Consider the following 72,089-nt stretch of genomic DNA (forward strand, 5'->3'; position numbering starts at 1 on the left):
TTGGAAAGGGCTCATATGACCTGAACAATGGCAAGCCTCATATGACCCGAATTATTAATGGAGGATAAAATTTGATTATTTCGCATAGTTCAAGGGTGAATTTGAATATTTTTCCTATAACTAATACTTCATCGGTGAATAAGGGCATGTGTGAGCCATTTTCCTAATGGTAAGGGCTCATATGACCCGAACTATTGCTACTCGCAAGGGCTTATCTGACCCGATCTATTAAAGGAGGATAAGATTAGATCATTTCGTATAGTTCTAGGAAAATTTTGAATATTTACTCTATAACTTGTGAATAAGGGCATGTGTGAGCCTTTTTCCTAATGGTAAGGGCTCATATGACCCGAACTATTGCTACTTGCAAGGGCTTATTTGACCTGATCTATTAAAGGAGGATAAGATTAGATCATTTCGTATAGTTCTGGGAAAAAATTGAATATTTACTCTATAACTAATTGTCACGACCCAAAATCCACCTAGTCGTGATGGTACCTAACCCAACCCGTCAGGTAAGCTAATTAAAAAGTATCCAATTTCATTAATATATAACTGACTCTAATACACTCCTCAAGGACTGGTAGTACAAATCATGAGCTTCTAAGATTAGAATTTACAAAGCTCGTATGAAATAAAAATACATCATCTGTTTGAAATATACATAAACAGATTAAAATTCTAAAGCTACCATGAATAAGAGGCAGCAATGACTGGAATACATGTACATCTTTAGATCCACCTCCAGCCATATACAGCAGCATTAACATCAAAAAAACATCTGCACATAAGGTGCAGAAGTGTAGTATGCGTACAACCGACTCCATGTACTCAATAAGTAACAAATCTAACCTTAGGTTGAAAGTAGTGACGAGCTAACACAAAGGTCGGGTCCACACCAATATCCAGAAAAAAATCTCATAACAATAAAATTGAGGCAACACAAAGAATAACTCAATAATAAAATGCTCAGTTTGTTCAGAGTTCCGAAAAAATAAATATTTTCTTTTCAAGTATAATAGTAAAACTCAATTCTTTTCACTAAATCACCAAAATATGAGTAAGTCTGAAAACTGTGATTTTTTCCAAAAATCCTTTCAACAATAAGTAAGATGTTTTATTTCCTTTCCAGATAGCCAGCGAAAATGCATCACTATGCCAATATGTGTGATAAGTCATGGATGACTTGATACCGTACAACATGAGAAAAATGCATCTCTATGCCTGTATGTCAAATGTGCATGTCAATGCGATGCAACTCAGTGATAAAACTATATGCATACTCTCAGAGTATCATTTCACTTAGTCCTCCCAGTCACTCAGTCCTCACAGTCACTCAGTCCTCCTAATTGCTCGGCACTCGGCACTCACACTCAGTAGGTACCTGCGCTCACTAGGGGTGTGTACAGACTCTGGAGGGGCTCCTTCAGCCCAAGGGCTATAATCTGCACGGACAACTCACGTGCTATAGTATCAATATCTGTATCCGCATGGATAACTCACGTGCTATAGTAAATCCAATATGGCCTGCTGCGGTGTGTAGTCTGATCCCATAATTATCCTTACAATCAGGCCCTCGGTCTCACTCAGTCATCAATCTCTCCGGTCTCTGGGGCTCACAATGTCATAAAAATAGCCCGAAAATGATGATATGATGTATCAATAAATAACAACAGGGACTGAGATATGATATGCAATGAAATGAATATGACTGACTATGAATTTTCAATTTAAAACAAATAATTCACAACAATATGAACTTTGTGGGTCCCAATAATACTGGCACATAGCCTCACCATGATTTTAAATATGATTCTCAGCTCAATTTCTTTAACACATAAAACTGCATGGAAAATACCAAGATTATTTGACTACAAAATTTCACGAAACAATTACGTCATAATTTCTATGGTGCACGCGCACACGCCCGTCACCTAGCATGTGCGTCACCTCCAAACAATTCACATAATACGTATATTCAGGGTTCATACCCTCAGCTCCAAGATTAGAAGGGTTACTTACCTCGAACAAGCCGAATCCAATGTCGAGCAAGCTAAACAATGCTTCAAAAATTCCATTATGCACGTAACAACTTTCGAACCGCTCGAATCTAGTCACAATTAATTTTGTTCAGTCAACCCAAATTATAGAAATTTATTCCATATCAAAATACTAATTTTCCACAAAATCCGAAATTACACTTAAAAATCACCCGTGGGGCCCATGTCTCGGAACCCGACAAAAGTTATAAAATCTGAACGTACATCCAACCACAAGTCCAACCATATAAATTTCACCAAATTCCGACATAAACTCGACCCTCAAATCTTCAATTAAAATCATTGAAGATTTTTACCATTTTCAACCCAATCTTTACCCATTTGAACTCAACAATCTTTCCATAAATCTTATTGATATGTATAAATAATACTATTATACCCAAGAATCATACTCTTAATCACCCATCTTTACCCAAACTCGAAATTGAAGACTAGGGGTTAGAACCTTACCTCTTGGGTGAAGATCTAGTGATATTTCCTTGTTGGATTTCAAAGCTTGAACAAGATCTTGAAGAACAAATAACTTGAGCTTCTTCCTCTCTCTATAACACTCTCCCTTCTCTCTAAAAATATCAGATTTTTGCTCCAAAATGAGTCCCAAAGACTATTTATTAAAATGGGGTCGGGTTATGAAAATAGAAAATTTAACCCTCTGAAAGCAGGTCTGCGGTCGCATAACGGACCGTAGAATGGGTATGCGGGTCGAAAAATAGTCGCTAAAATCGGTGCCCAGAACTGGACTATTCTGGTCCATTCTGCGACCAGTTTGCGGTCGCATAACCACTTCTGCGATCGCATAATAGTCGCAGAATTGCCGCAGAATCCCATTTTTTCCAGTCTTTGGTAATTTGGTCATAACTTCTTGTAGGAATGTCCAAATGACGAACGGTTTGAATATTTAGAAACTAGACTCAAAGATATTTCATGTGATTGTTAATACATCATATAAAACTTCGTATCATGAGAGTTATGCTCATTTGAAGTTATATCTTGTGCGAACTCACTTGAAACTTTAGTCTATTATGAAATTTCCAACTTCTACATTCGATGCCGAAACCTATCGAATCAAGTCCGATTGACCTTACATTTTGCACACAAGTCATAAATAATATAACGGACCTATTCAAATTTTTGGAATTGGATTCCGACACCGATATCAAAAAGTCAACCCCCTGTCAAACTTTCTAAAAATTTAACTTTCGCCATTTCAAGCCTAATTCTACTACGGACCTCCAAATAATTTTTTGGACATGCTCCTAAGTCCAAACTAATCATACGGGACTATTGGAATCATCAGAATTCAATTCCTAGGTCGTTTACACATAAGTGAATATCCTGTCAACTTTTCCAACTTAAGTTTTCAATTATGAGACTAAGTGTCTCATTTCACTATGAAATCCTTTCGGACCCGATCCAACTAACCCGATAAGTTATAAATCAACTGTAAGGCATAAATTGAGCAGTAAGTGAGGGAACGGGATTGTGATACTCAAAACGACCGATTGTGTCATGACCCGAATTTTCCACCTTCGGACCGTGATGGCGCCTAACATTTCACTTGCTAGGCAAGCCAACGTTAGAATAATATTAACCGTTTTTAAAATAATTTTTAAATTTATTAATAACAAGGAAGCAAATACGGAAGCAATTTTGAAACAGTCCATAATAATAACGGTGTCTAAATACCATCCCAGAATTGGTGTCACAAGTGCACGAGCTTCTAGAATAAATACAAATAAAGGTCTTAATAAAATAAAGCTGTCTGAAAATAAATACACAACTAAAGTATAATAGACGGGGACTTCAGAACTGCGAACGCTATGCAGTTATACCTCAAGTCTCCTCTGATAGCTGAAATCCGAGTAAGTCTATGGTACGCCGTTGGGACCAACTCCAAAATCTGCACAAGAAGTGCAAAGTATAGTATCAGTACAACCGATCCCATATACTGGTAAGTGCTGAGCCTAACCTCGATGAAGTAGTGACGAGGCTAAGGCAGTTCACTTACATTAACATGTACGCAATATTAGTAACAACAACAATAATATGAATAAATCAGGTAATTCATTTATAATAATTGAAGGCAACTCAGCAGTCATAACCAATTATCATTTTTATTATTTCTGTTGCAGCGTGCAACCTGCTCTCACAATATATCCACATTCAGTTCTGTTGCGGCGTGCAACTCACTCCTCTAACATATTCATTTTAATCAAGTCTGTTGCGGCGTGCAACCCGATCCTCCAATATTGACTTTTTAACAAGTTTTTTGCGGCGTGCAACCCGATCCTCCAATATTGACTTTTAATAAGTCTGTTGCGGCATGCAACCCGATCCTCCAATATTGACTTTTAATAAGTCTGTTGCAGCGTGCAACCCGATCCTCCAATATATTTATTATAATTAATCATGTTGCGGCGTGCAACCCGCTCCTCCAACATTTTCATTTACCAATTCTTATAGAAGAAATTTTTCCAATAAATGTAACAATTAATATAAAATTACAAGACAATAATTATGGTTTAATTATGAAGCAAACAATAACAAATATCAAATTATTATGGAAATCAGGGAGCAAATAGGCAGTTTAATATTTATTATGCTAAATTGTAAATAACAATTAAGGCACATAATTCAAATAGCATGTAACAATTAATGCAGGAATTCAAGAATTTATATTTGCAAAGAATAAGAGAGAAACAATTATTATAATAATTAATTTATGATTAAAAACAATTTGTGATTTTTCAAGTAAGCAGGCAAACAATTAATTTGACGACGTATAGACACTCGTCACCTCATCTATACGTCGTTTACATGCAATTCACATAACAAACAATTTAAGGGTTCTATTCCCTCAAGTCAAGGTTAACCCCGGCACTTACCTCGCTTTGCAAATTCCAATCAATTATTCAACCACAACTTTTCCTTTTAAATTTGCCTCCGAAAGCTTCAAATCTATTCACAAATAATTCAATATATTTAATACTAATAAGAGGAATTAATTCCATATAAATTTACAAATTTTTCGGATAAAAATCCGAAATTCATTAAAATATTCGGCAGTGGGACCCACGTCTCAAATCCTGGAAAAACTCGCAAAATCCGAACACCCGTTCCGATACGAGTTCAACCATACCAAATTTGTCTAATTCCAATATCAAATGGACCTTCAAATCTTAATTTTTCGTTTTTGGAAAGTTTTACAAAAATTCCAATTTCTTCCGTCTAAATCCAAAATAAATGATGAATATAGACATGGATTTGTGAAATACAATCACTATATGATAAAGAATACTTATCCAGTCCGAAATCGTGAAAAACTCCTTTGAAATCGCCCCTAAGCCGAGTTAAAATTGAGGGTTTGTGAAAAATGGGAAAAAATCCAGTTTTTGGTTCTGTTTTAAGTCACAGGGGTCAGGCCTTCTTCGCGTTCGCGAAGGGCCTGTCGTGTTCGCGATGAGTAGCAGCCCGTGGCTTTCACGTTCACGAGTCCTCCTTCGTGTTCGCGAAGGTTTCCCTCCCTGGCCTTTGCGTTCGCGAGGCATAGCTCGCGTTCGCGCTGAAGAAATGATCGACCCTCCCCCAGGTGTGCCTAACACTACGCGTTCGCGAGGAGATGGTCGTGTTCGCGAAGGGTAATGCCCCCAGTGCTTCGCGTTCGCGACCAAGCCTTCGCGTTCGCGAAGAAGAAAGATCCAACTGCCCAGTTTACTTTTCGCGTTCGCGAGAGTACCTTCGCGAACGCGAAGAAGAACATGGCAGAACACCTGCTGCAGCAAAATACCAGATTTTCAAAGTCCAAAATATCCCGTAGCCTATCCGAAACTCACCCGAGCCCTCGGGGCTCCAAACCAAATATGCACACAAGTTCTAAAAAATCATACGAACTTGCTCGCGCGATCGAATCGCCAAAATAACACCTAGAACTACGAATCGGACACCAAATCAAAGGAAATTTTCAAGAAAACTTTAAAACTTATATTTTTACAATCGAACGTTCGAATCACGTCAAATCAACTCCGATTCTCACCAAATTCGGCAGACAAGTCATAAATATTATAGTGGACCTATACCGGGCTCCGGAACCAAAATACGGACCCGAGGCCAATAAATCCAACATCAGTAATTTCTTAGAAATCATTAAGCTTACAAGCTTTTAATTTTTCATCAAAATTCCATAACTCGGGATAGGGACCTCGGAATTCGATTCCGGCATACGCCCAAGTCCCAAATCACGATACAGACCTACCGAAAGTTTTTAAATACTGATCCGGGTCCGTTTGCTCCAAATGTTGACCAAAGTCAACTTAGTTGAGTTTTAAAGCTCTATTTCCCATTTTAATTCATTTTTCACATAAAAACTTTCTAGAAAAATGTACGGACTGCGCACGCAAGCCGAGGAATGATAAATGGTACTTTTCGAGGTCTTAGAACACATAATTACTTATTAAATTTAAAGATAATATTTTGGGTCATCACAGGTTGGGTCGTTACATTCTCCCTCACTTAAACATACGTTTGTCCTCGAACGTGCCAAGAGTTATTCTTTAACCTTCAAATCTCTATTCCACCTTACCACGCACATACCCGGGGGTGATCTCACGTCACCCTATTCTATATAGGCCTGACCACACAACATAACTAAAAATTATTAATTTAACCTTAGCCCAAAAATCATGGAGCCAAATTTCTAACATCCGGAATTCTTTTCAAGACCCGAATCTCACATCTACACACTATATAAGCCTAAACAAGTTGTATCCAACTATAACCACAATCCCAGATATAATCACATAACATACTATACAACTCGCATACTCGTAGCACCATTGCTGATCACAGTAACTACTCAAAACCAATCAAGTACTAGTATAAAACCCCGCATTCAATAGAACCTCATTCTGAAACCTTCATATACTGCTAATGATGAAAGAAACAATCAAAAAATAATAACCACTCATCAGATCAACTAGCCATGGAGCTCTCTCGCCCTAACCAGAACCATAATCCTCTCCTAAGCTGACTTTCAATATTATCCTCCCGAATATACCATAATCAAGCCTGATAGTACACATTCTAGGTCCAATGACCTTATACTATTAAACACAACTATGCCACATACACGCCACATCAATATAACTCAAGCCACAACTGCGCAATCTGTGTACCCAAATATGGGAGATGTCTTAAGTAAGAGAACCGTATTGCAAGTTCAACAAGCACTACCACAACCGCAATGTTACAACCAACTCCTCAAATTTCGTGAAGAGGATAACTGTAGGTGCATGTGCACAATTGTAGAGGAAGGAAATTAATAGACCAGATAAATTATTATGGAAATAGAATTCCCAAACACGGCACGGATAACTCACGTGCCAATAATATGAATCGCCTGGCATGGTCACAGGCCTCCAGTCCCAGCATATCATACATGAGCAATTAAACAAGTACACTTGTATATGATAATGAAATAAGATTCTCATGCTCCTGGACTGGTAGAAATAGCACGCCATAGTGTAAGCACGTGCAAAATCTGCTATCACACTTCAAATCGGATTTTTTTTTAAACACAGAATTAGTAACTATCCCGTTTATTTAGGGAATCATCTTTTTGTAACCTCAAGTATAGCCCAGATAGTTCTCAGCAAAGGTATGAAGACAGGAAGCGTTATAACTTAACACTTAATAGTCAACTCTAGGCATATAATAGCCTAAGCATTCTTCCGAGTATGAATACTTACTCTAATGACCGCACAAAGGCTCAAACCTCACATATATGCGCACTCATAGCGCATAACTATCACAAATAATTAACGCAACTGGTGCCTCCACCGAGTTTTAAATAAAATAGTCATCTCAAATAGGTCGCAATCCCGAAACAATATACTTCTGAGAACTCCCAGTCTCCAAATTCATCGAACACATGAATCACCGTAACTGATTCCAACACCAGCACTAAAATGACTAACATATCTTCCATTCACGATAATACCGTGAGGAATACTTTCATAATTCTTTCGTGCCACATAGCAATAATTTAAATATCAACAGTCTATCAACCAAGTGAGTACTGCAATATCGATGAACATCCGTAAGTCAAAACACAACGCGCCTTGTGAAATGCGCACCCTTATCAGGAATTACCGAGCAGTTATAACATTCATCGAAATATTTGAAACTGACTATGCTGTCCAACATTCGTTACCTTCTCTTCAAGACTAATCCCGCACAACACACCACATTTATTATGCCATCATGTGACAAGCACAAGAATCCTATTATCAACTCTGAGTCACCAGCAAATTACATACCTGGTTAGTTAGAAACCTTCCTCTTGCTTCCTTCCAGGAGAAAATCACAATACACAACACGCTTCCCACACCAGTAGAAAATATCTGGTTCAAACCATGGTAGAAATCATCAAGAACACTTTGAAATCCACTTTCACATAACCAAGCTATTAGAACTACATTCCTCTAACTCGACCAAACCACGTAGGTCACCAAACCCAAGAATATTGCCACCAAAACATCTGTAGAGTCTCACCATATCATAATTACCCATATAAATACCACAACCGAAATACCCACTCTGAAAAGACCTCATGTGAACTTAAAATTGTTCCTTTACCTTTCTTATACTGGAATGTAGAATCCATAGTCATACAGAATTACCGTGAGTCCCGACACCATCAAACGCAAATATCAGATTCTATCCATACACAAGTCCGAAAAAATTTTCAATTGCTATATATAAATGTCGGACCCATTAGAACCTTCTCAGGAGTCACCCACTCGGCTCAAAATTGAATTGCACCGCCCAAACTGGCCAAAAGACACACGCCCCATTAGCACAACAACACTCAAAGAAATAATCATGCCTTAACACCACTGGCCAAATTCATATTCCATGCGCACTACATTCTTCGCAATTTACAACTTAATCATTCCATGATTTTTCATATTTTCGTAAGTGCATTATATCCCGTATTCAGAAAATTTCCTTACTCGAGTCATCCTCGATCTCAGCCTCTGCAGTCATAACTGCTCCACAAGTATGTCTCAGACCAAAACTTAATTTAACCTATAACCATGAAATCGAATTGTCAATAGTAGGATCCCCCACTTGGCTCAAAGCCATAGATCAAGACATTCAATAATTCACAATACCCATATTCAGTTACTGCCATAACATTGTAGTGAGATTTAACTAAATTCTTCCCAAGCTCCTGCATCATAACCTATATGGTACCTCAAATCGTCTACTAAGCTCGCCTTCATTCTCGTGACGGTCAGGTCAACTTTCTTGGCCAATTCAAATTCAAATCCCAATACATATGCCCTACTAGTAGAAAAGAAGACTCTCCACACAACATTATAAAGATCACACCTCTATAGTTTATTTCGCAGGTGATAACTCGCATGTTTAGCCTCAAACTAGCATCTTTCTATACCCTTTTTACTGCCACAACTCATACGTAATCACTTAACCTTCATGAGTTTGAACTCATCAACAAGACACAAAAATTTAATTTGTTCCACAATTACACCACGTAAAAGATCATTCAATACATTCATAACTCAAGACTCTATGTCAAATCGAGACAGAAGTCAAATACCCAATAGTCTTTTTTACATCTCAAGCAAGCATTTTTTTTTCACTTTCAAACCATCTGAACACATCTCGCAGTCACAATATAATCATCATATGGTCATCCATCCATTCATCCAGCCACAAATTCTACTCATAGGGACACTACCGGACATATGAGTCCAATTGTACAAGTTCACACAATTGAAACTACAGAGCCTAAGCTGCGGTCTAATCCTGGCCTCAAGTTCTCCAGACTGGCCCATCAGCAAAATACAGAATACACATTTCGAACCTCGTTCATGGAATAACAAGCCGGCAATGCACAACTGATACTGAGCGCTCATACGCGCACACGAATGCATGGAAGGAATTCAAAGAGTTATGTCTCAAGCCGAATCAATTCCGCACGATAAGGAAAGAAAGATGGAAAATTATCCTAAATGCCTTGTAGCATCTCGAAGATAAGTATGGACGTCATCATACCGATCCGCAAGACTCTACTAGACACTTGCTCATGATTTGAAGAACCTATGAAGCTAAAGCTTTGATACCAACTTGTCACGACCCAAAATCCACCTAGTCGTGATGGCACCTAACCCAACCCGTCAGGTAAGCCAATTAAAAACTATCCAATTTTATTAATATATAATTGACTCTAATACACTCCCCAAGGACTGGTAGTACAAATTATGAGCTTCTAAGATTAGAATTTATAAAGCTGATATGAAATAAAAATACATCATCTGTTTGAAATATACATAAACAGATTAAAAGTCTAAAGCTACCATGAATAAGAGGCAGCAATGACTGGAACGCAGGTACATCTTCAGATCCAACTCCCACCATGTACAGTAGCATCAACATAAAAAACAATATGTATGCAAGGTGCAGAAGTATAGTATGAGTACAACCGATCCCATGTACTCAATAAGTTACAAACCTAACCTTAGGTTGAAAGTAGTGACGAGCTAACACAAAGGTCGGGTCCACACCAATATCCAGAAAAAAATCTCATAACAATAAAATTGAGGCAACACAAAGAATAACTCAATAATAAAATGCTCAGTTCGTTCACAGTTCCAAAAAAATAAACATTTTCTTTTCAACTATAATAGTAAAACTCAATTCTTTTCGCTAAAATCACCAAAATATGAGTAAGTCTGAAAATTGTGATTTTTCCCAAAAATCCTTTCAACAATAAGTAAGATGTTTCATTTCCTTTCCAGATAGCCAATAAAAAATAAATCACTATGCCAATATGTGTGATAAGTCATGAATGAGTTGATACCGTACAACATGAGAAAAATGCATCTCTATGCATGTATGTCAAATGTGCATGTCAATGCGATGCAACTCAGTGATAAAACCATATGCATACATTCAGAGTATCATTTCACTCAGTCCTCCCAGTCACTCAGTCCTCACATCTCAAGTGCTATAATCTGCACGGACAACTCACGTGCTGCACGGATAACTCACGTGCTATAGTATCAATATCTGTATCCGCACGGGCAACTCACGTGCTATAATAAAGCCAATATGGCCTGCTGCGACGTGCAGCCTGATCCCATAATTATCCTCACAATCAGGCCCTCGGCCTCACTCAGTCATCAATCTCTCCAGTCTCTAGGGCTCACAATGTCATGAAAATATCCCGAAAATGATGATATGATGTATCAATAAATAACAACAGAGACTGAGATATGATAAGCAATGAAATGAATATGACTGACTATGAATTTTCAATTTAAAACAAATAATTCACAGCAATATGACCTCTGTGGGTCCCAATAATACTGGCACATAGCCTCACCATGATTTTTAATATGATTCTCAGCTCAATTTCTTTAACACATAAAACTGCATGGAAAATGCCAAGATTATTTGACTACAAAATTTCACGAAACAATTACGTCACAATTTTTATGGTGCACGCGCACACACCCGTCATCTAGCATGTACGTCACTTCCAAATAATTCACATAATACGTATATTCAGGGTTCATACCCTCAGCTCCAAGATTAGAAGAGTTACTTACCTCGAACAAGCCGAATCCAATGTCGAGCAAGCTAAACAATGCTACATAAATTTCATTCTGCACGTAACAACTTCCGAACGGCTTGAATCTAGTCACAATTAATTTGATTCAGTCAACCCAAATTATAGGAATTTATTCCATATTAAAATACTAATTTTTCCACAAAATCCAAAATTACACTCAAAAATGTCTGTAGGGCCCACATCTCAGAACCCAACAAAAATAATAAAATCTGAACGCTCATCCAACCACGAGTCCAACCATATAAATTTCACCAAATTCTGACATCAACTCGACCCTCAAATCTTCAATTAAAATCATTGAAGATTTTTACCATTTTCAATCCAATCTTTACCCATTTTAACTCAACAATCTTTTCATAAACCTTATTGATATGTATAAATAATACTATTAAACCCAAGAATCATACTCTTAATCACCCATCTTTACCCAAACTCGAAATTGAAGACTATGGGTTAGAACCTTACCTCTTGGGTGAAGATCTTGTGATATTTCCTTATTGGATTTCAAAGCTTGAACAAGATCTTGATGAACAAAGCACTTGAGATTCTTCCTCTCTTTAGAACACTCTCCCTTCTCTCTAAAAATATCAGATTTTTGCTCCAAAATGAGTCCCAAAGCCTATTTATTAAAATGGGATCGGGTTATGAAAATAAAAAACTTAACCCTTTGAAAGCAGGTCTGCGGTCGCATAACGGACTGCAGAATGGGTATGAGGGTGGAAAAATGGTCGCAAAAATCGGTGCCCAGAATTGGGCTGTTCTGGTCCATTATGCGACCAGTTTGCGGTCACATAACCACTTCTGCGATCGCATAATGGTCGTAGAATTGTCACAGAATCTCAGTTTTTCCAGCATTTGGTAATTTGGTCGTAACATCTTGTAGGAATGTTCAAATGACAAACGGTTTGAAGCGTTAGAAACTAGACTCAAAGATCTTTCATTTGATAGATAATACACTATATAACACTTCGTATCATGAGAGTTATGCTTATTTGAAGTTAGGTCTAGTGCGAACTCACTTGAAACTTTAGTCTATTATGAAATTTCCAACTTCTACATTCGATGCCGAAACCTACCGAATCAAGTCCGATTAACCTCAAATTTTGCACACAAGTCATAAATGACATAACGGGCCTATTCAAATTTACGGAATCGGATTCCCACCCGATATCAAAAAGTCAACCCCCGGTCAAACTTTTCAAAAATTCAACTTTCGCCATTTCAAACCTAATTCTACTACGGACCTCCAAATAATTTTTCGTACATGCTCCTAAGTCCAAAATAACCATACGGGGCCATTGAAATCATCAGAATTCAATTCCGAGGTCGTTTACATATAAGGAATATCCGGTTAACTTTTCTAACTTAAGTTTTCAATTATGAGACTAAGTGTCTCATTTTACTCTGAAATCCTTCCGGATCCGAACCAACTAACCCGATAAGTCATAAATCAACTGTAAGGCATAAATTGATCAGTAAATAGGAAAACAGGGTTGTGATACTCAAAACGACCAGTTGAGTCGTTACACTAATACTTCATCGGTGAATAAGGGTATGTTTAGCCCTTTTGCTACTAGCATGGGCTTATGTGACCTGAACTATTACCAATGACAAGGGCTCATATGACATAAACTATTAATGGAGGATATATTTGATCACTTTGAGTAGTTCAAAGGAAAATTTGAATATTTTCTCTTTAAGTAACTTAAACGGTTGCCTAAGTTTAGGGGTGGCAAATGGATGGGTCGGGTCGGATATGGAACAGGTCAAAAACGGGTAATGAAAAAATGGCTAAATTATCCGACCCGATCCATATTTAATACGGATAAAAAATGGGTTAACCGACGGATAATATGGGTAACTATATTATCCATGGTTTTTTGAATATGATCACTTTTGGGAGAATTCCTATTTTCCCAAACTTGAGGAACCCCCAATTTGAGATTTTACAAATGTAAAAGTTAAACTTATTGGTTATCCATTTTCTAAATGGATAATATGGTTCTTATCCATATTTGACCCGTTTTTAAAAAGTTTATTATCCAACCTATTTTTTAGTGAATAATATGAGTGGTTAACTGTTTTCTTTTAACTATTTTTTCGCTACTACGACTAAGTATATATGTCATTATAGGTCAACTTAACTTTATAGCATTAAAAAACGTGCAATGTCGATGCAAAAAACCTAAGTGTATTTAGATAAGAATTAAGTACTAATTTAATTTTTTTTTTTAAAAGTACAAAAAAATCAAAATTAGGGGTTATCAAAACTAGGGGTGGCAAACGGGCGGGTCGGGTCGGATATGAGCGGGTCAAAATGGATAATTTAAAAAACGGATAAATTATTCGACCCGACCCGTATTTAAGGCGGATAAAATACGGGTTTATCCGGCGGATAATATGGATATCCATATTATCCATGCCTTCTTAAATATGATCACTTATGAGAGAATTCCTAGTCTTCCAAACTTAAGAAACTCCAATTTAAGGCTTTACAAATGTAAAAGTTAAACACATTAGTTATCTATTGGTTATCCATTTGGTTAACTATTTTCTAAATGGATAATATAGTTCTTTATCCATATTCGACCCGTTTTTAAATGATTCATTATCCAACCCATTTTTTATGAATAATATGGGTGGATAACTATTTTTTTTTAACCATTTTGCCTCCTCTAATCAAAATCATATGTGTGAAAGCACCAATTAGTATGCTTTTGTTATTTGATTCGACTTAAGTTATCTATATCCGTACTTTAACTTTTATCGGCTAAAGTTAACTTATTTCGTTTAATGTAAATACTGAATGCAAGTCCATGATTAAGTTATACATATTCTCTCTTTAACTTTTATCTGCTAAAGTTAACTTGTTTCGTTTGATGTTAATAGTGAACGCGAGTAAGTTTTTACCCCTCTTTTTTGGACATCATCATCAACAACAACAACAAAAAATCTAGTATAATTCCATATAGTGAAATTTGAAGAGGATAGTGTGTACACAAACCTTACCCATATCTCGTGAAAAATGAGAGATTGTTTCCAATAGACCCTTGGCTCAGTGAAACATAAGCACAACAGTAATAGAAGAAGACAGCCACACACAACAATGAGGAGCCATAAAAAAGAAACATTAAAAATAACAAGATAGTAAAATGACCAAAATGAAAGCAACAACGGACAATAATAGAAACCTAAGGATAAAAGCAAAACGAGAGTATGTACTAATGCTACTAGTAAGAACAAGAAAAATTACTTGGCTACCTTTTCTACCATAATCCTCGACCTCTACGCTTTTTTTTTTTTTTTTTTCATGAGACAAAGAAAACGAGCTGCAAATAGTAGGTAACTGCGTTTACCTCAAAAAAAAAAAAAAAAAAATCTTTCCTCATAAAGCAAGGGAAGCAGTTATAGGTTTTTCTCACTTTTGATTGCAGTAGGTATTTGAAGAGAAACTAGTCTTACCAAAAAATCCTTTAAGATTACTGTATTATGTAAAACACTGCCACATGTATGAAGCTTAATTCTGAGCCAATTTCAAGTAATCAAAAAGGAAAAACTTACAAGGTAATAATCAAGAAAAGCAACCTTTTTCTCCATCAAAGAAGCATTCAGATATATATCATTTAATTTGTTTATAACTAGAAAAGGTCAGGAAGATAAGCAAGGAAACTGTTGTGTTCTTGTTTGGTTTGTTAAAATAAAGAATAAGAAAATTAAAAGAGAGGAAAAATATATATACTATCATTTTCTTCAATCATCACAAAATTCTCTTCCTTCCCTTAGAAAATTCCTACTATTACTTTCTTTTAGAAAACAATTTTCTTTACATATATCTTTCTTTTTTCCAATATTGCACCACACAAAAAGATATATACAGTCAGACCTCTCTATAACAGTTTTCCTCTATAACAATACTTCAATATAACAATAAAGTTTTCTTTGGAACCATTTTTAATATTATGTTATAATATATATTCTATATTCAAAATATTGAAAAAACGAGGTTATTATAGAGAGATTTTGCTGTATTTGACTTTTAATGTTATTTAACTTATTCCGTGAATCGGAAGCGGGCACTGCCCCTCTTTTTGGATCCAAGGCTTGCTTGCAGGCAGATCCGGGCGGAAGACATTGTCAGGTGAGGAGTTTGACTAGGGCGACACATCTGTTAAAAGATAACGTAGGTGTCTTAAGATGAGCTCAACGAAAACAGAAATCTCGTGTGGAACAGAAGGGTAAAAGCTTGTTTGATTTTGATTTCCAATATGAATACGAACCATGAACGCGTGGCCAAACGATCCTTTAGACCTTCAGAATTCGAGCTAGAGGTGTCAGAAAAGTTATCACATGGATAACTGGCTTGTGGCAGCCAAACGTTCATAGCGACACTGCTTTTAAAAATAAAAAAAAATTAGTTTAAATATATGGCTATATATATATATAGAATACAATTGTGTGCATAATCACATGTCTTTAAACCATCAAAATCCATGAACCCTTGGAGGGAATATTAAAACTACAAATTCTTGTTCAATTCTTTTAAAGCCATGGCACCAAAATCTTTCTTCTTCTTCTTCTTAGCCATTTTCTTGTGTAATACAATTACAAGCCAATCCATTCCAAAATTCACATCAATTCTTGTTTTTGGTGATTCAACAGTTGATACTGGAAATAACAACTATATATTCACTTTATTCAAAGGCAATCATCCACCCTATGGAAAAGACTATTATAACCATATTCCAACAGGTAGATTTTCAAATGGAAAACTTGTACCAGATATATTAGCTTTTTTACTAAAGTTGAAAAAATATGGTGTGCCACCATATTTACAGCCAAATTTAATGGCTAATGATTTTAAAACTGGAGTTTGTTTTGCATCAGCTGGATCAGGATATGATGATTTAACAAGTTCAATTTCTGGAGTAATTTCAATGAGAAAACAGTTAGAATATTTTAAAGAGTATTTGGAGAAATTGAAAGGGTATTTTGGAGAAAAAGAAGCTGAAAAAATAGTGAAAGGTGCTTTGGTTATTGTTAGTTCAGGGAGTAATGATTTTATTTTTAATTTCTATGATATTCCAACAAGAAGGGTTGAATTTAGCATGAATGAGTACCAAGATTTTCTGCTAAACAAGCTGCAATTTTTTGTCAAGGTTATTCTCTAAACAAGAGTAATAACTCTTTAATGTACATTTTATTTTAATTAATTTTTTACACTACTAAAAACACGTATTATTCCGAGGAACAAAACCGATGAGTTTTGCCTTGTACAGCTTGGGTCGAAGACCGAGGAAATGTTAGAAGCGATGAGAAAACCATAGCAGCTGTTGGTCCGGACGGGGATAAGCTTGCTTCTTCACAAGCCTATCCCCCCAAAAACGGCCCTATAATGTTGCCCCTTTACTTTTTTCTATTCTATTCCATTTCATTGCGGGATATGCACCTTAATACTAAAATAATAAGTAAAATAGTCATCATATGACCAATTTGGCTCGAGCGGATTACCGTCGATAATAAAAGGATTTGTGTTTTTTTTGTTAATTCAAAATTCTTGATTGAGTTAACTTCAACATTTTTCTTTGTTTAATAATTTGGTATTCGATTCACACTGACCAGAAAAAGGTCATAAAACATGCATTAAATTAATAGAGATTGATAGTTTCATTTTATAGGACACACCAAATAGTTAACAACAACAACAACCCAATATAATCTCACTAGTGGGGTCTGGGGAGGGTAGTGTGTACGCAGATCTTACCCCTACCTTGGGGTAGAGAGGCTGTTTCCGATAGACCCTCGGCTCCCTCCCTCCAAAAACTCTCCACCTTGCTCTTGGGGATAGTTAAATTAACTTGTAATTACCTCATTATTAATTTAATTTTTAGAAATGCTTTCTATATATTGTTATGTGACATGCAATATTCTACCTTATTTTACTAGGAACTTTATGAACTTGGATGTCGTAAAATTATAGTGAGTGGGCTGCCTCCAATTGGTTGTCTTCCAATTCAAATGACAGCAAAATCTCCACTTCATAGAACTTGCATTGAAAAAGAGAATTCAGATTCTCAGTGTTATAATCAAAAGCTTGAGAAATTGTTGCCAAATTTACAAGCACAACTTCCTGGAAGCAAAATCTTATATGCAGACATCTACACTCCTATATTAGACCTCATCAATAATCCACGTGAATATGGTAAGCTTTCAATGTTTTTTTTTTGTTTCTCCTCCGATATTCGGTACTTGCTTTAGAATTCAACTAATTTGAATTCTCGTTGGAAATTTTCACTTTGAGGGAAAAGACTTCCTTAGCAAAGACGATTTCATAATCACTCTCGAACCTGAGACCTTTGGTTAAGGATGAAGGAGTATTTATCACTCTACCATAGTCTTTGGTGATTATGGATGGAGGAGTATTTACCTGGGCCTTTTAGAGGCCTTTCAGGTTGTTCGATACCGGCTATCGGTAAAGGAAGCATATGCTTCTAACTCAGTCCATCCCCTATATGGTAATGATAGGTACGCCAATACCCATTTTTTTGGTTCAATTAAGGACCAATTTGCATGCACTTTGACTAAATTTATGGGGTACATGCTACCTTCCACTGTCAACACAGGTATCGAATAACTCCGTCAGCCAAGACTTAGACAGAAAGAAAGAAATAATCTAATATTTTTTGTCAGGAATTTAATTATGTTAAGGCGTGATTGCCTTCATACCATTCACCTAGGGCTCCTTTGGTACGAAGGATAAGGGACAATTAATCTCGAGATTAAATTTGAAATGAGTTTATCCTATGTTTGGTTGGGATAAAATCGCGGATTGTAGTGTTATTTTTATCTCTATGAGGGTGTGATAGTGATTCCGAAATAACTAATCCAGTATAATTAGTTCTTGAATAACTTATTCCCAACCAAAGGACACCCTTAGTTCTTATAATTCTTAACTTTTGAGCATTTATCATGAATATCATCCAACATTTAGATTAGTTATCACCCTTTTTTCCTTTCTTTTTTCTTTTCATTCTTCTTATTAATCTAAAATGCTTTCTGTTTTACATAACTATGACAGGATTTGAAGAAATTAAAAAAGGTTGTTGTGGAACTGGATTATTAGAAGCAGGACCCTTGTGTACAAGAAAATCTCCAGTGTGTACAGACACTTCACAATATATTTTCTTTGACAGTATTCATCCGACTGAATCAACTTACTACCACATTACTGAGTATTTAGTGAAGGAGCTTCTCCCAAAGTTCTCAACTGTTGATAGCTTTTGATATATTACAAGGAAATAAAATTTGTAGTAAAACTTTTAGTACTAAAACTTAACTTCCACATGTATGAAAACAGTGTGATCGAAACAATAACATACCTAATGTATTCCCACAAGTGAGGTCAGGGGAGGATAGTGTGTATGCAAATCTAACATTTACCTTATGTGAGTAGAAAAACAGTGTGACCGACACTATTTTAAGTTGAATTTATCTATATGTAAAAACAATACATATATTTATGGATTAATTACTTCACAAATAGAAATAGAAACACGTAAGTAGCAGAATCATCCTTTCTGAAAAGAGTGTACTGAGAAACTGTTAAGAGATTTGAACTAACACAAAGAGAAGCTCATTTTGCTTCTTTCTCAGGATGTCAAAATTACAGTCACACCGGGTCAGGGGAAAGGTTGCACCCCAAGGGAGTGTGATGTAGACAGTCTACGCTGACTCGAACCCGTTACCTATAGGTTACACAGAGACAACTTTACCGTTGCTCGAAGGCTCCCTTCTGTTTTTCTCTCTATTTAACAAAAAAAAAAATTATATAGTTTATTGTCAAAGATTCTACAGTAATTTCTGCTATATCCACCATGAAATAGGTCCTAGACCATCAGCATCAAGAGATCCCTGGTATATACAGACAAGAAAAAATGCCAGAATTAATAAAAATAAGCATAAACTAAACTATTTTTCCTCACTAAGTCTATAGAAAGTAGAATAACATAGGAGAATTTTTCAATCTAATGCTTATTGAAGATCCGCGTTCCATTTTTTATATGGTTTAAAGATATAGCTGCTTAGTGCGACTGATAAACAACGTTGCTTCATCCAAATTCCACGAGTAAATGCTGAAGTTTCAATTTATGCAAGAGCATTTTTCCTTTATAACGAGTAACATAATTTACACTCATGTGAATCAATCAGAAGTTCAGCCTTCAAGTCACCAAACTGCAAAAATGAAGTAAATGATGTGACGAAAACTCTATAATCGACCAGTGAGTTAATGTCCAATTTTTAAGGGTAATTGCCACACTAGTGGAGAGGGTGTGATCAGGAGTTTACATAAGTCACATCTACAATGAACAGCATGCTAAAAGCATGGTTCGACGATATATTCGTTACGAGTAGCATATATTTTAGGAAGCTTGATAAGCTTCAACAACCTAATAACATTTCTCCACACTCAATGAGATAAAGCCTTTACATATTTAGATGCTATGTTGCACAGACTCTCCAAAATGCTGCCGCACCCATGTCGGATCGTCCAAAAATGCACTACTTTTGGAGGATCCGACATGCACTCGGCGATAGTTTCGGAGAGTACGAGCAACATAGTTTAGAGGCACTAGAAATCCAATGCATCTCGGGCATTACAACCACTTAACCAGCTAATAGCAATGGGACTATATCATTTTAACTGTAGGAACGGAAAAAATAATATACTGAAGGAATAGAGTTAAGAGTTGACGTACCTTTATGACCATTGGTGCAAATGGCTTTGAATCCTTTTCTTGCTCAAGAGGTGCGGATGGATAACTAACACTATGAACTTGGAACCTAATCTGCAGTTTATATAATCAATGTCAAAATTTCCAGGTACATCATTTGACAAGCCGGTGCAATATAGCAAAGATGTTAGGTCTAAAAACCTCATCTACGCCATCAATAGGATATTCATCTTGTCCCTCAAACTGCCATATCCATCTGACTTGGTTCCTGAAATGGACAATAAAAAACCATATGCAAAGAAACTTAGGATGTATGATTCAGAAAGACCAAGCAGTAGATGGGATCGCACCACAAAATTAGATGTTGAGACAAGAAAAAACTTACTTGTTTTCGGGATCAAGCTCGGAACGTGATGGAGATGGCATTAGAGGCGGGGGTACATAAATGTCATTGAAAAATCCAAGTGACACTGCCAAACGTAAAATTGAACGAACATTAAGATGCCTTTTTCTGAGAGATTATTCTCATCCATTGAAATGCACCCCTTATATATCACAGAAGAAACTTAATGAAAAGGAAAATATATATTAGCACATGATTTTTGCAAATGATAGCCTGAGAATGCCTTTCATGATGAAAAAACTTAGCTATCCTCTGCCAAACTAATAACGCCAACTATTCAGGACATTACTATGTCTCTTTTCTTATAAGTCAAATTGCTTTCATTAAAATTGCCTAGTGTAAAAAGTATTTGTAATATGGGTAGATAGCTTAGTGCCCGTTTGGACATCAGTGTTTGTTCATACAATTTTTAATTTTCACTTGAAAATGCATTTTGAAAATTGACAAGAGTGGGTTGCTCTAGTGGTAAGCACCCTCCACTTCCAACCAAGAGGTTGTGAGTTCGAGTCACCCCAAGAGCAAGGTGGGGAGTTGTTGGAGGGAGGGAGCCGAGGGTCTATCAGAAACAGCCTCTCTACCCCAGAGTAGGGGTAAGGTCTGCGTACATACTACCCTCCTCAGACCCCACCAGTGGGATTATACTGGGTTGTTGTTTCACTCAAATCACTCACAAAACTTCAAAAACAATCCAAAATTATATTTATGTCCAAACATAACTCTAAATTTCAAATACCATTTTCACTTGAAAAACTTTTTCCCCCTATTTTGGAATTTTACAATTCTTATGTCCAAACGCCCACTTAATCTCATTTATCTATCAAGCTTGCCGAACTATTTAGGAAAAGATCTCCTTAGTCAAAAAGTATGAATGCAACAATTAGGAAAAAACAACATTTATTTAATAATATACTTGGCTAAATATGCCTCAGAACATATATGACAGAAACTCCAGCAAAAGAAAATTGCGTGAGAAATAAACTGTAAACAGTCTGCAAGCTTACAGCGTAAACCCTCTGCATTGGACTCTTTGAGTTTAGCAGCTATTACTTCTCCTACAAATGGGCGAAACACTATCAGTCTAAACTTGACCTGCAAAAGACCATGATTTTTCTCTATTAACGAAAATGCTATCACAGTAAACATTACAAATAATAGAAAGCTGATTAGTTTGAAGTGCATTGCTCTATGTAGAATCCAACAACTGCTTCGTCAAATGATAGTACACACTCGAAAACCTAATTGGTCTTTTATCAAGGTGAGGAATTGTCCTTTATCAATTTTAAGGCTGTTGGTGAGAATACTTTTTGTTTGGCACAAATAAAGTTTTCTAGCTCTACAGGATGAAACTATTGGATACTTTTTGTTTGGGGTCAGCGACAACATGAATCCTCCCATCTTCATTTAAGCTCAACTCATATCATCATCAATACCAAATAAATTAAAAGCGATAAGTGTTATATATATATATATATATATATATATATATAATAGTAATAATAATAATAACAACAACACTATATTAGGAGTTTCTCTAACAAGTCTAAAACTTATTCCCAACTAGTAGATATCATCTATATTTCTAACTCTGACCTTCAATGAAAAATCAATAGTAGACAAAATGGTTGACACATAAGACTCTTTGGTTATTATGCTGTCGAGCCAGGATTCGTCATTTTTCCTCTAATAGAAAGGTCAACATTCTGTGTAGGTAAAAACAAGGATAAGGAGCTTTTTTTTCTAATGGTGAGACATCGGATATAGCAAGAAATAGTGCACTTCCAATTCCCAGTACGGAGCACTGATGCTCATAATGCCAAAGAGTTTATCAGTTGAAATTGTTTTATATTAACCCGGAAACAGTCTCAACGAGCTCCAGGAAAAGAATAATCAGAGGGAGATGGAAAATGGAATCTCTCATGAGGGTCGATGACACCTGTTTGCGCAATCCGTATAAGTTAAACAAAGAATAATTAATTGCAGTAACAACGAGAATACCGTATACGTTGAGGCACCTTCTCCTGCATAGATAAAACCGCCATCTATGGAGCGAATATCGTACACAGATATGCAGAGGCCCAAATTTGCAATAACCTTGCATCATGTACAAAAGTTAGTCTCTTGTAATGATGCCAAAACAAACAGAAATGCAGAATCAATAGAGAAGAAAATAAACCTTATCCACAAAGAGACCCTCAAGCTCTCCCCGGATTGATTCATTGAGTGGAAGACTTAGGAGATGAGGCGGCAATCTCAGTGTGTGTTCTATTTCACTCAAATAAAACATGCCTCCTTAATCTGTAGTAAGATATACACCAAAAAATTTACCAAGTTTGACAAACAAAAATACACACTTGTGAAGCGGCTAAAATTGATGGATTTGCAAAAGAAAGACTATCAGACATGGCTCATATGGATCCATTGTTAAACAATACCAAGTTATTTTTCTTTTTAAGAAAGCATACAAGGAACTTCTTTTTTTCCTTTTGGGTTTTTTTTTGGGGAGGGGGTCAAAGTCTAGCTTACTAGACTGCCTTGTTTGTTCGTCGAAAGAAAAACTGTCTTGTTTGGTGTGTGGATGCAATGTCCCATCATCTTCCTCCCCAAAAAGTTGCTGAATTATAATTAAACTATTCCTACCCAGGGCTGAGGTGATAGGGGTGTCTCAATTTTGTCCAACTACAATGAAGTGTGGCTAAGAACTGCATAAGCTATACATGTGGATTTTTACGATCGATCGATGAATTTCACTTCATTCATCGTACACGGAGATGGTGTCAGCAGATATTTTTAAAGTAAACTTATGGCTCAACCACAGCCGTTTGCGCAAACTAAAATGATCAAGATAAGGCAATTGTGAAACCTGTTTCCATATTTTCAGATCCAAAAATCTTCCAAATTCATAGAGAATCCATAAGAGTTGACCCTTTGACTAGAAAAAATAAACTCTATTTCCATGATAACAATCGCAACTATAACGCGCGAGGCAGTAAGCTCTCTATCAATAAAACCATCTCTATTGTTTCACTCTAACTTTAATGACATCCTTAAAATACGTCACTTAACATCGAAACATCCTTTAAGCTTCCCATAGTTAAACAAAATACATCCGTCAATTATGTTTTCCATTTAGCGGCTCCTAGTATTTATCACGTGACTCCTCTTTTTAATTTTTCTTTGACCATGAGATCTCGGGTTCAAATCCCAGGAGCGACAAACAATAAGTAGGTGATTTCTTCACATATGCCTAAGCCAGTAGGCGAAGTTATCCAGTACCTATTCTGGTGGGAGGTAGCAGGTAACCAGTGGGAGCAACGGACACCACTGTCATAAAAACGAGAATTTTAGGTCTCGAGTTCAAATCCCAGCAGGGGCAAACAATAAGTAGGCGATTTCTTTATATCTGCCTAAGCGTTGGTAGGCAGAGTCATCCGGTACCTGTTCGACCACAAGTAATCAGTGGAATAGCCGAGGTGTGAGCATGCTGAACCTGACACCACCGTCATAAAAAAAAGGGTTCCTTTTGCTAAAAGACATTGCTAAAGAATTCATCTTGGCTTGGGATTTCTTACTTTTATTGGAAAAGCTAAATATTGTTACCAAAAATAAGGCTTTCAGACAGTAAGATTTTTTTTACTATAGTTTCAAACAATACTTTTTTATATGCTAAAATATTGATGTTTTTATATCACAGAGAAGTATGAAAAAGGACTTGAGAGCCATTCTTCATGTTAGTGGGAGAAATTACGTAGTCATCACATCCTAATTTAGAGAAAAGCAATGAAACCCAATTCATAAATTCGGATTCTCCAACTAAAAATAGCACAAAAATAGGGATTAGGGTGCAACTTACGAGTGGATTTTCAAGAATTGGCAAGCGGGAAACCCTCTCAGCTGCTATAAAAATTCAATTATGCCTCGTACTGTATTTCCCTTTTCTTCTTCTTAAAAACTCGTTTGATTTTTCTTTCTTAAGAAAAAAAATCCCCGATATAAAAACTTTATTTTTCCATAAATTAATTTGCTTCTAGTTTTAGGTGTATTCTCTCAAATACAAATGAAACTTTTAGTTTTTTCTTCTTTTATTTTAGGGCCTCATTTGGTTGCACTTAATTGCGATACGAATCTTTTCAAATTTCAGAAGTGTGTTTGTTTTTAAAGTCCGAATCTTAATTATTCAGATCTTAATAATTAAGTGTGTTTATTTTTTTTACTTCACATTAAAATTTATAAAATTTACTTAATTTCATTAAGATGCTATCATACATATTCATTATTAATTGCCGTCAACGCCTACCATTATCAACTAGCACAATACCACCCACCATGCTCAATCATAGCCACCATCATTACCGACTACCACCATCCATCATTTTTACCGCTCCCACTACCATCATTTTTAACTATAACCAACACTCTCACCCTATCAATATCAATAACCATAGCTAGCACTGCACTTCATTAATTTGGTTGATTTTTCCTGAAGTGGCGGACCTAAAATGTTTCAAGTGTGATGAATGGTTCTTTAAATGTATAAGTATGAAAAAATTTCCTTGCCTACTTGCCCATTTCCCGTCATCCATTTAAAACATAACCAATATCTTCAACATTGAATTGATTCTACAATTTTTCTTGAAAAGAGTTCAGCTGAAGATTGTAATTTCTCTATGATCTGAATAAAATAACGAACCCAGATGTTCCTGCTTCCTTTCCTTTGCTACTGATATAACTAAAACTTGGTCTAGATCTTCTGCATCATTATACGTTTTTTGATGTCTTTACGATCCGTGATGCAATTGTTGCTCCAAATGGAAATAGTAAAAGACGGGTTCTTTCTGTTTCCTTTTCTTATCAGGTGAATAGATATTTTTGTGATGGAAATATGAGGTAATTAAATGTTTTCAATCTCTCAAGCTCTGCGAGGAACTTTCCTTGGAGAAACAAAGATCTAACTCATTTGATTCTGATTTAACAAACACAAAGCACTAATAATATAGATCTGGCAATTACATCTCAAACTCATTACCATACGATATCATTTCATCATAAGTCATTCGATTCAGCACATTAGAAAAAATATATGAGGCAATAGATAAATTACCTCGAAACGGCACAGGAGAAGAAATTAAGACCAAATGAAGGTTGAAAACCCAACGATGAGCTCAGCTAGTTGCTATAGCAGAAAAAGGCAGATGGAATCCAGCTTGAAGAACCCAGAAAATGACAGAGGAAATCCTTTGGAATCAACTGAAAATAGCTACAGCTTTGAAAGAAAAAAAAACTCTGCTGCTTTCAGATATTTAACTCTTTTTAAAAAAAATTATTTTCCAGATCTAAATATTGAATTCGAACTGCAGCAATTTTGAGTTTTCAGCTTCTTCTTTTTTCGTGTGAGAAAGCGTGAGAGAGGAGGGTCTGTTAGGGGCGGCTAGGGTTTTTTTTGTCTAGGGAATGATCTCCACCTGAGGGGATTGGGCCGCTAAAACTGGCCCAATTCGGCAGACCCCTCTTTCCTTTCTTTGTTTTATTTTCAAAATTGACCACTTATCTTAACAACACCTAATTTAAAACTATTTTGCAAAATTAACCCATTTAACTATTTTTCTAACAATTAACTAAATTATTTAACTAATAATGCATGTAAAGTGCCTAATGTATTTTTGGTATTTTAATATTTTACAAAAGAAATTAATTATGCAATAAAAATATTTTTGTTATTTTTTAAGATTTAAAATGCTACTAAAATGCACCAAACACAAATACGCACAAAACAAATCAAGTAAAATATAGAAAAATTCCTAAAATTTTATAAAATAATTAAAAGCTATTTTTTGAGATTTTTAGGAGTAATTCATATATTTGGCAAAAATTACATGTTCGCATAGTTCATGGGCAAACCATATAACTAATGTTTCGTCGGTGAATAAGGCATGTGAGCTTTTTTGCTAATGGCATGGGCTCATATGACCCGAACTATTGCTAATGGCAGGGGGTCATCTGACCCAAATTATTGACGGAGGACAAATTTTAGATAATTTCGAATAGTTCAGGGGAAAATTTGAGCATTTTTCCCTTAAGTAAGGCTCTATTGGTGAATAAGGACAAAGGTGAACTCTTTTGCTAATGGCAATGGCTCATCTGACCAAACTGTTAACTTAGGATAAAATTAGATAATTTTGTATAGTTCCGAAGCAAATTTGAATATTTTTCATTTTAGCAAGTCAAATTGTAACTTAAGTATATATGCCATTATAGGTCAACTTAACTTGATTTAATGCACAAAAGTTAAAGTGTATTTAAGATAAGAATTAAGTATTAAAAAATCAAAATAGGGAGTCATCAAAAACATATACATGTGAAGTAGAAGTCAAAACGTTTACCAAATATTCTTTTGTTATTTGATTCGACTTTTGTAAGGAAACACACTTTCATGATCTGTTTTTGAATAGCCAAAACTGATCATATTATTAATTTCTGATTTTAATGTCAGCTTTAGGTTTTGGATGTTCCATCCAAGCGATGCTTCATATCAAGGACAAGAAGATCATACCATTGCCTTATTTAAGTAACAAAATTATCATTATCATTGGTTTGATATGTACATCAAACCAAGAATGCAAGATATTTGTTTTTACATAGGCAGAATCATTTTAAGGGTTCTGAACTTGTGTTTGAATTCGTAGTTTATTTTAGTTATTGGGTTCGCAATTATATATTTATACATATTTAATGAATTTTTTAAATAAAAATATAAGATTTAAACAAAATTTATTAGGTTTCTCCAAAGTCCAAATCAATATGTAATACTATAGCTCTGCACATGTTCTTTCGTACGCCTATTTATCACTTAAGCATAGTTAAGTAATATATATTCTCACGTTACCTTTAATGACTAAAACAAAGTTATTTGATTTGACGTAAATATTGGGAGCGACCTATGTTTCTACTGTATCTTTTGGACATCATGGCCAAAGAAACAAGCTATAAATTGTAGGTGACTGGGGTTACCTCCAAAAAAACCTTTCCTTATTGATGTCTGGGTATAATTTTATATTTTTTGCATTACTTACCTTATATTTTAATATTTTAATGCTAAATTATATTATGTTTGTGTTTAATTGGGTTTAGTTTATGCATAGGCACTTTGGAGATGACAAGAGTGAGTTACTCTAGTGGTGAACACCCTCCTTCCAACCAAGAGGTTGTGAGTTCGAGTCGCCCCAAGAGCAAGGTGAGAGTTCTTGGAGGGAGGGAGTCGAGGGTCTATCGAAAACAGTCTCTCTACCCCGGGGTAGGGGTAAGGTTTGCGTACACACTACCCTCCCCAAACCCCACTAGTAAGATTATACTGGGTTGTTGTTGTTGTTGTTGTTGTTGTTATACTTTGAGGATAAAATTTGAATCAAAGTAGAAATTTTATATGTATTTTATACCTTACAATAATAGATTCATGATTATTTAATTATTAAATATATAATGATTAAAGGTTGACATTATAAAAGAAACAAATGCAAAGAATTGAAAAGTTAAGGAAAAGAATGAGAAACGAAGCAGAAGTTAGGTAGCAATTAAAAAGAAGTATAAATGGGTAAAGGTTATTTCGGTTCTACACGGCTCCAACTTGTATAAAGGGGTTCTAAACCTATTTTGGAGAGTAAAACGTTTTTTAGAGTAACTTTTGACGAAGGGAGAGCACAAAGCCGTTATGGAGGCCGGGTTTCAACTTTTCTTCTACCAAACTTAGTAATTTTTATGTTTATTTGTATGATTTGTTGTTTGGCTACCATATCTATATGGAGCTAAACTTCACGTTCTAGGGTTGTGGTTCTTTCATGAATATTATTTTTCGGATATTAATTTTGCTTTCTTGATTTATCATATTGGTTTGTTTATTCAATCCCGCGCTTAATTATTTAATTGCCTGATCATCAATTGAATACTATCAACGAATCTAGAATTAAACTCGAAAGTGAAAATTCTAGATTGCACATAGGATTGACTAGAGCAAGTTCTTGAACCTGGACATGGGGGAACGGATTTGCAGTTACGATAGACATATACCTAATTGTCTCGCTTGGTTGATGTACATGAATTATAAATGCGTTCTTGTTAGTTCTAATTCCATAAACATATAGGCGTTAGGTTAGCTTGAATAGGCGTGTAAGAACTCGATATATTCTTATGAGCAATATTAACCCTAACAACCAATAAGGTAGATGAATTAGTTAGTCAATTCAATTGAAGAATACAATATGAATGTGAGATAGCCCATAACTGTAACGACATGAACGATCATTTTGAGTGTTGAAGCCTCATTCCTCCATTTACTACTCATTTTGTACTTTATAACTGTTATGTAACTTGTCGGGGTAGTCGGTTTGGGTTCGGAGAGATTTTGGAATGAATTGATACACTTAGTCTCAAGGTTGAAAACTTAAGTTAAAAAGGTTGATCGGATATTGACTTATGTATAAACGACCCCGGAATAGAATTTTGATAATTTCAATAGCTCAGTTTGGTGATTTTGGACTTAGGAGCGTGTCCAAAAAATTATTTGAAAGTCCGTAGTTAAATTAGGTTTGAAATGGCTAAAATAGAAATTAAGCTTGGAAGTTTGATCGGGGAGTTGATTTTTTGATATCGGGGGTCGGAATTCAATTTTGAAAATTTGAATAGGTTCTCTATGTCATTTATGACTTGTGTTCAAAATTTGAGGTCAATCGGACTTGAATTGATAGGTTTCGGCATTAAATATAGAAGTTGAAATTTCTTAATTTTATTAGGCTTGAATTGGGGCATGATTTATATTTTTAGGGTTGTTTGATGTGATATGAGGCTTTGAATAAGTTCGTATGATATTTTAGGACTTGTTGGTGTATTTGGTTGAGGTCCCGGTGATCTCGGATAAGTTTTGGATGGTTAACAGATCAGTTTTTGGACTTGGTATTTTTCTGAAGTTTTCTGGTGCACATGTTTGGTTTTCTTCTCCGCGATCGCGTAAGAAGTTCCGCGATCGTGTAGGCTTAATTGGGTAGTGGAGTACTTTACTCTACGCATTCGCGTGCATGGATATGTGATCGCGTGACTTAGGGAAGACTGTGCATCGCGAACACGTGGGCTAGGCCGCGTTCGCGAAGAGGAAAATGAGGCAATTGGGCGTCACGCGTTTGTGCTTCGCGATTGCATGGGATGAGTTGTGATCATGTAAGTTAGAGGAAGTAGAGGTCCGCGTTCGCGTAGGATGTAGCTTGAACCAGGTAGTAATTCTTTTATTTTTAGAGTAGGATGTAGAAAATAAATGGAGGAATAAAGATAAACCTAGGCACCTTTGACTTGTTTGTTAGTAGTATATTTAAGCTTTGACATGTGTAGAATCTTCCCTATGTGTTGAAGTCGTTCATGTTGCCTTGTGTATTTGGATTGCATGTCTTGAAACTTATGTCTCACTTTCCTGACTTGTGTTCACTTTGTGCTTTGTGTTTAATATCTCGTGGCTTCATGAATACATGCATTAGTTGAGAGTTGGAATGAGACCGTCCATTAGCGAGTCATGTGCCATGTGTGGTAAGATTTTTTATGTAGTCTATGTATTGTACTTATGTTTAAACCTTGCCCGGTATGTGAGTTAAGGCAATATTTTAGGTGATACTCGGTTTGAAAAATGATTTTAGGCTTTATTTGATCCTTTTGAATTCAAATGCTTATCACAAATAAAATTTATCCTAAGTTAACACTTTTTGAGCCTATAAACTTTTATTTGGCACCCACATTACAAGCTTATACCCTTTTTGTTCTAAATTAATCTTGTTTTGATCCTTTTACCTCACAAAGCACTTTAATTGTAAAATGAGCGCTTAAAGAAGTAAGAAGGGACTAAGTGTGGGGTGGCTTCTGAGTGCAACCAATGAAAGAAAGAATGGTGCACATATTTTGTAAAATAATACACCACTACTAGAATGTCACGATACGAAATTTCCATCGTCTGGACCGTGATGACGCCTAACATTTCACTTGCTAGGCAAGCCAACGTTAGAGAATCATTAAACCAATCCTTATTCCATTCAGTAATAACAGCAAATAAGCTAAGATGAAATATAACGAGTGCAGAATAATATTAAAACTGCATTAATTACTACCACCAGGATCTGGAGTCACAATTCACGAGCATTCTAGAATTCACTACAAGTAATAATCTGAGAGAAATACAACTGTTTGAATGAAAGAAACAACAAAACAGAAAAGATAGACGGGGACTTCAAGGTCTGTGAACGCTGACGTATCTATCTTGAGTCTCCGGATAGCGGGTCCAACAGCTAAAATCTCGATCAACCCGAGTCGGTACCAAAATCTGTACAGAAAGTACAGAGTGCAGTATCAGTACAACCAACCCTATGTACTGGTAAGTGTCGAGCCTAACCTCGACGAGGTAGTGGCGAGGCTAAGACAAGACACCTACAAATCAACCTGTACAATTTAACAATGTATATACAAATAACAACAATGAACATCTAGACAGGTAATATCGGGAGGGGGGAGCATTGTAACGACCCAGCCGGTCTTTTTAAGTGTATTAGCCTCGATCCCCTATTTACTGTTTCCCCGTACCTTTTTCTGCTTATGTGACTTGCAGGGAGGTTTTGTTTTTGGTTTCAGAGTGTTTTGGGACACTTACCCCCTTAAACGGAAGCTTAAGTCTTAAGATTTTGACCGTAGTCGAAACTGTGTGAAGACAACTTCGGAATGGAGTTTCGTCGGTTCCGTTAGCTCCGTTGGGTAATTTTGGACCTAGGAGTGTGTCCGGATTGTGTTTTGGAGGTCCGTAGCTTATTTAGGCTTGAAATGACGAAAGTCGAATTTTTAGAGATTTGGACTTGTAGTGAAAATTTTGATATCGGGGTCGGATTCCAATTCCAGAAGTTAGAGTAGGTTCGTAATGTTGAATATGACTTGTGTGCAAAATTTGGGATCAATCGGACGTGGTTTGGTTGGTTTCGACATCGGTTGTCGAATTTGAAAGTTTCAAGTTCTTTAAGTTTGAATCGGAGGATGATTTGTGATTTTAGCGTTGTTTGATGTGGTTTGAGGGCTCGCCTAAGTTCGTATGGTGTTTTAGAATTGGTTGGTATGTTTGGTTGAGGTCCCAGGTGGAGGTGATTGAAAAATTATCCCCACCGACATCTGTCAAAGGCATTCGCAGTTTCTTGGGCCATGCAGGTGTTTATTGGCGTTTCATTAAAGATTTTTCAAATATTTCTTCTCCTTTATGCTGGCTTCTTGAGAAAGATATACCCTTCAAGTTTGATGATGCCTATTTGAAAGTATTTGAGGAGCTGAAGGGAAGATTGGTGACTGCACCAATTATCATTACCCCGGATTGGGTGCAGCCATTTGAGTTGATGTGCGATGCGAGTGACATAGCAATCAGAGCGGTTTTGGGGCAAAGGAGGGATACAATTTTTCACTTCATTTATTATACGAGCAAAACTCTGAATCCAACCCAATTGAATTACATTGTTTCTAAAAAATAGTTGCTTGCAGTGGTGTGGGCATTTGACAAGTTCAGATCATATCTAGTGGGAACCAAAGTCATAGTCTACATAGATTATTCAGCTATAAGGTACTTGTTTGAAAAGAAAGACGCCAAGCCGATGCTGATTCGTTAGGTCCTCCTCTTGCAAGAATTTGACTTGGAGATCCGAGATCGAAAAGGAAAAGAGAATCAAGTGGCTGATCACTTGTCCAGATTAGAAAATCGAAACCATGTAACTTGGGGGGAGGGGGGAGGGTTGATCACAGAAACATGTCTTGATGAGCAGTTATTAGAAATCACCTCAAGTGAAGCCCGGTGGTATGCAGATTATGTGAATTTTATTGCAAGTGGGGTGACACCACCGGAATTGACACCCGATAGTAGAAGAAGGTTTCTACATGATGTGAAGCTCTAAATGTGGGATGCGCCATTCCTATATAAGCACTGCGCATATTAGTTGGTACGAAGGTATGTCACTGAGGAGGAGATGAACGCAATATTGCATGACTGCCATGCCTCTCCATACAGAGGTCATTACAGTGGGTATAGAACCACCCAAAATGTGCTACAATTAGGTTTCTATTGGCCAAAATTGTTTAAGGATGCACACGCCTTTGTTAAAAAGTGTGACAGGTGCCAAAGAACTGGAACGATCACGAAGAAGCACGAGATGCCCTTGCAAAATATTCTGGCAGTAGAGCTTTTTGATGTTTTGGGGATTGATTTCATGGGACCGTTGCCATACTCTAATAGTCACAGGTACATCTTGGTGGCAGTCAACTATGTGTCTAAGTGGGTGGAGGCCATTACTCTTCCTACTAATAACGCAAAGGTAGTGGTAAAATTTGTAAAGAAGCACATCTTCACACGCTTTGGGACTCCAAGGATGTTGATAAGTGACAGAGGAACTCACTTTTGTAACAAGTTGTTGAATAATGTTCTAGAAAAGTATAGAGTTAAGCACAAGGTTGCCACCGCCTATCACCCCCAAACGAGTGGTTAAGTGGAAGTGTCAAACAGAGAAGTGAAGTAGATTTTGGAGAAACCAGTAAGTGGAAATAGGAAAGACTGGGTCGGAAAGCTGGACGACACGTTATGGGCATATCACACTGCATACAAGACCCCCATAGGTATTTCTCCGTACAAATTAGTTTATGGGAAGGCGAGCCACTTGCCCGTTGATCTTGAATACAAAACCTATTAGGCGATTAAAAAGCTAAATATGGATATGGACTTAGACGGAGAGAAGAGGTTGCTACAACTCAACGAGCTTGATGAGTTTCGATTGCACGCGTACGAAAATGCCAAATTGTATAAAGAAAAGACCAAGAGGTGGCATGATAAGCACATCCAACATCGCGAGTTTGAGCCATGTCAAGAAGTTCTGTTATTTAATTCGAGGTTGAAGCATTTCCCCGGAAAGCTTAAATTTTGATGGGCGGGTCCTTTTGGAGTGGTTAGTGTGCATCCTCATGGAGTGGTAGAATTGCGTGATACGAGTTCCAATGCGACATTCTTGGTAAATGGCCAGAGAGTAAAACACTATTGGGGTGTTGACATTGCACGTCACAAGACCTTGCAGAACTTGGCTGATGCGTGAAGAACAAGTTGCGTCGTGCCGCGATGTTAAATCAGGCGCTTCTTGGGAGGCAACCCAAGCATTTTCTTTTGCTTTCGTAGTTTGTTCATTTTTTTTCATTCGTTTTGTATTTTTGATTTTTTTGATTTTTGTTAGGAGTTCCTTAATTTTTTATTTTTTTTGTAGGAATTAATTCTTGTATGTATTTATTAAAAAAAAAGAAGCTCCAGGTATGGTAAAAACAGGGTGGATGCGTCGCATCCCCCTCAGCGTGAAACATTGACGGCCAACTGCTCAAGACAGTGAAGTCTGCCCATAGCATCCACAACGACATCTATCAAAATCAAAAGAAATCACTTGGGACGAGTCGCATCCAAGCGAGAAAGCAACATGTAAGTGTTATATTTGTATTACACTCCACAGGTCCTAAAACCCCCAACTCCCTCTGCTACCCGTTTCCTCTCAACCCCAAACACACCGCCTCGCACTGCTGCTACTCGAAAGAAGCGTAGGTACGTTCTTCATCTCCCTCTCTCTCTCTACTCTTATCTCTTCTCTTTCTCTCGTTGGTAGCAGTAGAATCCCCAACCCAAATTCCCCTAGGTTAGGACTTGCCAATTTGAATATTACACATGTGACTAAGAGGGGAACTGAAAAAGGTTGAGGCGTGGGGCTGTCATTTCTGTTGGTTGTGATGTTGGAGAGATGATAAACTAGAACTCCCTTCATCTCATTAATTTTGGGAGGTTAATAGAATTGCCCAACTGATAGAAAAAACTAGGTAAAATTGTTGCACACCACATGTTCGACGAATTGCCTGTGAGGTAAACTTAGGTGCCGGCGAAGTCTCAGTAACCGAGTGACACTAGTATATGCTAGTGAATAAGTGTTGGGTCGTTTGCTTGATTGTGTACAGCATTGTCGGAATGTTTCGAGCCTGTGGTAGATTGTCCTAATAAACTGAACATCCGGCACATGCTTGACTTCTTGTATTGTAAAGTGTTACTCAATTTGAATTCTGTACGCTCTATGCGTATTGATATATCTTGAGAATAAGTGTGGGTCGAATGGGCTGTTGTATGTAATTGAACATGTTTTGAGCAATGCTCAGATCTATCTCTCATTGTGAATAATTATATCTATAAGTGCATAGTTCACTAGTTCGCCACCAGATGAGTGCTTACGGCTGAAAACTATGAACTATGTTGAATGAAGTACTGAATGGAATAAGTGTGCGGATGATTGGCAGTGCACACTTTTGCACAGATACGTCATACGTGAAACTTCACTGTTTTGAGAGCTAATGGTTGACCTCTTTGTTATTCAGGTACATAGGTTCACAATGGCGGCAACAAGCAAAACATCCAAGCAACAAGAATGAGATAATGACAAGCAATCGCCCAAAAAGCCTACCAGAAAGGCAACAGGTACTCCACATCCACAAAACAAAAGAAAGCGGACTAAGAAAGTGAAGGCACTATAGACTAGGCAGTTAATTGATGAATCAAAGCAAGAAGAGGAGGAGCCAATAGAAGGAGGAATGTGAAGAGAGGTACCACAAAGACATCAGCAAATCCGCCAAACAAGGGGATAGATATCAGAGAACCTGTGACGCACCAGACCAAATCCTCCAAGCAGAGTGACCCGTAAGATAAAAGGAAGCAGAAGGCTACCTCAGAATCTGAGTCCGATTCTGATTCGGACTATGAGTTTATACGTGTCGACATGAGCGACGAAGATGAGGGTGAACCAATTGACCGAGCTGCTTGGGAGAAGAATTTTGTTAGTGAAAAGGCTTTCCGAGCTTATGAGAAGATCCTGGATTCGAAGAAATATATTCCAGAAAAGCCGATCAACATTGAAGCAGTGAATAAAAATTATCTAGATTTCCTTAAATCAATTCGAGAGGTGCAACAATGGGGATCTATCTTGAAGGGCCACGACAAGGCCAACCTTACTATTGTCAGAGAGCTTTACGTCAATTGGTGTAACTCATGGGGCAACGTTGTAAGAGTATGAGGAGTGGATATCAATGTCTCACCTGAAGCTATGAGCGAGTTATTAGGGGTGCCACACACACTAACGGACATGTATGACTCTATATGCAAAGAGCCTGATTACTGACTCATTCAGTCCATCCTATGCCCTACCAGGAAAGATGCAACTTGGAAGCATGAGAGTGTAGAGTACCATTCTCTGGCCAAAGAATTCCCGAGCGCATTAGCACGTGTGATTCTAAATTTCATATGCAACCGCCTGATGCCATGCCAACACAAAACTAATGTCCCTCGATACCGAGCACTAGTGTTGTATGCTTTATTGGAGGGGATCCCGCTCAACTTGGGGGCCATCATGCACGACCAGATGCAACACACTAGGATGAACTACAAGTGGAGGTTTGTTCTTTGCGAATACCCTATCGACTTACTTGACCGAGATGGGAGTACTATGGAATAAGGAGAATGATGACATCGAGGCTAAAGTTCTAGGACCATATGATGTTACTCATGTACTAGAGCTGAACATGGGAAGGGCTTCTAAGTTCACTATTCAACAGTTGTTTGAGCAAATGCAAGCTGATATGCAAGAGAACATGGCTGAGTTGATCGCGACTTGTGCATATTTGAGTGCCACTAGAGGTGAGTTGATTCAGACTCATGCAGATCTAAGCCTAGTTCAGGCTTAGCAGGCTACAATGATGAGGGAGGTATCACTACTCCTCCGTGCTTTGGTTCAACATACAGATATAGATATCTCACAGCTACTTTCATCTAATAGTCCCTGAGTCTCCATCCTCCATGGCTATTGAGACTGTTGTGCCACATGCTACAAAATCAGCTCCACTTGGTGATGATAGAACTGTGACCGAGTCCCTTATTCGTGAGGATTCTATTGCCAGGCCAGATGGGGCCATGATAGATGTCGTGGATGCTTCAAGTACTCACTCAGTTGTTGCCGCTACTTCCGCCCTGGCTTCCCAGACCACTGTTGTTGATGCCCTTCCGCAGACCGCGGAGGAGCCCTCCACCTTGACTTGAGGGAGTTCTCATCACCCTACTATACTTTATTTGTGTGCATTGGGGACAACACACGATTCTAAGTATGGGGTGGAGGTTATTCATTTTTTTGTGTGGATGAATGTACTTAACTATTACAATATTTATTGCTTTTGATATTGTTGGGGATGTAATATTCACTAAATTAATGGCCTGTAATAGTTAGTAAATTCATCTATATGTAGTAACTCTCAGTCTCTTGTTGTGTCTATTTGTAGTAAGTAGCATTATAATATTAAAAAAAATCAGAAAATAGAGGACTTTTCCCGACGACGGACTACCTGGACATTTCTTTCGAGGGATTAAGTTCCTCAGAAAAATACAACAAGATTTTTATTTGATTCTTGAAATTAGTGTTAGTATTAGAAAATTGACAGAAAAATAAAGAAAAGCAAAACAAAAAAAATATTTTATTTGCCTTGAGTAGTTAGTAAATTTAATCTATTAGGCAATAATTCCCCTTGGATTTTCTTTGGCTATCGGTTCTTTTCCGGGGGTGAATGTTTGAACCGGGTATTAGTTTTTTTTAGAGTAGCGTAGGATATAAAGACCGAGACTAAATTCAGCACATTCTGTGACTTGTTTAATACCAACAGAGTTAGACCTGAGCATGTGGATTATAAATTTCTCCATGAGTTCGCGAGAACTATTTTTGCCTTGAAAAGTTGAATAGTTTTTTTTGTGATGCTTAGGCTCATTTTCTTGACTCATGCGCTAACTGTCGTGCTGTGTGCATTAAAATTATGGCTTAACTTTGTACTTTCTTTGATTGAAAGTTGGAATATAACCATCCTAAGTGAATCATGTGCCATTGTGTGGTGAGATTTTTGTATAAGTTTAGTGTAGTACATTTGTGTCTAGAACTTGCCCTGCATGTGAGTTGAAGCAAAATTCTAGATTTTGCTCGGTTTGAAATATGATTTTAGGCCTTCTTTGATCCTTTTGAATTGTAATACTACCACAAATAAAATCATCCCTAGTTAGCTATTTTGAGCATGTAGACCTTTTATTTGGCACCCACAATACGAGCCTATACCATTTTATTCTTAATTGAAACTTTTGATCCTTTTACCTCTTAAAACACTTTAATTGAGAAATGAGCGCTAAATGAAGTAAGGAGGGGATTTGGGTGGCTTTTGAGTGAAACCAATGAAAGGAAAAAATGTGCACTTATTTTATAAAATAATACACCATTGGCGGAAATAGAAAAAAGAAGAAGGAAGAATAGAGATGAATAAATATCTTATTTTTGCTAGTGGAGTGTAAATGACGATAGTGCTTAAAGAAGGAGCTTTGTTGGGAGTGATTTTAGTTGTGAAATTGAAGTTGGGATTGAAGAATTTGCGCTTAAAGTTGATTATGTGATGTATTAAAGTGCTTAGGAGGGTGAACCGCTATTCCTAAATATATCTTACTCGTCCTTTAGCCCACATTACAACCATGAAAAGTCCTAATTGATTTTAGATCAAGCAAGCTTACATTAGTAGAGATTTACATTAAGGGCAATCATATGGTACCTTTTGTGTGCATGTAAACTTCTTTGAGAGAGTGAGCGAGTTCTTGTATTGTTTAAAGTCCTTAAATTACGTTCAAATTTTATTTGAGTATGTGGACTATTTTTCTCTATTTTGTGGTGAGGGCACATGTTTCATGATAGATATGCGACGTTATTAAGCTCTTCAGTCATAATGAGTAAGTTGACCAGAAAATAGTTATTCTAGGGAGTCAGTTTCTGAAGTTGAGATGTCCCAAAGTTGCTAGTTGATTATTTTGAACTGTTCACTATTGTGCTTGGCATGTTTTTAACAGGGAGAAGAAATTCCGAGAATGCATATGCAAGGGGATAATTGTTGGTATCAACCAAAGTCATGGGTGCTTAAGCTTAATTGAAATGTGTGGCTTGATAGCGATAAGCTTAATTTTGTTCGATCTATTGTGGGTTGATTATACTTTGCTCGAGGATGAACAAAGGTTCAAGTGTGGGGTGGTGATGTTGGGCATATTTCTATATGTTATAATATTACTTCACTCATGTTTTAATTGCTTTTTGATGCTATTTCATCTTTAAAATATCCAACATGGGTTAATTATTGGTTTTATGACTAATTAAGTAGTGTGTGATGATTTAGGGTATTTGGAGTGCAAATATATGAAGAAAAGATGCTCTAGCTATAGGAGAAGAGGTTGGATGCATAAATCATATTTTTTCGCACCCTTAACAGTGAAGTCTGGCTAAGGCATCCGTCTTAGCATCCGCACCTGGGCACAACAGAGATGGAGGAACAAACGGTGGATGCGAAGCATCCACCCCTAGCATGCAAAGCTGAAGAAGTGGAAGCTGAGTCAGATTAGGAGAAGTTTTGGACCACGACTTTTGTACGCAATATATAAGCCAAAAACACCTCTTTTAGGTCATTTAACACATTGGAAAGCGGAGAAAAACCATTACAAAGCTTGGAAACCACGGAGTTCGCCTTGAGTTCTTACTTTTTCCTTCTTTTATTGATTTTTATGTATTCTTGGGAATTACTTGATATTGTTACCATGAACATGCGTGGTTAATAACCCTATTATTATGGGGTCATGGGTGCTACATGAATGTTGCCGTTTGAAGATTGAATTGACGAATTTGATTTTATCATATTGTGTTGTTTATTTAATTATGTTTTATTCATTTTGCTGAGTAGCTAACAGTGAAATACTATCTACGAATCTAGAGTTGAACTCAAAAGTGGAAATTCTAGATTATATATAGAATTAAATAGAGCAAGTTCTTGAACCCGGGCATCGGGGAACGAATTTGTAATTAGGATAGAAATATACCTAATTGCCCTGCTTGGTTGAAATACAGGAAGTGTAAATGCATTTTTGTTAATCTTAATTCCATAGACATATAAGTATTAAGTTAGCTTGAATAGGCGAGTAAGAACTCGACATATTCTTATGAGTAATATCAACCATGTCATCAACAATCCAGATAAATCAATTAGTCATTTTAAGCCAAGAACGCAACATGATTGTTAGCTAGCTTGTGACCCTGAATATCCTCTCCTACTGATTGTTATCCGAAATTACTTAAGTGTTGTGGTTGATTTCTAGTTATTTCATTGCTTGATAGTTTTAGGTAGTAAATTAGTCACTTATATATTTTATGAGAAATTTCTTGAATCGGTAAGTTGTTTGAGTTTGAATTAGTCAAAAGTTAATCATAAGTATTCGTGGGAACGATACTCTACTCACTACTCTATTACTTGACGACCACGTATACGTGCGTTAGTGTTTTTGGCCGTAACAGTTTGTCTCCATTTATTCCTCTAAAACCGCATAAAAATAATCAATGATAATTTATAATAAAACCCTATTTCTTGCTATCCAGTCACTTAATTACCCAAGTCTGCTTTTAAGAAAATAAAAATAATGGCTGGTTTAAATTATGATAAAGAACATGAAGTTACACTTCTTATGATTTCAAGTAATTTACTTTTTGATTACCGCATAAATTTTCAAGTATGTAGTATACGTCTTTTTGATGTATTTTGTTGTATTTCGTTGTTAGAGTGACTAATTAATCTGTAGTATACGTCCGGCGGCTTTGAGAAATCCTGAAAAACTATACGTGTTTGCATTAGTTCTTCAAAATAGTATAGGAACAATATATTTCTTTAGAAATAAAAAAAGGGTAATCCGATGCACAAAGCATGCCGCTTTCACGCAGGGTCCGAGGAAGGGCCGCACACCAAGGGATGTGATGTAGACAACCTACTCTAATACAAGCATTAATGACTGCTTTCACGGCTCGAACCCGTTGCTCCAAGGCTCTGGCCCCTTCAATATATTTCTTTAAGAACCGCGAATTTATTCATGTTTAAAAACTTTCTTTCAATTCCATCTTATCTTGTATTCTAACATTAGAAAGCAATGCATTCCTTGGATTATGAATTATCAAACCACCATGCACAAAAGCTTGTATCATTGAGAGATTTACTAATGGTCATTGTACAAAATTCATCCCCAGGCCGTGCCTTTCCAATAAGCCATGTGTATTTGATGAGAAGATGACTAAAACAGGAGCTGAAACTTTGGCTGAGGAAACAAAAACTTTGGCGGCAACTTTGCTTGAAGAAGAGATAATGGATAATTAATTAGAGATTAGAAGAAATTAAGGATGCAGTGTTACACACTTGTCACGACCTGGAATTTTCACCTTCGGGATCGTGATGGCGCCTAACATTTCACTTTTCAGGCAAGCCAACGTTAGAGTAATTACTTTTGTCAAATTTTTAAACACTTCGAACAATTTAACCAATTAAACAGAAATGAAACTAAAATAAAGAACAAGTAGCATAATAACCCAATCATCTAGTACAACCCAGATCTGGAGTCACAAGTACATGAGCTTCTAGAGTTTCTACAAATAGGATTTGAAATAAGTATAACGGTCTCGAGTGAAATGAATTGTAAATAGGGAAAGCGGAAAGGGAACTTAAAGGTCTGCAGACGCCAGCAAATCTACCTCGATTCTCCAAATAAGCTAATCTAAGCTGATGCGCCTCACGTATATCTGGGACCAGTACCAAAATCTGCACAAGAAGTGTAGAGTATAGTATGAGTACAACCGACCCAATGTACTCTGTAAGTGTCGAGCCTAACCTTAACGAGGTAGTGACGAGACTATGACAGGACACCCACGTAATTAAACCTATACATACAAAAATATACTTACAACATAACAACAAATAAAGATTTAAACATGTACTATTGAGAGGGGACATGCGAAAGGGGTACAAGATACGGTAACTACTACAGGGAATGACAACATGAAACAATCAATAAACTTTGGGCCAATGAAACGGATAAACATAACGAACAAAATCTGTACGACATCATCCTTCGTGCTTTACCTCTCAACCTCACCATGAAACAGTAATAATGGCACGATGTCACCCTTAGTGCTTTTACTCACAATCTCTCCATAAAATGATTAATACGGCACGATATCACCCTTCGTGCTTTTACTCTCAATTTTATTGTGAAATAATAAATACAGCACGGCATCACCCTTCATGCTTTAACTCTCTTCTTCACTATGTATTAATCAATAATTGCAACAACAATCGGCACTGCATCACCCTTCGTGCTTTAACACTCTTCCTTGCCATGTAACAATAAACATATAATAATATGAGAGATAGAATAAGCAAGAATAAACCTTACATCAATAACAGTTCCACAATACCAACCTCAACTTCAAAAGCATTACCCAACTATCACAAATAGCCCATAAATACGGAAAGAATGATCAATTCAGTGATAAACTAGTCTAAGCATGGATATCATAATCAAAGAAGGAGTAAATTACAAGAAACAAGTTCTACCCGCTTGCTTTAACCCAACACCATGCATAAATACTCATCACCTCACATATACGTTGTACCCAACATTTAAACATGTAGTAAATAGGCAAACAAGTCTTAATCCCTTAAGTCAAAGTTAACCACGACACTTACCTAGCTCCAAAAATCAACTCAAATCTCAACCATGACTTTGCCTTTCGAACAAGCATCCGAGCCAACCAAATCTAGCAAATTATCAGCCGAACGATTCAAAATAAGCCTTAGGAACTACCCCCGAATGAAAAGGGTTCAATTTAAGTCATTATTGAAAAGGTCAACAAAAGTCAACTCCCGACCTCAATTTGAGGTCTAAATTCTAATTTTACAAAAACCCTAATTCTACCCAAACCCCCAATTTCTATCATGGAAGAACAAAGATTAGGTCTAGAAATTAATGGGCGATGTTAGAAATGGAAGAAAATGAGTTAAAGTGTAAAAACCTATGCATTGGTGTTGAGTTTTCTCTTCAAAATTTCCTTGAAGCCGAGTTCTAATGGAAGGTTTTTGAAAAATGGGAGAAATCTCGTTTTGGGACTGTTTTAAATCACTGGCGTCCGCCGTCAGGTGTGCGTCGCGTTCACGTGAAATCTGATGCATTCGCGAAGAACATTGCCTCACTGGCTTACGCTATCACGAGAGACTCCACGCGTTCGCAAAGGTTTAGCCCGCTTCATCTCTGTGTTCGCGAGATTGGCTCGCGTTCGCGTAGAATAACTTCAAATCACAGCCTTCCTCTCTCAAAGCTACGCGTTCGTGTGGGTGTTGACGTATTCGCGAAGGGTAGTCCCCCTACTGCTCCGCGTTTGCATCCTATGCCTTGCATTCGCGTAGGGTTGTTCCTTCCCCAGCCTAGATCAACCTTCGCGATCACGTGAAATTCTTCGCAATCGCGAAGAAGGAAATATCATATGACACCAACAGTTAAGGGAAACCAGAATTTTCAAAGATCATAAGGTCCGTAGGCTATCCGAAACTCACCCGACACCTCGGGGCTTCAAACAAAATATGTACACAAGTCCAAAAATATTATAAAAACTCGCTCGTACTATCAAAAGACCAAAATAACACCTAGAACTATGAATCGGACACCAAAATGAATGAAATTTTCAATAAAACGTATGAACTTTTATTTTAACAACCGGACGTCCAAATCACGTCAAATCACTTCCGTTTTGCACCCAATTTTGCAGACAAGTCATAAATATCGTAACAGACCTATACCAAGTTGCGAATCAAAATCCGGACCCGGTATCAACAAAATCAAACATTGGTCAAATTTATAAAGTCTTTAAACCTTTAAATTTCAATTTTTCGACAAAATGCGATAACTCGAGCTAGGGACTTCCGAATTCGATTCCGGGCATACGCCCAAGTCCCAAATAACGATACGAACCCTCCGGGACTGTCAAAACATGGATATGGGTCTATTTTCTCAAATTAGTGACCAAAGTCAACTCAAATAGGTTTTTAAGTCACGAATTCATATTTTAGTCAAATTTTCACATAAATGCTTTCCGAAAAAAGGCACAGACTGTGCACGCAACTCGAGGAAGGCTAAAAGAAGATACTTGAGCTTTCAAAATATAGAATTAAGGTCTAAAACTCTAGATGACCTATCGGGTCATCACATTCTCCACCTCTAAAACAAACGTTCGTCGTCAAACGGACATAGAAAATATATGGACTGGTGAAAAGGTGGGGATATCTACTCCGCATGTCCAACTCGGACTCCCAAGTGGCTTCCTCGACCGCCTGACCTTTCCGCTGCACTCGAACTGAAGGATAACTCTTAGACCTCAACTGTCGGACATGCCGAGCTAGAATAGCCACTGGCACTTCCTCATAAGTCAAATCCTTGTCCAACTGGACTGGACTGAAATCTATTACATGGGACGGATCACCGTGATACTTCCTGAGCATGGACACATAGAACTCTAGATGGATTGCTGACAAACTAGGTGGCAATGCGAACTTGTGAGCCACCTCACCTACTCTCTCGAGAATCTCAAAGGGTCCGATATACCTAGGGCTTAACTTGCCCTTCTTTCCGAACCTCATCACACCCTTCATGGGTGAAACCCAGAGCAATACTCTCTCTCCGACCATGAATGCAACATCGCAAACTCTACGATCGGCATAGCTCTTCTCCCTAAAATGGGCTGTGCGAAGTTGATCCTGAATAATCTTTACCTTATCCAAAGCATCCTGTACCAAATATTTACCTAACAACCGAGCCTTCCCCGACTCGAACCATCCAACTAGTGATCGACACCACCTCCCGTATAATGCCTCATAAGGAGCCATCTGAATGCTTGACTGGTAGCTGTTGTTGTAGGCAAACCCCGCAAGTGGCAAGAACAGATCCCAAGAACCTACGAAATCTATAACACAATCACGAAGCATATCCTCCAATATATGAATAGTGCGCTCGGACTATTCGTCTGTCTGGGGATGAAATATTGTGCTCAACTCTACCTGCGTACCCAACTCACGATGTACTGCCCTCCAGAAGTGCGAGGTGAAATTCGTACCTCGATAAGAAATGATAGACACGGGCACACCGTTATGGTGAACGATCTCACAGATGTAAATCTCAGCCAACCGCTCTGAAGAATAGGTAACTATCACAGGAATGAAATGCGCTGACTTAGTCAACTTATTTAAAATGACCCATACCTAGTCAGTAATATAAATGACTTGGTATAGAATACTGGGAACTGTGGGCCCGAGTGAATAGAATACCAGGAACTGTGGGCCTCCTCAAGAATCAACTCACGAAGTCCATCTATATTACGCACACAAATATGACCCTGCATCCTCAAAACTCCATCATCTCCAATAGTAACCTACTTGGCACCATCGTGCCGCACTTGTCCCTTAGGACAAGCAAATAAGGGTCATCATATTGCCGCTCTCTGATGCGCTCATACAAGGAAGACCAAGAAACTGTACAAGCTAGAACACAGATGGGATCTGAAACATCTAACTTCATGAACTGATTGGCCAAAGCCTGAATATCTAATGCAAGCAGTCTCTCACCGGCTGGAATGTACGCAAGGGTGCCCATACTCACTGCCTTTGTACTTAAGGCGGCCACCACATTGGCCTTCCTGGGATGATACAAAATGGTGATATCATAATCTTTCAACAACTACAACCACCTCCTCTACCTCAAATTGAGATCCTTTTGTTTGAACAAATACTATAGACTCCGATGATAGGTGAATACCTCTCAAGAAACGCCGAAAAGATAGTTCCTCCAAATCTTCAGCACATGAACAGTGGCTGACAACACTAAGTCATGAATAAGGTAATTCTTCTCATGAACCTTCAACTGCCGTGACACATATGCTATCACCCTGCCATCCTGCATCAATACTACACCGAGCCCAATACGCGATACATCACAATACACCGTGTAAGATCCTGAACCTGTGGGCAATACTAACACTGGCGTCGTAGTCAGAGCAGTCTTGAGATTCTTTAAGCTTGACTCACACTCTTCTGACCATCTGAATGGGGCACCCTTCTGGGTCAATCTGCTCAATGGGGCTGTTATGGATGAAAACCCCCCCACAAAACGGCGGTAATAACCCGCCAAACCCAGGAAACTCCAGATCTCTATAGCTGAAGTGGATCTAGGCCAGTTCTGAACTGCCTCAATCTTCTTAGGATCCACTTGTATTCCCTCTGCCTATACGACGTACCCCAAGAAGGCCACTGAGTCCAACCAAAACTCGCACTTTGAAAACTTGGCATATAACTGGCTATCTCTTAGAGTCTGAAGTACAATCTGAAGATGTTGTTCGTGCTCCTCTCGACTGGGGGGAGTTGATCAAGATATCATCAATAAACACAATCACAAAAGAATCCAAATAAGGCTTGAACACCTGGTTTATCAAATCCATAAATATTGTTGGGGCATTTGTCAGCCCAAATGACATCACTAGGAACTTATAATGTCCATACCAAGTCCGAAAAGCTGTCTTAGGGACATCGAATGCCCTAATCTTCAACTGATGCTAGACAGACCTAAAATCAATCTTCAAAAACACCTTGGCACCCTGAAGCTGGTGAAATAAGTCATCAATCATCGGCAATGGATACTTGTTCTTGATGGTGACTTTGTTCAACTACCGATAATCTATGCGCATCCTCATCGATCCATCTTTTTTCTTCAAGAACATCACATGCGCACCCCATGGAAAGGCTCTAGGTCTAATGAAGCCCTTATCAAGTAAATCTTGCAACTACTCATTCATTTCTTACAACTTTGGCTGGGCCATACGGTATGGAGGGATAGAAATGGGCTGGGTGCCTGAAGCCAAATCCATACAGAAGTGAATATCTCTGTCGGGTGGCTTCCTCGGCAGATCTACAGGAAAAACCTCTTTAAACTCACGAACAACTGGTTCTGAATCCATGGAAGGAACCTCCGCACTAGAATCGCGACATAAGCCAAATAAGCTAGACACCCCTTATCGACCATGTGCTGGGCCTTCATATAAGAGATAACTCTGCTGGTTGAATGGCCAGGAGTCTCCCTCCACTCTAATCGAGGCAACCCCATCAAGGCTAAGGTCACCGTCTTGGCGTGACAATCCAATATAGCATGATAAAGTGGTAGCCAATCCATACCCAAGATGACATCAAAATCAACCATATCGAGAAGTAGGAGATCTAGGTTAGTCTCGAGACTCCCAATGGTAATCACACATGAACGATAGACATATAGGTATGGACACATATATAAGAGCACTCAAAGAATCACAAGGCACAACCAGATATGAAGCAAAATAGGATGACACATAAGAATAAGTAGATCCTAGATCAAATAAAACTGAAGCATCTCTATGGCAAACTGGAACAATACCTGTGATGACAATATCAGATGACTCAGCCTCAGGCCTAGCTGGAAAAGCATAAAATCGGGGCGGGGCCCCTCCACTCTGAACTACATCTCTGGGACGGGCCTTAGATGGCTGGCCTCCACCTCTAACAGCCTAACTTCTACCTCTAATGGCATGACCTCCATCTCTAGCTGCCTAACCCCTACCTCTAGCTAGCTGAGCGGCCGGTGGGGCAATCGGTGCTGAAACCATGGCACGAGAACCCTACTGCTGTGAGTTGCCCGGTGCCGAGGGAAAAATCTAGCAATGTGCCTCGGATTACCACAAGTATAATAGGACGTCGACTGCTGTGACTGTTGACCCTGAAACTGACCCTGTCGACCTGAGTAAGCACTCTGAAAACTCTGGAGTGGAGGTGAACTAATAAGAGCTGGTGGTGCACTGTAGACTAGCTGGTCGTGATGAGACATATAAGGGTCGTGACCACCTGAAGCATTGTGATATTCCTGGAGTGCTGAGTGAAACAGCGTGGGAGGATGGCCTCTACCAAAAGTACCCCTACCTGAAGACGAGGCACCACTGAACCCATCGAAATGACGGAGCCTCTTATCAGACCCCTTCTCTCTCTCCTATGCAAGAACCATCTCAATCCGCATGGCGACATTAGTAGCCGTCTGAAAGAAAATCTCACCCCCGTTTGCCTTGGACATTTGTAGCTTGATAGGGTGAGTGAGTCCATCAATAAACCTCCTTGCTTTCTCTCTCGGTAGGAAGCAAAAGAAGAGCATGTCGGGCTAGATCCACAAAATGGGTCTCGTACTGAGTAACAATCATACTGCCCTATTGGAGACACTCAAATTGCCTGCAGTAATCCTCCCTCAGTGTGATAGGGAGGAACTTCTCTAAGAATAGCTGAGAGAACTAGTCCCAAGTAAGAGCAGGCAACCCAGCTGGTCTAGTCGACACATAATCCTTCCACCACCTCTTGGCAGAACCCATCATCTGAAACATAGCAAAATCGAACCCATTGCTCTCAACTATCCCCATGTTCTACAACATCTCATGGCAGCGATCAAGATAATCCTGTGGGTCCTCGGAAGGTGCACCACTTAAGTGAACTTGGAAGAGCTTTGTGAACTTGTCCAATCTCAATAAGCCCTCAGAAGACATGGCGGGCCTATCACCGACCTGTGCCGTAATAACCGACTGAACTACCCTAGCTGGTGGGGCTGCTGGAGTCTAATACTAGGAAGCCATCTGCACCGGAGTCTAAGTAGCGGCAGTTTGTGCTCCTCCCTCAGCTTGAGAGATGACTGGTGCCACAGGAAATATACCGGCCTAGGCCACACTCCCCATAAGGCCCACCAAATGGACTAGAGCGTCCTGAGTTGGTCCAACAGGTAGAGTCTGAGCTGGAACCTCCTCATCAAAATCCACTTAAGGCTCCACTGCTGGTGTTGCTGCTCGAGCTCTAGGCTGAGCTCTGCCTCTGCCACGGCCTTTGGCGCGGCCTCGTCCTCGTCCTATGCCCCTAGTAGGAGCTTCCACTAGGGGATCCGGCTGCTGTCCAGCTGAAGATGCAGTATGTATTCTCGCCATCTGCGAGAGAACAAGAATAGAAGAGTTCAATCAGCAATGATAGAATAAAATAGCACGATAGAGAAGAATATAAGTGAAATTTTTCCTAAACTCCATAGCCTCTAGAAGATAATGTCACGACCCAATTTTTCCTCCGTTGGGTATCGTGTTGGCACCTAGTCTTAGGGACAAAAGTAAGCCTAACATTTATTGAATAACAACAATAATTAAATAACATCTAAAATTTTTTGAAATGGAAATCTCTATAAAATTTACAATTCCCAAAACCGGTAGTACAAGTTATAAGCTCTAAAGCGTTTGCTACAATTTTCTAAATACAACTATTTGAAATAAAGTAAAGAGTGTGTATACAAATCAGAAGGTGACTCTGAAGCATACGAACGCAACAGCAGGTTTACCTTGAGTCTCCATAACAACAATCCGTACACCTAACTAACGATCAACTGACTTTGAAATACTTGGATCTGCACAAACAAATGTGCAGAAGTGTAGTATGAGTACACTACGGCGGTACCAAGCAAGTATCAAGACTAACCTCAGTGGAGTAGTGACGAGGAACAGTCAAGACACCAATTGGACTAAATAACCTGAACAAGTATAAATATAGGAACAACATAGTATGATATCTACATAAAGACTACGCGAAGTGGCAAATAATACGGTAATTGCAATAAGGAAGGAAAACAACAATTATCAGCGGCACACCATAATAATAACATAGAACAATGAACGGAAAAACAGCCTAAATCCTATGATCACATATAAAGAAAGGACAAGTAACAACTCAACAAACAACCGATTTCACAACAGATTTTAGTCAATAAACTCCATGAGGTACCGAACCTCATACTATTCACAACTCACGAGTCCTAATACATGAACCCTACACTTCGCATCCTGTGCCCTCATTACACTTCATAACCGCACTGACGACTCACGTGCCAAATAGAGTCATTCTCACATAGAAGGAAAGTAAACAAGGGTGTGCATGTATACTCAACAATGTCAAGAAAACTTGTTAATAGATAAGAGTGCTCAACTACGTGTATGCTTGTGCAAGTGTCCTAACATAGTTCATGCCCGCTAGTAAGTATAGAAAAAGAAATGGACAACACGTAGAATATTTTCTCACAACTTTTCACAAGATAAAGCTCACACAGGTAAGTGTACCACTACACAAACATCAATAACAAGAATGCCCCAGGCAATCACAAGTCATCACAAATCAATCCCTGACATAGCCCACCTTGTCTCGTCATATGTGCAATAATAAAGTAAGTGCCCGCCTTGTCTTGCCACACGTGCATAACAATGTTTCCACCTTGTCTCTCCACATGCGCAACCCACATATATATATCCCGCCTTGTCATGCCGCATGTGCAAACATCAATATTAACAATAGCACGGCAGAAACCTCGTGCAACCCAATAACACTCGCACGGCAGAAACCTCGTGCATCACAATAGCAATAACCGCATGACAGAAACCTCGTGCATCACAACAACAAGTACAACAATAACAATGACAATAACACTATGGTACGAAAAATAAGTCAACTCAGAGATTCAAGGAATCAAAGAAATGGAGGAACTATGTCACAAGGAGTAGCCACAATCGAGAATTCTAGTCCTAATAAAAACAACTCAACAGGGAAGGAAATAATAGGTAACAATGGTCCCACAATGTACAGTTCAACAACAAGGGAGCTAACACAAGTCGAATAATTCCAAATAAGGATAAGTCAACTAAGATATAGGATATCTAAATTTCTTTTAAGGTTGGGCAATTACGAAAGAGATACAACAACTTCAATTAAGGATAAGCAGTATAAAGATAATCATAGCCTCAATTAAGGATATACAATTACAGAAGAGATAATTATAACTTCAAATAAAGATAAGCAGTTAGGAAAGGATAACATGGCAATAGAAGAGATAACAATTTCTGTTAAGGCACTGATGAATCAAATAAGCAACAAGAGTAGATCATGAAGTAATTAAATATAATTAAAGCAGGTAGAGGTGAAACTACTAATTAAAAGACGTATTCATAACATAACAACTGCATAATTAGTGAATACAAGGACCTAAGAACCCTAAAAGGCCAATTTTCCACAAATAAGTACAAGCACGTATTCGTCACCTCGTGTACACAGACTACAATTAGCATAGAAGACTCAAATCCTAAGGGGTAGTTCCCGCACACGAAGTTAGGCAAGATACTTACCTCAAAGAAGACAGACCGATACTCTAAAATGAACTTCTCGGGTGAAATGACCTCTGGACGACTCAAGTCTAACCAAAATAACTTCAAATCACAAATAAAATTCATAAGAAACTATTCCGGATCATAAAGCCTCAATATTTATCAAAATCTAAAAATTAACCCAAAAGTCGACCTCCGAGCCCGAACCTTGAAACCCGACAAATTTTATAAAACCTAAACACCCATTCCAGTACGAGTTCAACCATATTAAAATTAGCAAATTCTGATACCATTTCGCCCCTCAAATCATGATTTTTCATTTTGAAATTTTTCTTCAAAAAACCTCTATTTTCCTCAACCCAAAATACAAATTACATTATAAAAATAAAGATAAAATCATGGAATATAATAAATTCTAGGTGAAGAACACTTACCCAATCGATTTGCTAGAAAATCCCACAAAGAATCTCCCAAAACCGAGGTCTAAAACTCAAAATGTAGAGAAAATGGCGAAACCCTCGAATATAAACTCTCTGCCCAGGACTTCCACATTTGCGGACAAAGAAGCGCATCTGCGCTCACACATTTGCGAAAAATCATTCGCATCTGCGAACTCAGCTAGCTAGGCCTAGATCCATATCTGCTGAATTAAAGCCGCACCAGCGGCTCCGCAGAAGCGCCAAAGGAAGTGCAGAAGCGAGCTTCTTCGCAGATGTGATCGCTGGACCGTAAAAACGGCTTTCACACCTGCATGCCGGCCTCCACAGAAGCGAGCGAGCCCCCAGGCCACTATGACCGCAAAAGCGACCAGGCTCAAGCAAAAGAGGAGCCGCACTTGCGCTCCAAAGTGTCGCAGGTGCGAAAACACCAGAACCAGACATGTTCAAAACCATGAAAAGCATCTAAAACTCGTCTGAAACACACCCGTGGCTCCAGGGACCCCGTCCAAGCATACCAACAAGTTCCATAATCTAACACGGACTCTCTTGGGGTATCAAATCACATAAAACAACATCGAAACTACAAATCACACCATGAATCGAACTTATAAACTTTCAAATCTTTCAACTTCTAAAACTCGCGCCGAAACCTATCAAACCAACCCGGAATGACGTCAAATTTTGCAGGCAAGTCCCAAATAATATAACGGAGCTGTTCCAACTCTCAGAATCGCATTCCGACCTCGATATCACCAAAGTCAACTATTGGTCAAACCTCTCAACCTTCAAAACTTCAACTTTTTCAACTTTCGCCGAAATGCTTCAAATTACCCTACGGACCTCCAAATCCAAATCCGGATGCACGCCTAAGTCCAAAATCACCATACGAAGCTGTTGCAATCATCCAAAATCCATTCCAGAGCCGTTTACACAAAAGTCAAATCCGTTCGACTCTTTCCGCTTAAGCTTCTAAAACTTGCATCCTTCTTCCGATTTGACTCTTAATCATCTGGTAACTGAATTCAACCACGCACGCAAGTCAATACACATAATATGAAGCTGCTCAAGACCTTATGCCTCCGAACGGGACATAAATTCTCAAAATGACTGGTCAGGTCGTTACATCCTTCCCCTCTTAAACAAACGTTCGTCCTCGAACGTGACATGAATCACCTCGAAGTCTTCAAATCACTGAATGGACATATCCAACATACACCCGCGAGTGACCCTACGTCACCCCAATCCACATAAGCTTGACGACACCATCTCAACTATAATTTATCCTTTCTACCAACACCGATAAGCCTTAGAGTCAAAATTCTCACATTTCATTCATCTCCAAAAGACCTGATTCTAAATCCATACCGGTATCAGTCTCAACCAGTTGCAACAACTCATGCCTACACCTACAAGGTACGACCACCCAACATGACACACCACATATAGGCCCAAAATAACATTTATGATCATAATAGTTGCTCGTAATCAAAACCATCACCGGCAATTAGCCCCATATCCATTAGAGACCCGTTTAAAACCTCCACAACGCTGATAATGATGCAAGAAACACGAAGACCTCATAACTATACACCCGGATCAACAAGTTACATATAATGCCACTGGGCACACACATCGTAAATTAAAATACAAATAAGCACAAGACGAAAAGGAATAAATATGAAAAGAGAAACACATAAGAGAAATAGCAAACAAGCGCGACAGGCACAACTCTCTATCAGAACCATGATACTAATCAATTTAAAAATAAAGAATCATGGTATATGAACAAACCACAAGGATCTCATCCTGATATAACTTCCATTGCGACATGCAGCCCGACTCAAACATATCAAATCACATGGAATCACGAGGGTCTCACCCTCAACTCTGAGTCACAGGTCGAATATACATCTTAACTATCGAAACCTTCCACTAACTCAACTTTGCTAATAGAATCACAACACTTACTAAATTCTCACCCCGGTAGCGCATCTAAATCACAAATCGTAACAAAATACTTAGGAATCATATCAAAACCTACCGTAATGGACAACATGAATTCACTTCTAGCCTCCTAACTTTCAATAATGAATTAAAAAATGATAGACACGGCTATCACTCATAAAATCTCCCAAAATGGGCAAACACATAAACATAATACTAAGTCATGAACTCACACATAGGTGGAGCAACCAAATAGGGGAACTTGCCCCGATAAGCAGAACCAAAACAAAATATGAATGTTTCCCCTCTGTAACAAATCAAAAGCATACCTGTATGATATCATCTGGCGCAACGGCCTCCAGCCTACTATATGAGACACATCAACGGGTTGGGCCTCCCCCTCTTGGGCGGCCTCTACTCGCCTGAATACCCCGATGTGACATATCTGTCTGGAGTCTAGGATAAGCTCTCACCTTGTGGCTGGTATCTCCACACTCGAAGCAACCTCGCTGCTGACATGGCTGTGGGAACTGTGCAGTACGGGTACTCTGAGACCCATGAGTACCTGAAACACTATGCGAAGCCTGAAGTGCAAACTGAACTGGCTGACCGATAAAAACTCTACCATGCCGTACCTTGCCTCCAAAATAAGGACCAATACATCTCTCCGGTCTACGAGGCCTCTTTGCCTCCCTGTCCTCTCTCTCCTGACCTCGCCTGCCCTCTCTCTCATGGCCCTGCCTGTCCTCTCTCTCCTGATCCCACATGCCCTCCACTTGAGTCATCCCTACCACCTGCAGAAATGAAACATCCGACTCTAACTCCCGAGCCATGCTGAACCGAATATCATGTCTGAGCCCCTCAATGAATCTACGAACACACTCTCTAATTGTAGCGACAAACACAAGTGCATGTCTGGCCAAATCACTGAATCTAACGACATACTCCGACACTCACATAGTGCCTTGGCGCAACTACTCAAACTCTGTGTGCCATGCATCTCGAAGGGACTGAGGTACAAACTCTCTCAGGAACATCTCTGAAAACTGAACCCATGTAAGTGAAGCTGACTCGACTGGACTACCCAACTCATATGCCCGCCACCAATGATAAGCCGCTCCCCGGAGATGGCACATAGTAAAAGCAACCCCGCTCGCCTCCACAATAACCATAGTACGGAGAATAAAGTGACACTCATCCAGAAAAGCCCGAGCATCATTTGTCACCAATCCACTGAAGGTAGGAGGGTGGTACTTGTTGTACCTCTCAAGTCTAAGCTGTTCTTCCTCAGATGCTACTTCCCTAACCACGGGCTGAACTGGAACCACATGCTGTGTTTCCTTGACACCTAGAACTTAACCAACATGAACTCGCTGCTATAGAATGTGGGCGGCGGCAGTCTGAGCTCCTCCCCTGGTCTGTGAAGTCGTTGGTGCAACCAGAATCAACCCTGCCTGAGCCAATGTACCAAACATGCTTAGGAACTGTGCTAAGGTCTCCTAAAGTCCGAGGGTAACAACAGGCGCCTCCGGTACCTGCCCCCCAACTGGGACTACTGGCGGCTCATCAACTACTGCTCTGGTGGGTGCCCTAGCTGTGGCATGTGCTCCTCGTCGGCCTCTGCCTCTACCCCTAATGACATCTGCTCCGGGGGTAACATCATCAGTAACCGCAGCTCTTGTCCTCACCATTTGTGAGAGAATGGAATGATGAAAGTTCAAACTTCAAGATCAATGAACTCGCACGATAGGAATGAAGGAAGTGATACTGTCCTAATAGTTCCGTAGACGTCTCCGTACCGATCTGTAAGACTCTACTAAACTCTCTTATGACTCGTAGCACCAATGAACCTAGAGCTCTGATACCAACTTGTCACGACTAAATTTTCTCTCCGTTGGGTATCGTGATGGCACCTAGTCTTAGGGACAAGGTAAGCTTAATATTTACTGAATAACAACAATAATTAAATAACATCTAATAATTTTTGAAATGGAAATCTCTATAAAATTTACAATTCCCAAAACCAGTAGTACAAGTCATAAGCTCTACAGAGTTTGCAACAACTTTCTAAATACAACTGTATGAAAAGTAAACAGTGTGTATACAGATCAGAAGGTGACTTCGAAGCCTGCGAACGCAGCAGCAGGTTTAGCTTGAGTCTCCATAGCATTAATCCGCACACCTAGCTAATGATCAACTGACTTTAAAATACCTGGATCTGCAAAAACAAATGCGAAGAAGTGTAGTATGAGTATACCATGGCAGTACCCAGCAAGTATCAAGACTAACCTCAGTGGAGTAGTGATGAGAAACAGTCAAGACACCTACTGTACTAAATAACCTGAAAAAGTATAAGTATAGGAACAACAGAGTATGATATCTACATAAAGACTATGTGAAGTGGCAAATAATACAGTAATTGTAATAAGGAAGGAAGACAACAACTATCAGCGGGACACCATAATAATGACATAGAAGAATGAACGGAAAAATAACCTAAATCCGATGATCAATGATAAAGAAAGGACAAGTAACAACTCAACAAACGACCGCCTTCACACCAGGTTTTAGTCAATAAACTCCACGAGGTACCAAACCTCATACTATTCACAACTCACAGGTCCCAATACCTGAACCCTACACTTGGCATCATTTGCCCTCATTACACTTCATAACCGCACTGACGACTCACGTGCCAAATAGAGCCATTCTCACATAGAAGGCAAGTAAACAAGGGTGTGCATCTATACTCAATAATATCAAGAATACTTCTTAACCAATAAAAGTGCTCAACTACGTGTATGCTTGTGCAAGTGTCCTAACATAGTTCATGCCCGCTAGTAAATATAGGAAAAGAAATGGACAACACGTAGAATGTTTTCTCACAACTTTCCACAAGATAACGCTCACACAGGTAAGTGTACCACTACACAAACATCAACAACAAGAATGCCCCCAGGACATCACAAGTCATCACAAATCAATCCCTAACATAGCCCACATTGTCTCTCCACGTGTGCAATAATAAAGTAAGTGCCCGCCTTGTCTCGCCACACGTGCATAACAATGTTCCCACCTTGTCTCGCCACATGCGCAACCCACATATAAATATCCCGTCTTGTCATGCCGTATGTGCAAACATCAATATTAACAATAGCACGACAGAAACCTCGTGCAACCCAATAACACTCGCACGATAGAAACTTCGTGCATCACAATAACAACAACCTCACGGTAGAAACCTCATACATTACCACAACAAGTACAACAACAACAATGACAATAACACCATGGTACGACAAATAAGTCAACTCAGAGATTCCAAAACTCAAAGAAACGGAGGAACAATGTCACAAGGAGTAGCCACAATAGAGAATGCTAGTCATAATAAGAACAACTCAAAAGGGAAGGAAATAATAGGTAACAACGGTCCCACAATGTACAATTCAACAACAAGGGAGCTAACACAAGTTGAATAATTCCAAATAAGGATAAGTCAACTAAGATATATGATATCTAAATTTCTTTTAAGGTTGGGCAATTACGAAAGAGACACAACAACTTCAATTAAGGATAATCAATATAAAGATAATCATAGCCTCAATTAAGGATGAATAATTATAGAAGATATAATTATAACTTCAAATAATGATAAGTAGTTAGGAAAGGATAACATGGCAATAGAAGAGATAACAATTTTTATTAAGGCACTGATGAATCAAATAATCAACAAGAGCGGATCATGAAGTAATTAATTCTAATTAAAGCAGGTAGAGGTGAAACTAGTAATTAAGAGACGTATTCATAACATAACAACTGCATAATTAGTGAATACAAAGACCTAAGAACCCTAAAAGGCCAATTTTCCACAAATACGTCCAAGCACGTACTCATCACCTCGCGTACACGGACTATAATTAGCATAGAAGACTCAAATCCTAAGGGGTAGTGCCCCCACACGAAGTTAGGCAAGATACATACCTTAAAGAAGACAGACCAATACTCTAAAATGAACTTTTCGGGTGAAATGACCTCCGAACGGCTCAAATCTAACCAAAATAACTTCAAAGCACAAATAAAACTCATAAGAAACTAATCCGGATCATAAAGCCTCAATCTTTATCAATATCTAAAAATTGACCCAAAAGTCGACCCCCGAGCCCGCATCTCGGAACCCGACAAATTTCACAAAACCCGATTACCCATTCTGATACGAGTTCAACCATACTAAAATTATCAAATTCCGATACCATTTCGTCCCTCAAATCATGATTTTTCAGGAATATAAGTTACATGATAAAAATAAAGATTAAATAATGGAATATAATAAATTCTAGGTGAAGAACACTTACTCAATTGATTTGTTTGAAAAACCCACAAAGAATCTCCCAAAACCGAGGTCTAAAACTCAAAATGTGGAGAAAATGGCAAAACCCTCGAATATAAACTCTCTGCCGAGGACTTCCACATCTGCGGACAAAGAAGCACATCTGCACTCACGGATTTGCGAGAAATCATTAGTTTCTGCGAACTCAGCTAGCCAGGCCTGGATCCACATCTGCGGAATTAAAACTGCACCAGCAGCCCTGCAGAAGCATCAAAAGAAAATGCAGAAATGAGCTTCTTCGCAGATGCGATCGCTAGACCGCAAAAGCGGCCTACGCACATGCGTGCCGGCCTCCGAAAAGGCGAGCGAGCCCCCAAGAAACTATGACCGTAGAGGCGACCAGACTTACGCAGAAGTGGAGCCGCACCTCCGTTCCAATGTGTCGCAGGTGCGAAAACACTAGAACCAGACCTGTTCAAAACTATGAAAAACATCTAAAACTCGTCTAAAACACATCCGGGGCTCCCGGGACCCCGTCCAAGCATACCAACAAGTTCTATAATCTAACAAGGACTCGCTCGGGGTCTCAAATCACATCAAACAATGCTGAAACTACAAATCGCACCATGAATCGAACTTATGAACTTTCAAATCTTATGAACTTTCAAATCTTTCAACTTCTAAAACTCGCGCTGAATCCTATCAAACCAACCCGGAATGACGTCAAATTTTGCAAGCAAGTCCCAAATTACATAACAGAGCTGTTCCAACTCTCAGAATCGCATTCCAACCCCGATATTTCCAAAGTCAACTCTTGAACAAGCCTTTCAACCTTCAAAATTTCAACTTTTCCAACTTTCCGAAATGCTCCAAATTACCCTACGGATCTCCAAATCCAAATCCGGATGCATGCCTAAGTTCAAAATCACCATACGAAGCTGTTGTAATCATCCAAAAGCCATTCTAGAGCTGTTTATACAAAAGTCAAATTCCGGTCAACTCTTACCACTTAAGCTTCCAAAACTTGCATCCTTCTTTCGATTTGACTCCGAATCATCCGGTAGCTAAATTCAACAACGCACACAAGTCAATACACATGATATGAAGCTTCTCAAGACCTTATGCTACCGAACGAGACTTAAATTCTCAAAACGACCAACCGGATTATTACAGATAAGTACAGACGTATCCGTATCGATCCTCCAGACTCTACCAAGCCTGCTCGTGACTCATGAGACCTAGGCAACCCAGTGCTTTAATACCAACATGTCATAGCCCGAAATTCCCACCTCGGGACCGTGATGGTGCCTAATATTTCACTTGCTAGGCAAGTCAACGTTAGAGTAATTTCTTTTGCCAATTTTTTAAATAGTTCAAACAATTTAACCAATTATACAGAAATGAAACTAAAATGAAGAACAAGTAGCATAATAACCCAATTATCTAGTACAACCAGATCTGGAGTCACAAGTACACGAGCTTCTAGAGTTTCTACAAATAGGGTTTGATATAAGTATAACTATCTCGAGTGAAATAAACAGTAAATAAGGAAAGAGGAAAGGGGACTTCAAGGTATGCGGATGCCAGCAGATCTATCTCGAGTCTCCAAATAAGATAATCCGAGCTGATACGCCTCACGTGCAGCTGTGACCAGTACCAAAATCTGCACAAGAAGTGCAAAGTATAGTATGAGTACAACCGACCCAATATACTCCGTAAATATCGAGCCTAACCTCGACGAGATAGTGATGAAGCTATGACAGGAAACCCACGTAATTAAACCTGTACAGAAGAAAAAATACGCACAACATAACAACGAATAGAGATTTAAACATGTACGATTGGGAGGGGACATACGAAAGGGGTATACGATACGGTAACTACGACAAGGAATGACAACATGAAATAGTCAATAAACCTTCACCCGATGAAACGGATAAACATAATAAATAAACACTGCACGACATCACCCTTCGTGCTTTACCTCTCAACCTCACCATGAAACAATAATAATGGCACGACATCACCCTTCGTGCTTTTACTCCCAATCTCTCCATAAAATGATAAATATGGAACGACATCACCCTTCGTACTTTAACTCTCTTCCTCACTATGTATTAATCAATAATTGCAACAACCATCGGCACGACATCACCCTTAATGCTTTAACACTCTCCCTTACTATGTAACAATGAACATATAACAATCTGGGAGATAGAATAAGCAAGACTAAACCTTACGTCAACAATGGTTTCACAATACCAACCTCATCTTCAAAAGCATTACTCAACTATCCAAATAGCCCATAAATGCAGAAAAAACGATCAATTTAGTAATAAACTAGTATAAGAATGGATATCATAATCAAATAAGGGAGTAAAGTACAAGAAACAAGTCCCACCCGCATACTTTAACCCAACAACAATGCATAAGTACTCGTCACCTCACATATACGTTGTACCCAATATTTAAACATGTAGCAAATAGGCAAACAATTTCTAATCCCTCAAGTCAAGGTAAACCACGATATTTACCTCGCTCCAAAAATCAACTCAAAGCTCAACCACGGCTTTGCCTTTCAAACAAGCCTCCGAGCCAACCAAATCTAGCAAATTATCAACCAAACTATTCAAAATAAGCCTTAGGAACTACCCACGAATGAAAAGGGTTCAATTTAGGTCATTATTGAAAAAATCAACAAAAGTCAACTCCCCACGCCTGCTTGGTCCAAACCCAAAATTCGGACCAAAACTCGATTACCCATTCACCCTGATCCCGATTTTGTAATTTATTTTGTAATCCGACCTCAATTTGAGGTCTAAATTTTAATTTTATAAAAATCCCTAATTCTACCCAAATCTTCAATTTCTACCATGGAAGAACAAATATTAGGGCTAGAAATTAATGGCTGATGTTAGAATTTGAAGAAAATGAGTTAAGGTGTACAAACTTATGAATTGGTGTTGAGTTTTCTATTTAAAATCGCCTCTAGGCCGAGCTCTAATGGAAGGTTTATGAAAAATGAGAGAAATCCCGTTTTGGGACTGTTTTAAATCACTAGCGTGAGGTTTTCATCGCATTCGTGTGAAACCTGACGCGTTCGCGAAGAGCATTACATCACTGGCTCACGCGATCACGAGAGACTCCACGCATTCATGAAGGTTTAGCCTGCCTCACCCCCGCATTTGCGAGATTGGGCTCGCGTTCGCGTAGAGTAACTTTAAATCCTAGCCCACCCCTCAAAGCTATGCGTTCGCGTGGGTGTGGACGCGTTCGCGAAGGGTAGTCCCCCCACTGCTCCGCGTTCGCATCCTATGCCTCTCGTTCGCGTAGGGTTATTCCCTCCCAAGCCCATATCACTTTTCGCGATAGCGTGAGTTCCTTCACGATCGCGAAGAAGGAAATATAAGATGACACAAGTAGCTAAGGGAAACCAGAATTTTCAATGATCACAAGGTCCGTAGGCTATCCGAAAGTCACCCGATCCCTCAGGGCTCCAAACCAAATATGTACACAAGTCCAAAAATATTATACAAGCTCCCTCGCACCATCAAAATACCAAAATAAAACCTAGAACTACAAATCACATACTAAAACGAATGAAATTTTCAATAAAACTTAAGAACTTTCATTTTAACAATTGGGCGTCTGAATCACGTCAAATCACTTCCTTTTTGCACCAAAATTTGCAGACAAGTCATAAATATTGTAACAGACCTATACCAAGTTTCGGAACCAAAATCTAGACCCGGTATCAACAAAATCAATCATTGATCAAATTTATAAAGTTTTTAAACCTTTAAACTTCAATTTTTCGACAAAATGCGATAACCCGAGCTAGGGACTTTCAAATACGATTTCGGGCATACGTCACAATACGGACCCACCGGGATCGTCACAATATAGAATTGGGTCTATTTTCTCAAATCGTTGATCGAAGTCAACTCAAATAGGTTTTTAACACACGAATTCACATTTTAGTTCATTTTCACATAAAAGCTTTTCGAAAAAAGGCACGGACTGTGCACGCAACTTGAAGAAGGCTAAAATGAGCTATTTAAGGTTTCAGATTATAAAATTAAGGTCTAAAATTCTAGATGACCTATCGGGTCATCACAGTAATGAAGTGCTGTCTCTCTTAAAAGTGTAGCTAATGTTGCGTTCTAATTGGCTTTTAATAGCCTTTTGTTACATTTCAAATAAGTGTGGCACGTCAATCCTTTTTGGATCTTGTACCAAGTTAATTTATGTATATTTTAATGGAAAATGATCTTCTAGGGTCATTGCAATCCCATTATATTCCAAGCACACAACTTCATTATGAGGCGATAAAAATTAGAAGAATTAACCTAAATATAGTCACTCATACGAAAAATTGGGAATCAGGTGAAATTCTTGTTTTATGGTCCTACAACGCAAAAACGAGAAACAGTCATGACGAAAGGATGATTATTGTTCATTAGGTCGTTTTTGAAGGGCCAACAAAATTTTAGGCGATCTGGGTCCGGTCGCCCAGATGCATGCAGATGGTAGCATACGAACATCTGAAATCTGGGTGAATTCCAGTTTTATGGCCCTAAAATGCCAAAAAAAGAGGAACAATCATGGAGAAGCGATGATTATTGTTCCTGAACAATGTACGTGTTTGCATTAGTTCTTTCAAAATAGTATAAGAACAACATATTTCTTTAGAAAAGAAGGCCAGCACCCAAAGGGGTGTGATGTAGATAATTTACTATAATATAAGCATTAATAACTGCTTCCACTGCTTTCACGGCTCGAACCCGTTTCTCTAAGATTCCAGCCCCTTAAATATATTTCATTAGGAACCGTAAATTTATTCATGTTTAAAAGTTTTCTTTCAATTCCATCTTTTCTTTTGTTCTAACATTTGTTAGTAAATGTAATTGATTATAGAGGTGCAAGCTAGAGAATGCAAAGCAAAAAGCAATACATTCCCTGGATTATGCATTACCAAACAACCATGCAGAAAAGCTTGTATTAGTGAGAAATTTACAGATGGTCATTGTAGCAAAATCCGCAGAAAGTGCCTATGCACTAAGCCATGTGTATTTGATGAGAAGATGATCAAAACAATAGCTGAAACTTTGGCCGCAGCTTTGTTCGAAGAAGAGATAACGAATAACTAATTAGAGATTATAGGAAAGGATTAATTCAGTGTCACACACGTAATAAAGTTGCTGCCTTTCTTAAAAGGATAGCTAATGTATTGGCTTTTAGTAGCCTTTGTTACCCTAAAATAAGTGTGGTATGTCAATACTTCATTATTTTCATGCTCCTTATTGAGAGGCGATAAAAATTAGAAGAATTAACCTAAATATAGTTCCCTTCATTATTTTTTCTGTGTGTGTCAACTTATGACTGATTTGCTAGTCTAAATGTGAGAGAACATAAATGTTGATATTAAAGGTAAATTTCACTAGTATTGGTACTGTGGCATGAGTATATTTTCTACTTGACTGAAAAAAACGTGTCTATTGAAAATCTATTATTAGATGCCGCAGATTAGGTTGTACGTTTAGGACCATTTGAACCATTCATGAAGAAAAACATGGCTGATATTAAACCTCTTCTTTGACGAGTCACGACAGCATTAGAGCTCAGGTAAATTTTAAATTTGTGGTTATATTATACGAAATTGAACAAGTTTGCTCTCGATTAATTTTTTGGCTTAATATTACCTTGTTATTAGGAAAAATAATTATTTTTCTATTGACTTTACGAAGCTCCAACCTAAGAATACTTTTAAATCGTAAAGTAATGGGTAAATTTATTCCATAACTTACCTTGGAAGCTAAAGAAAAGGACTTCAAAAGAAGTGAGAAAGAGAGTTTACGCTTGCCCTCAAAAGAAATTGATGTAATAATATGTAAACAAGCTTGCATTAAGGAGAAGTTTGCTGGTTCATTATGTCACAGATTTGGCTGAGGAAGCAAAAATTTTGGCTGCAGCTTTGCTTAAACAAGAGAACTAATTTGGACTGAAATTTGTTTGACCTTTTTTTTACTTAAATAAGGGAAAATGTCTAATCTTGTTCCTAAACTATAGTATGAAATAGTATGCTTTTAGTCATTAGTTAATAAACGGAAAAGGGCCAGAATTGTCCCTGATCTATTGGCTTAGGGCCAAATTTACCCTCCGTCCATCTATCAGTCCAAAAATACGCCTAACGTTAACTTTTTGGCTCGCTTATGTCCTTATAACTAACAGTCAAATCCCAAATAAAAATAATATTTATTTAATTATGACGTGGCAACTTCCTATTGGCTCTGCTTTAAACTCCATCCTAGATCCATTTAATAACTTACCCATGCCGGAAGCACTAATCCGGTCCCGAAAAATTTCACAATATTACCGAAAAAATCATTTTGGGGTGTCTTTCTACTAATTATTGGCCGATGGTGTATTCTATTCGCCGATGACATAGTTCTGATTGATGAGTCGCGAGCCGGTATTAACGAAAGGCTAGAGGTTTGGAGACATGCTTTTGAGTCTAAGGGTTTCAAGCTGAGCCGGACGAAGACGGAATACCTGGAGTGTAAGTTCAGCGCTGAGCCGGGGGAAGTGGGCGTGGATATGAGACTTGACTCACAGGTCATCCCAAGTAGAGGCAGCTTCAAGTACCTTGGGTCGGTTATCCAGGGGGATGGAGATTAACGAGGATGTCACACACCGTATTGGGGTAGGATGGATGAAGTATAGATTATCATCTGGTGTCCTGTGTGACAAAAGAGTACCACCCATACTCAAAGGTAAATTCTATAAAGCGGTGGTTAGACCGGCCATGATGTACGGGGCTGAGTGTTGGCCTGTTAAGAACTCACATAACCAGAAGATGAAAGTAGTAGAAATGAGGATGTTGAGGTGGATGTGCAGGCATACTAGGATGGATAAGATTAGGAATGATGATATTCGGGAGAAGGTGCACGTGGCTCCCATTGATAACAAGATGCGGGAAGCGAGACTCAGATGGTTCAGGCATGTACAGAAGAGGAGCCTAGATGCCCCTGTAAGGAGGTGTGAGCGGTTGGTTGTGGAGTGCACGAGAAGAGGTAGAGGGCGGCTGAAAAAGTATTGGGGAGAGGTGATCAGACAGGACATGGCGAGACTTCAGATTTCCGAGGATGTGACACTTGATAGGAAGAGGCGGAGGTCGAGTATTAGGGTTGTTGGTTAGGAGGTAGTTGAGTCTTGCCTTACTTCGTACCGTTGTGAGACTAGTCCGGTAAGGTTTTTATCTAAGCTAGCTAGTGGCAATGTCGTGTCTTACTATTTTGCTTTTCAGTGCCAGACTTATTTACTAGCTATCGCTTTTGCTTTGCATCTTTCTTCTGGATTTCATGCTATTTCTGTTTTTTCTATGATTTCTGTGGTGATACTGATATTGTCTCCTTTTGTCTTTTTGTATTTTTGTCCTCTTGAGCTGAGGATCTTTCGAAAACAGCCTTTCTACCTTTTCGGGGTAGAGGTAAGGTCTGCGTACACACTACCTTCCCCATACTCCACTAGTGGAATTTCACTAGGTTGTTGTTATTGTTGTTGTTGTTTCTATTAACTATTGGCCACTTCTTCTCAGGTTTACAACCTTCCCCTTTGATACCTCCAACCAAGTTCGGGAACTCCTTTACCATGAGAGCCTCTTGAGGAAGATGTGTGCTGACTTTTTGCTCACATGGTGCAGGACCAATTGCTAACAAACATTCACCCCATACCGAATTTTCCAATGTGTAAAATGGAGCAATATTTTCTTGATACAGAACTACAAAGTCATTGATCTAAATATTTCCTTTGGTAATTTGGTTCCATTAGCAACAAGATCGTGCGAATGCAGTACTAACCAGCATCGGCTAGAGCACCTTGAGAATTAAGACTGAGCTTCACACGATTGTCATTCTTTACAAACTCTAGTTTAGGAAAGGGGCAGCATGATCATAAGCCTTCATTTGGGTTCTCAGAACTCCATTGAAGTTTCAATTTTGCATTGATTCAACAGAAGTTACTAGAAGCTTGTAGTTTATGGAATATGCCATAAAGGAATTAAAACAACGCATTGTCATCCTAGCAAGGACACCCCAAATAAGGATCAGCCAGAAGAGACCTTGATTTTACGGGTAAAATTGTGAAATTTTCGGGGCGGGTTAGTGTTTCAGTCGTGGGTAGATTATTAAATAGATATGGGATGGAGTTTTAAGCAGAACCACTAGGAAGTTGCTACGTCATAATTAAACAAACATTATTTTTATTTGGGAGTTGACTGTTAGTCATAAGGGCATAAGCGAATCAGAAAGTTAACGTTAGGAGAATTTTTGGATCGATAGGTAGACGTAGGGTAAATTGGACCCTAAGTCAATAATTCAAGGGTAGTTTTGGCCTTTTTCCGATTGATAAATTGGGTCAAAACGACAACAAGCCCTGTCATCCCTTCCTCTTAAAACAATGCAACATCAATATGAAATTATAAACAAAAGAGAGGAGTTGACTGTCGGGGTTGTATTTTTGTTGCCATACTCATTACCAATATGTATTTTAGCATGATTTCGTATTTTGTATTTACTTTCATTATGGCGCAATCCGACCTACATCCACCACTCCTTCCTACCAAAAAAAAAATATAAAAATTAAAATGATGGTCCTCGTGACATATCCCATAAGTGAGGTCTGGGCGGATAGTGCACGTGTATGAAGACCCAACCCCTTTTTCGTACAGGTAAAGAGCATGTTTCTGATAAACTTATTATAGTCACAGCAACAACAAAGGAAATAAAATAATGAAAAAAATATGAGAAAACAGTAACAATAAGATAGTAACATAAGCGAAACATCAGCACATCAGATAAATAAAAAAAACCAAGAATAAGACTAAAAAAGAGATATGAAGGAGAAGAATTAGAAATTTCTTTTTGTTAAGGTAAATTCGAATAGTAGTAGTAATTATGACAATCTCTGAATGACTGTAGTAGCAAACAATGCTAATTGATATGGTTATACTAGCACCTTAATTATGCACATTTAATTATGCGATTCTTTTCTTCCTATACGATATTTGAAACTTACTTATCAAAATTGTCTTAATTTTGTATATCACCCATCCTAAATAAGAATTAATTATAAATTATATACAATCTATTATTAGTGCCTTAAATTAGGGGATTTAGTTATATCTTTTTCCTATTTTCTATCCATTCCTCTTTTAATAAGACTCTTTTCAGTTGTGTATTACCTATTTTAAGACATAACAAACGGAATTTCAGTACAAAAAAGAAAAAAAAAAAGCTATAATATATATATATATATATATATATATATATATATATATATATATATATATATATATATATATATATATAATTTTTTAATTCCTGAATATCATGCAATCTTTTTGGGCAAAAGATCTAAAAATTTAAATCAACATTTCCGCAAGAACATCTGAAATGTGAGAAACAGGACCAGGTTGACAAACTTTAATATACATCAAAAGTTCGTTGTGAGATATAATGATACCCAAGAAGATAATCTGATTCAGAATGGTGACGCCTTAGTGCTGACCATTTTTGTTGTCGCTGTCCATTTCCTCCGCATCTTATGACAACAACATTAAGGCAATTGTCGCTAAAATTTATCCCTCTTTAACCAAAAAATAGGATTTTCAGTTAAAGCCTATATTTAAAAGAAATCGGGTTACTGATAACCAAATGATATTTTACTTCCTCAACAATCCGTTTGAAAAGAAAGAAATAAAAATAACAATATAAATTAGCAAAAAGAAATAAGGAATGACAGTTGATCCCTCAAATTAAGTAGAAGGTTTTGGTAAAGCAAGAAATTATAAGTATATTTCAGTAATGCTTGAAACTTTTTTTTACAAGCGAAATTCTCTATCCTTATGTAGGAATGTCTAATCATAACGTTTTTCCCTATTTATGACGAATTCATTATGAGCATTAATGATATTGATTGCTCGTTATTGTTGATAACCATAACTGATGCATTCGTAGCTATAAATGCCTTATAACGATTCCGATTCCCTTTCCTTATTTATTATTGGTTCATGAATCTTTCCTCCTTTATGGCCTTGATTCATTCTATTCGCGCCTCTTTTTTGACAGCTGTTTAGCCTCGGTCATCTGTTCTTTACTATCTCGTGGGTGTTTGATCCGTATCTTTCTTACATTCTTAATTTCACTAATTGAGTATGCCAGTTGTCACTTCACCATTGTTCCACGTGTCATGCTTTGTCAGCTCAGTAAGGTTTCACGTGTGACATCTTTTTCCACCAGTACAGATAGTCCCCCCACTTTCTGAATATTCTTCAATTGAATAGTCAGGAAGTGGTAAGTATTTATGGCGGAAATTCTTTGCCGCCGCATTTCGAGTATCATTGTGTTTTGCGGCGTATGTCACGTCTATTTAATGTTTGTGCCACGTGGCTTCTAACGATTGGTTATGCAGTTTTTCAGCGCTTTTTAGGGTTTTACTGTGGCTACGTCAGTCATGAAGTGACAGTTTCATTATGACGCTTCATAATGACCTACCTTTAACACTTCATTCTTCTTTGATTTCTTGAAATCTTTCTTCTACAGTATTCTCTATGTTACTCTTTCTTCATATTTCCGCATCCACTCTTTGTTAATTCTCTGTATAATCATGTTTTCTTCTACATCAGACCCTCGTAAGGTTGTGATTGCTAATGAACTCGCTCTTTCTACTGTCTCTACTAAAAGTAGGAGGGGTGGTAGACTTCGTAGTTTAGGCTCGTTGTCTAATCGCGGTTCCTCTTCCCATGACAATGTTGCTAAATCTTCCTCTTCTAAACCTAGGGCTCCTTTAACCCCTAGATCTTCTTATAAGGATATAGACTTAAGTGAATCAGTGCGCGAACCAACAGTTGTAGAGATTGTTCCTCATGAGTTTTCTTTTACAACTGATCGCGAATCCATGAGAAATCAAGATTCATCTATAGCCTCCCTTAATCCTACTGACCTTTATCCAACCTTAATTACTATTGGGCTTATTTCCCTGGTTCGAAGAGAATGTAATTGGAAACCAGATTTTTCAGTCTTAGTTCCCGATTTCAATAAGAGAATTTATTCATACCAAGCTGGTTATTCCTTTGTTTACACTTACCCATTTACTTTAGGGTTCGAACCACCTATCGACCCAGTAATCATTGAATTTTGCCGGTAATTCAACGCGTGCCTTGGACAAATTGGCCCCATTATTTGGAGGGTTGTTGCATGCCTTCGTTATTTATCAGATCTAGCTTCTATGCCTTTTACTTTCCGATACTCGCTTCATCTTTACTATCCTAAACTATTTCGTGAAGGAGTTTTTTCTCTCGTGGCTAGAAGTAAGAGAGTACTGCTTATCCCTGGGGATAACAGGGACCGTGGTTGGTATGCCCGTTTTGTTGTTGTTCCCACTAGTGCTCTAGTAGGTGAAGAAAATATGCCTTTTCTAGAAAAATGAAATTTTGCACATAAGTTTTCCCTTTTTTTTTAAAGAAAAAAAAGCCTCATATAATCATGTACCTACTTTTTCAGAAACTATAGAAGTTTTTGAAGAAATTCCCAACTTCCGTGCTTGGGTACATAAACTGCTAAATGCTACCCCTATTTAGAGAAGATCTTGGAAATACCTTTCACAAAGATTTGGCTGGTAAGTGAAGACGCACAGTACTTCTTCCGCTTACTATCTTACCTCTTCTCTCCCTTGTTGGTTCAAGAGTTTCTTATTTTGCCCTTTTTCTTTGCTAGGATTTCCTATTCACGGCATTAGTCCTGCATCCGTTCCATCCACAAGGCTTTCCGTGATTCTTGTTCAAGAAAGAATTTTGAGTTCTTCTTCTTCAAAAAGGAAGATCGATGGAACTCGTGGCTCTGATGGTGAAGAAGACACTGAAGAGGGATCTTTGGTGCGAAGGCCACGCGTAAGGAGATGTGTGATTTCAGATGATAAAAATATTCCTTCTAATAACCCTTTACCAAGTTCAATCTCTTTCAGTCTTACGGATGAGCCAGTGAGCGCTCCTTTAGTGATTTCTGATGAAGAAGCTAATGATCCTCCCCAAGATTCTGTTGAAAATTTATTTGCTCGTGGCTTCGAAGGTGACAAAGCTGTTGGACCTATTTCTGAAGAATTTCCCTTTGCCTCCCTTCCAATCTCAGTCCCCACTAATCTACACATGTCCTTACCTGATGCTACCCCAATGGCTGCTTCTATTTCTTCTGCCATCCCCATGACTACTTCTCATGTAGAAATGGAACCTTCTAGTAGCAAAAGGGAAATGAAGAGAGTTGTTTTTGAGGTTCCTGAAGGTGGGAACTTGTTGAGAAAATCTGGTCAAGCCGATGTGTGGTTGAAACCTCTGTTAGGTCCCGCAGAGAAGTCGAAGTTGGAAAGTCATAGCTCGTTGACCTTGATGAATGACATTGTTCATTCTTCCTTGAAGGTACTATTTCAATTATATTTCCTTTCTCTTCTTTTGTTTACTCATAACTCGTTCTCCTTTTTTGCATATCGACTTGATTGGTACGGAGCTTATGAAAAGAGTTGTTCATGCGGACCAACAAGTTATTGACTATCGCACCGAGGCTGATAATTGGAAAGGACAATTTGAAGGTCTTCAATTGGAAAAAGAAGTTTTAGCAGAGGAGAAGAATACTTTGGAACAACAAATGAGAATGATTACCGATGAATTAGCGATTGAGAAAGCTTCCTCTAGTCAAGTTGGTAAAGATAAGGATATTCTTGAATCCTCATTTGCTGAATAACTTTCTAATGCAACTGAAGAAATAAGGAGTTTGAAGTAACTTCTTAATCAAAAGGAGGTTTATGCAGGAGAGTTGGTTCAAACACTTACTCAAACTCAGGAAGATCTCCACGCCTCTACTGATAAGATTCAGTTCTTGGAAAGTTCACTTGCTCCTTTGAAGATAGCTTATGATGCCTCTGAAGCATAGAATGAAGATCTGAGAGGCGAGATTGACTAGTGGGAGAAGGATTATGAGATTCTCGAGGATAAGCTAACATTATATGTGAGTTGGGCTTTCCCGAACACACGCCTCGAGACCCTAGTTGAGGCCAATCAGAAGGGTTGTGACCTTAATGCTGAAATCGCCAAGGCTAAAGAAAATTCAGCAACGTCAATGCTTTTCCTCACCTGAAGTCGAAGACCTCGGAGGTGATGGAAATGGACTCGTTCCTGGTGGAGCTGATGTTCAAGCCTCCTCTTCTCAAATTAATCCCTCTTCTCACGTCGATGATGTTCCCGTAGATGATACCCCCATAGATGATGCTCCTTAGTTTTTCTTGCTTTTATTTTGTTGTTTTGTTTACAACTTTTTGATAGAAAGGTTTTGGGAAGGTTGCTTTTACCGTTTATTTTGCTCTTTGATATTTGAGCCTTTTCTTTGCATTTAAAAATGCTTAAACAGTCTGTGACTTTAATAAACACAAATTTTTATAAAAGATGGCCCTTTTATGTTAACGACACTGATGAAGATGACGTCTCATCTTCATATTGGTGTAAATATATGAAAGACGAAGTAGACATGAAAAAAAAATAAATTGAGGAAGTTTTATGCTTTGAACTTTTAAATTTCGTACATCATTTTTATTTATGTATATAACACTTGTACATCATTTATGCATACAACACTTTCATAACTGCTTTCTTTGTAACAAATTTTTGAAATACAAAATTGAGTCTATTATCCCATGACTAATTTTTGGTCTTAATCTAAAACTCGTAACTCGTGTCCTTTTTGCAAGTTTATGCCTTTCCAAGTTTTCTTCAAGATTTTTGATTCAGGCTTCTATATGCATAGTCCCCCCAAGTGTTGGAGCTTTGAAGTATGAAATATCGAACAATGGATTACTCCTTGCTTGTGGTCCATTTCCTGAAAAGGAAGATACAAACGGGACTCGGAGATATATATTTAGATGACAACTGCATAAACCATTTTGCTATCAGAAAGGTTTTAAACTTGACCGGGAATTATTTAGTATTCTGCGTGTCTTTCGGGATAATATCATCATTTGGTACGATCTAGCTTTTTGCCTATCATCTAAAATTGTTAGTATAATTCAAAAGAATAAAATAAATTTATAACTGAGTGATACCTGTTCATGGGTACTTTCTTCATCTAAAAGTAATACTTCTTCAGATGAACAACATTCCAATTTGATGGTAGTATCTTGCCATCCATAGTTTCCAACTCATATGCTCCTTTTCCAGCGATGCCTCGAACCCTATAGGGGCCTTCCCAATTTGGACTAAATTTTCCTGTATTAGCCGCT

General features: G+C 38.2%; 2 protein-coding genes across 2 annotated transcripts; one reads left to right on the plus strand and one right to left on the minus strand.

Moving 5' to 3' along the window:
* The first annotated feature begins 16,196 nt into the window (after window positions 1-16,196).
* On the plus strand, window positions 16,197-18,999 carry LOC104095945 (GDSL esterase/lipase At2g30220-like). Its single transcript, XM_009602237.4, has 3 exons — window positions 16,197-16,874; window positions 17,662-17,917; window positions 18,794-18,999. The coding sequence occupies exons 1-3, from the start codon at window positions 16,266-16,268 to the stop codon at window positions 18,997-18,999; spliced, it is 1,071 nt and encodes a 356-aa protein (XP_009600532.1). The 5' UTR covers window positions 16,197-16,265.
* A 276-nt stretch (window positions 19,000-19,275) lies between these two features.
* LOC104095861 (uncharacterized) lies at window positions 19,276-26,344 on the minus strand. The gene is made up of 8 exons (XM_009602132.4): window positions 25,949-26,344; window positions 23,024-23,145; window positions 22,846-22,941; window positions 21,852-21,939; window positions 20,833-20,917; window positions 20,649-20,715; window positions 20,472-20,561; window positions 19,276-19,626 (listed from the first exon to the last, which is right to left on the minus strand). The coding sequence occupies exons 2-8, from the start codon at window positions 23,132-23,134 to the stop codon at window positions 19,579-19,581; spliced, it is 585 nt and encodes a 194-aa protein (XP_009600427.1). The 5' UTR covers window positions 23,135-23,145; window positions 25,949-26,344; the 3' UTR covers window positions 19,276-19,578.
* Between the last annotated feature and the right edge of the window lie 45,745 nt (window positions 26,345-72,089).

Source organism: Nicotiana tomentosiformis, chromosome 11, assembly GCF_000390325.3.
Source record: "Nicotiana tomentosiformis chromosome 11, ASM39032v3, whole genome shotgun sequence".
Taxonomy (NCBI): Eukaryota; Viridiplantae; Streptophyta; class Magnoliopsida; order Solanales; family Solanaceae; genus Nicotiana; species Nicotiana tomentosiformis.

Bases quoted from the DNA above. Each gene is read 5' to 3' on its own strand.
- LOC104095945 (XM_009602237.4), top strand. From the start codon at position 16,266: ATGGCACCAAAATCTTTCTTCTTCTTCTTCTTAGCCATTTTCTTGTGT. The intron at 16,875-17,661 runs GTTATTCTCTAA...TTATTTTACTAG, and splicing joins AGCTGCAATTTTTTGTCAAG to GAACTTTATGAACTTGGATG. The intron at 17,918-18,793 runs GTAAGCTTTCAA...TAACTATGACAG, and splicing joins CAATAATCCACGTGAATATG to GATTTGAAGAAATTAAAAAA.
- LOC104095861 (XM_009602132.4), bottom strand. From the start codon at position 23,134: ATGTTTTATTTGAGTGAAATAGAACACACACTGAGATTGCCGCCTCAT. The intron at 21,940-22,845 runs GTATTCTCGTTG...GGTCTTTTGCAG, and splicing joins AAGGTGCCTCAACGTATACG to GTCAAGTTTAGACTGATAGT. The intron at 20,716-20,832 runs GTAAGTTTTTTC...TGTCCATTTCAG, and splicing joins GAGCTTGATCCCGAAAACAA to GAACCAAGTCAGATGGATAT.